Consider the following 70826-nt stretch of genomic DNA (forward strand, 5'->3'; position numbering starts at 1 on the left):
TTTAGGGGACCTGGGACCTGGTTATATGACCATGTCCCCGGGCTATTGCGTTTGGATGGGTTATCCTGAGCCTGGGGCATCTGTCACTAAGGCAGCCATTTGCTATGCTGGCCCTAAAGGTACAAGCTGACGTTTAAGCATGGAGTCCTCCCTCTTGCAAACTAACAGTAGCTGACACCTACAGTGTTTCACATGTCCAGGCTTTGCCTAAATTCTTCATCAATTCTCTTGGGAATTTGATGAATTATGAACCGTCGTCTGCACTTCACAGGCCAGAAAACAGACGTTAAGGCTGAACGCACTGACCCAGTTCACAGCTCCTGAGGATAGGAAAGGGCTGGCTTTGGATGCCTCCTTAGACACTGAGTTGCTGGGCTCTGTGGCTCTGCCTCCTGTGTCTTCTCTGCCTCTTTCTTCCTGACATGTATATCTCCTCAGCTTTTGGGTATTCAAGCACTAAGGTGACTGCTGTCTCCAAGGTGAAATGTTTATCAAGCAAGATGTCAGCCCCGCTCCACTGGACAGAAAAAGAAATCGAGGCTCCCAGAGTAAACCAGCAGAGAGACAAGAGCTGAGCTGAGACTGTCTGGCCTCACACCCGGTAGATGGTCTCTGTTATTTTAAGATGTGTATTAGAGAACTCCCTGGGTCCTTTCTCTCTCCAGAATCTATCATCACCATTAGAGCCTACTTCCTCGACTGGACAGCTCACAGGATCATTTGGTGAGATTCAGGGTGCTCAGGAGTCATCTACCACCCATGCTTAGAGCTATATACTCTGCATCTGACTGGGGGCCCCTCCTGATACCAGCCCTCGAACCTGTGCAAAGAACAGGATTTGCTGTTGGTTTAAACCAAACTGCTGCGAGGGTCCCACATTCTACCCCTATCAGGCTCCTCTTTTGTAGGGCTCCATTCCCAGAAGGGCCCTAAAAGGAGGCCTACTCTCCGGAATTGACCCTTGTTAGTTGCCTGAGACTGGTCCCAGACATCAGAGCAGCCTCTGGGATCATTCCAGAAGCCTGAACAGTGAGGCAGGCCAGCTCCATCCATGCCTCCTCAGTGCCCCTTAGAATTCCAACAGGCGCTTTATGGGCTGAGCATAGATCTGTCCTTCCTGAGTGATGGGGAAGCCAGCAATAAGGCAGAGTGGGCAGGGAGGAAGCTGGTGGAAAAGCCAGGTTGGGAATGACTGAGGAAAAAGAACAAGGGAAGAGAAATAGAGCAGAGGCAGAGACATGGGGAAAGAGGCAAGAAGAAATGCTCCGGTCTGCTGGGTAAACCCGGCAAGTATCACACAAGGCTGACTCGGATGCACCCTGGGCTGACATGGAGCTTTAAGAGGGTGGGACAAGTGAAATCAATCCTGCTCTGAACAGCTTTGCCAAGGAGAAGACTGGACCTGGGCACGGGTGGCTAGCAAGATGGTAGGAGCTTAGAAGGCAAGGGCAAGGCTGAGAGCATTCCAGAGGCCAGACCCAGTGGTGGGAATATTCAGTTGAACGGACAGGAGCAGAGCCTGGGAAGTGAGGGCTGGGCCCAGCTCATTGGGGTTCCCAGGGGGTGCTGAACAGGGCATGATAGACAGAGGGTGTCCTGTCAGATCCGGGAAAGCCAGAGGCAGCACTGTGCTGAGAGTTAGTGTGCAGGGGCAGCATCCCCCATAACACTTGTTCTTAGAGGCCTCTTAAAAATCTTCTCTTGATTGTGAGAACAATGTGTATTGATTATAGGGAAATGAGACAATACAACAAATCATAAAAAGAAGTAAAAATCACCTACAATCTCATCACAGTGCTTGGAATATTAAGTTAAAAAAAAAACACATAAACATCTCCTCCTTCATCCCGGCCCCACTTGATTCATTCATTCCGTTCATGTGCGCTGAGCACCTACTAGGTGCCCAGCAGGAACCACATCAGGAGCCTTGCCTTGAAAACCTGTATTCTAGTGGGCAGATAAAAAGCACAGAATGCACGACGAACAGAATAAGTGGGTGAAATAGACCATGTTAAGATTGCATTAGGTGCTACAAAGAAAATGCCAAGCAGGAAAAGGGGTTAGGAATGAGGGAGGGACAATAATTTTCAAATATGAGGCCACGCTTCAAATATGCCTTTCTTCTACGCAACGCGCACATACTACTTACCTTTGTGTTTTTTTTTTTTACTGCCCCGAACAGTGAGAGACTGGCTCTCCAAGTCTCCAAGTCCCTCCAAGTCTATGCATTTCTTTTATTTTTCTTCAGCGCCTTGGAGTATCGCACTGTACGGCAGCATTCATAATTTATTTACCAAGTCCCCTGTTGATGGACAGCTAGGTTGTTTCCAGTTCTGAGCAGTTGGATGGTGAGGAGGGGCTGTCTAAAAGGTATCTCTGAGAAAGCCCGGCCCTAGGGTTCTGAATGGTTGAGAAGTAGAGCAAGGCTGTGTCCAGGGGCCGGATCTGGAGGGGAGATCTGCAAGAGGCCCTCCCTACAGTAGGCACACAGTTCTGGCTCAACCTAAGCAACCCTGGTCCCTGGTGGTCCTCACTCTGTGAATACCTCCCTACTGCTCCTTTCTGATGTGGTGAGCTGGTGCTGGCGGGTGAACAAAGAGGTGGGTACATGGGTGTACGTACAACCTTAGCACTTCCGGCCCACACCGGGTCAGACTCAGCACTTCCGGTCCCCACTGGAGGACAGGTCAGACTCCCGGAGGCTGCGCAGTTGCGTCTCTGAATGCTCCTGGCCTGACTAGGTCTCTGCAGGAGCAGTAAGAACAGCAGACGCCGACCTTACATGTAATCTCACTTCCCCCCTCCACCCCAATACCTGAGTTGTGCTGCACCAGGCAAAAGAAAGCATCTGGGACCTTTCTTAGCCTTGATCTCTAGGGGTCCCCTGAGAACCCATTCAGCTATGCAGGGCATTATGAGTCTTGTTCCTCCTCAGCTGACCCTGCCCTCACTCCAGGGAACCCTAACCACATTCGGCAGTTCCTGCACAGCTGCCCACCGCTTGTCGCTGTTCCCTTGGGTGCAGACCACCTGCTGACTTCATAAATAGGCCTTTCTTTTTATAGTGTTGAATACTGCCCACCCAGCCCCCAACAGGGGTGCCTCTGCACTTCCCGACTGCCAGTAGGCTGAACCAGTGCGCGGCCAAACCCAGCAAATGAAAAACGAGTCCTACCAACCCACTTGGCCCCCGTGTGCCCTCACTGTGGTCACCCACTCAAGTTCTCCCAACCCCACGCACTGATACCACCCCGCCCCATCCCCCACCACCGCACCTCCCTTTCAGTTAATTGTTTGTAAGTGACTCAAAGCTGCCTCCAAACCGGCTGGTGCTCATTTAGGGAAGGAAAATTCAGTGGCCCACATGAAAATGTCTTTATTAAAGTGCAAAAATATTCCACCGACTGTACTCCCACCATCTGTTTTGCTTGTAATTCTGAAGAGCACAATTCCATGTGGCTCCCTGGCCTTTGTCCTTTCAAAACTGCCAGAGGCAACTCCCTGCTGTTCCTGACCTCTGTCTCTGCTGGGGGATGGTGCCACTTAGGCAGACCCTCCCCCCTCACAATCCCCTGTACATGGGCTCAGCAGAGTGGCTGCCTCCAAAGCCATGAGTCAGGTCCTCCGGCTTCAGGAACACTGAAGACTTCTGAACAAGCAGCCTAGGGATAAGGAATCTATCTGCCTGTCTGAGGACAGAGCCTGGGTTCCAGCCCTGGCTCAGGTATTCCCAAGTCACTTCCTACCTTGCCAAGCCTTGGTGTCTAAATCCAGAAAATGGACATGAAGCAATTACAAATGCAAAAGCTTCAAAGTTCCTCCCTAGGTGCCTGTCCCCCACACCCCACCCAGAAACATCCTTCCACTCTGCTTCCCCCAGCTTTGAACTTCTGAACCTTCAAACACAACTTGCCCTTTCACACCCTTGTCCTTACCTGGGGGTGGGGTGGGGTAGGGAGTGCTGTTCTTACCAACCCAACACCTTCTTCATTTGTTATAACATTGTGATCTTTTCACCCACAACCATCTGCTTTCTCAGGCTTGCTTGGGTCCTTTTGGTTCAAGGCTGAATCCTAGATCCCTGTTCGACATTTGGCATATGATGGCCACTGTGGAACTCTGGGGTCACGCAGGCCTTGGGTGGGTAACTGGGTAATTTCCCTGGCCTCTCCAAGTCTCAGTGTTCTAGTCTCTAAAATGAAGATGTGTGAAGGTGTGAGGAGCTGATCTGTTAACACCATGAAGCACTGCCTCTGGTCTGAGCATGCTGTCAGCGTTTGGCATTACTACCGACCTGTCTAAGAGCCGGTGCTGATCAGAGAGTACCAAGGATGATGTTTGATCTATGGGGAGGTGTTCATGATCCAGGGGAGAGAGGCTGTGAGCCAGCACCCCCAAATTTCAGACAAATAAACCAAGGCTAGAAAAGCATGGCCACTCCCTGGTGTGCTGGGAGAGGATCTGATCCAGAGCCACATGCCCCTGTGGGGGCTGCAGATTTGAGTCTATGAATATTCCTCAACTCTTTTGAGTTATTTGTAGCTTCAGTCAGGGCTGTAAAATGTATTCATAGAGCTGTTCTGTTGGCTTAGGTGAGAAACACTTGCTTTTGTTTCTTTTTCTTTTTTTTTTTTTTTTTTTAGGAAAAATGTTTGCTTTTCAAATGTGCCACTTAATTTGGGCACTTGCACACCCTAAAAGTGCCAAATTGCATGTGTCTCACGATTCTGTTTTAAAACAGAATATTTATATTTGTCCTCCTCTGGGTCCTTTCTCAACCCGACTCCGGGAGTTGTAAGGATAGCGGTCAAGCCTTTTGAGAGACTGCCTCTGACTAGATAGGGGTTTTTCAACCTGTCAGTCTCGACCCCACTAGAATTAAAGGACGTTTTCCCTTCTTATAGGTGTTTACACTACAACTCATGATGGTAAGAAAGTTGCAGTTATGAAGTATCACAGAAAATAAGTTTATGTTTGAGGGTAAGCACCACACTAGGAACTATACTAAAGGGTTGCAGCATTAGAAAGGTCAGGAACTGCTGATCTAGATGAAACCTGGAACAAAAAGCTTGAGATGTCCAAACCCCCTGGGGATCTGTGGGAGAAGCAGAACCGAAGGTTCTAACCTCATCCTCTGAACCCTTCCCATGACTGTCTCTGCACTCTTCCAGGGGTGTGTGGGTGCTGCCTGCCTTCCCTTACAGCTTGAGAAAGGCTAGCAGGTGTGGCTGACTAACCCCTCGGTCATCATCATTAGCCAGACCTTGCCACAGAGCTAGCCTACTTCCTGATGTGGGAGCCGAGCAGACCTTGGCAGTGCCTGAACACCTGAGCAACCTTGATATAGCACGCTGCTGCTGTAGGGGTGTGTGTGATGGATTCACAAGGGACATTGAGCTTCACAGGTATCTTTTGGAAATGGCTCGGATCTGCAGTGGCCTTTCTTAGGCTCCCTCAAACCCCCATCTTTCCTAGGTCTTTACTTACAGCTCAGCTCAAGTACCTTCTCCCCAGAGTTTGACCCTGACCACTGAACAGGCTCCAGTGACCCCTCTTCCGTTCTCCACAAAACTTGTCTATATATACTATGGTTCATTTCTTTATTTGTCTGTCTGCCCGCCTCCCGGAAAAAAAGGGAAACCTATGAGGAGACATTCCCAGTGACTGAAAAAGGGCTTGGCTCCTAACAGAGCTCCATAAATAGAAATATGAGGCGTGCTCAGAAGGTAACATGAGTTGGCTGAAGACCTAGGATTTGTCCCCAGGACTCCCAGCCACCTGCTTCTATCGTGTCCTTTCAGCACACCAAGCAAGTGACCGAGCCAAGATGTGAACCCCTGGCTCTGAAGTCAACCTGCTTCTCACCAAACCTTACCTCTAGTTATTGAGATGAAAATTAATTTAAATTAAGTAAAACATTAAATTCACTCACTCTCATCCTGCATGTGGCTAGTGCACTAAACAGGGTACACACTGGGCTTTTCCTTCACTAAAGAATAGCAGATTGAATAGAAGGACCCCAAGGAGGAGTTTCTTCTTACTCATTCCCACAGTCCTCAGGAGAGGACTGTTAACATAACAGGACTTTTGTTAACGTATTTTATTTATGTGGGTACTGCAAGAGGCCCTCTCTCCTCTGCTCCTGACCCCTCTCCTTCATCCCACAGGAAGGGATGAAGCCAGCAGCGTAGAGGTGACGTGGCCAGATGGGAAGATGGTGAGCCGAAGTGTGGCCAGTGGGGAGATGAACTCGGTGTTGGAGATCCTCTACCCCCGGGATGAAGACAAACTTCAGAACCCAGCCCCACTAGAGGTGGGCCAAAGCGTCTGAACCACATAGTCAAAAAAAAAAAAAAAAAAAAAAAAAAAAACAAAAAAAAAAACAAAAAACAAAAAAAGCAAGCATCACCCATGATCCTAGGGGTAAATCTGTAGACTTGGCCTCTAGAATGATAGAGATGGTCTCAGCCAAGGGCAGGCTTCCGATGATGTCTCCACTTGTGATTTGGCAGCACACCACACCCTCATCTCTTCAACACCTCACAGAATCCGGGGGTTTGGCAGAGGAGGAAACCAGAGACCTGGAGAATGAACCCAAGGCAGGCTAAGATTCCATATCCAGTTGTGCCCTGTGCTGAGAACTGATTCCTAGTTTTGGTATTTTCTGAATTCCTGAAGAGGCCTCCTCTTGTCCTTAGATGACACTCGGAGCGTACACCAGGGTTCCAGAGGCTTTTAAGAAGTCAGCTCTGGACCAGTCTCAGGTCTATCTGAGGTACATAGATCTCAAGGACAGGAAGAGTGTGGGTTACGTGTGTTCTGCTCCCCCCCCCACACACACACACACCATCTCTCTCCATTCTTAGCTCAAGGCTAGAATAAGAGGGAGGGGCTCCCCTCAGGCCCAGGCTAAGAGTACCTCTCAAGCTGCAATCAGGATGACAGCTACTCTGTCACTGTGACTAGGAGGGGACTGAGATGAGACCTCTCAACTCACAAGTGTCTCTGCTTCTGCCCACCTTGCAGTGCGGCCAAGGATTCTCCCAGCAGGACAATGGCCATTGCATGGGTGAGTTGCCTGTAGGCACCAGAGGATGGGGCAGAGGCTGGGATCTTCCTGGGGACTGTCAGCCTGACCTGCCAAGGCCCAAGATGCAGACAGGGGTTAGAAAGATAGGGAGAGGAAGGTGCCATTGATCCTTAGGGCTCCAGATGCCAAGACAGCAACACCATGACTCACCAAGGTGAAAGTGACATCAGCCATTGCAGCTGATTCCGTTCACTGCTGGGCACTGGCAGGGCCTGCCTGCCATGAATATCAGAACGAACCTAGGGATGACATACATTGTCACACTGACACTGAGACCATGATGGATAAGCTTCACATTCTATGGCCAGCCTGAGGGGCAGCCAGTGAGGAGGGTGAGAGAGACGGTGAGGAAGCCGATCAAACAAGGTATTTGTGCACAACAGGGCGTGGAATGTGACCTCGGTGCAGATAGGGTACTGCAGCCTGGTCCAGCACAGGAAGGCTCGTAGCTGCCAGATGTCAGCTCAGCGAGGGTCTCATGACTTTTTAAAGTCTCCTAATATGCTATGACGGGGATAATCTAGCAGCCCAGCGTCCAGAAGATGTCCAACCCCAAGCCTTGCATCAGGATGGTTTGCAATGGGGACTTAGGACAAGGATTGTTTTTTCCTGAGACCCAGAGAAAACTAGACACAGCCCTACTCTTGTGAAGCTCACAGGCAATAGAGTGACCCACATACAAACCTCTGACAGCCACCCGTGGGACCAGGGATGGGATGAGCAGGATGGCACCAAGGGACGTGTGCCACCTATCTGGGGTGGATCCCAAGAGAAACTGAGGTCAATCTGATACCTGAGGGATGATATGATATGTAGGACAGCCACAAGAAGGGGAGTCAGTGTGCCCATGGAGAACACTGCCTGGGCATAGGAGTTCAAAATAGGAACTAGGGGTTAGGGTGGCAGACGAAGACATGACTTCCTCTTATGGTCCATGACCCCTCACCCTGGTCACATGACACGTGGACAACACAAGCACAGAACATCTTGGTTTCTTCTCGACATGCAGAGAGGACCCTTTGAGTTCCCAGACCTAGCACAGTCCTCCTTTCTGTGACCCAACAGACCTCTTACATGATACTAAGTGCCATGTTAGGCTCCGAGGATGCAGCCAAGTGCCTTACCTGGCCTTTGCATCCTGGTAGAGAGGGTCAGACCTCAAACATGGGATTACACAGCATGAAGAAATGGGTTAGGAACCCTGTCAGCAAGGTGCTCCCTGGAGACTCTGGGCAGAGAGATCAGAGATCACTACTGGTGAAGGGACTTTAAGCTAAGACCTCAAGGCATAGAAGAACCAGCCCCCAGAAAGAGCCAGTGGGGGAGGAAGAACAAAGGCAAAGGGCAGGAGGTTGCCACGGGCCTGTGTGTCACAGGTGTGTGTCACAGGTGTCACAGGTGTGTGTCACAGATGCCCTTACACAGAGATGAGGCAGAGAGAGCAGCACAGGTCAAGGAGGGGCTTGAGGCTCCAGGAAGGAGTCTGGACTTTGTTCTTGGGCCCTCGGAAGCTAAGCAAGAGAGGGACCTGATGTGATTCACATTTTTAAAAGATCACTCTGGCTGCTGAATTGCAGGCTGGATTGGAGGGAAGCATGGAAGCCGGGAGGCCAGTAAGGCAGCTGCTGCAGAAATCCAGGCAAGAGACGGTGGGGGCTGGGCATAGGGTGGTGGCAGAGTGAGGAATGTGGACAGAGAGGATATGACCCCCACTGTGGGATTGCACCCCGGGGTGAGGAAAGGGGAGGACCTGGAGATGACTCTGGTTTCTGCTGGTGTGGCTGAGCTGTTGGTGGTGGCACTGATGGAACGGTGGAGGACGGAAACAGGACAGAAGAGGCTTAAGGGCTGAGGGAAATCAGAGTTCCATTTTGGAAAGGATCAGTCTGAGGTATGTATTAGGCATCCAGGTGGGACTGCCATCTAGGTCACTGCTGATTGGATTCATGAGCTTGGAGCCCAAAGGAGAGGTTATGGCTGAAGGCAGGAAGTTTACATCCATCCACATAAAAGAGTTTATCTAGAGAGAGTGTAGCGTATAGAAGAGACGCAGGATCAAGCCTGAGCTGAGCACTCCTAATATGCACAGGCCCAGCAAGAAGGGACACACCCAGTGTCACAGATCAGTGGACAGACAGATCCTAAGCTAGGACACACTACCCACACGTCCCTGGTGAGTGGCTCCCTTGCCTTGCAGACACCAATGAATGCATCCAGTTCCCATTTGTATGCCCTCGAGACAAACCCGTGTGTGTCAACACCTATGGAAGCTACAGGTGCCGGACCAATAAAAGATGCAGTCGGGGCTATGAGCCCAACGAAGACGGCACGGCTTGTGTGGGTAAGTGGAACCCTGCCATATTCAGTAGCAAAGGACACATGTCTTGTGCTGGGGAGTGTGGCAGGGAGAGGTGGGTGGCTCTGAGTGGGCTCTGGGCCACAGTCATGAGTCCCTGCTTCCCCCTGGATTGATAGATTCTTCTAGATTCACATGAGCTCTCCAGGGGAGACCATGCCAGGTTTAAAGAGGCCTCATCACTACTGTCCTACCGGAAGGGCCCCGGGTAGTGTGTTCTGGTCTTATCACTCTATTCATGGTTCCTGAAGCAAGTGTTCTGACCTACGATCAGCCTGTGTTTCCTGGGGTAGAAAGTAGTGTCTCTAAATCACCTATGGTGGATAATTTCTGAATTAGTGTTTGTCTTCTCCTTCCTCCCAACCAACCCTTTTCTCTTCCCCATTTTTACCTTCCTGCCCTTTTGTTTTTACAGCTCAAGTGGCCTTTTTAGGTGGGTATTCTTCGGCTGCCTTTAGACTTTCTGAGCCTCTCTCTCGGGCCTCATATCTTTCTCTAGGCCTGGGACTTTGCCTTCAGTTATATGCACTTTAAATCCCATCAATAAAGGAAAAAAAAAAATCTAACAACCTTTGTGGAAAACTATATCTCTCCTGCTGCCTACCTCTCTTCATACCCAATAGATTCTGCCATGTGCTCCTTCGAACGGACAGCAGGGGTGGCCATCTTTGAAAAGGGAAGTTTGGGAGATACTGATGGGACCTTGGTTGTTGGTGAAGCCTTTCTTTGCATGTTTTCTGAGAAAACAGAAAAGGAAAGTATTTTCTCTACCCCACCCTCATACCGTCAGAAGAACCAAGAGAGTCCAGACATTTCTGTATCTTCATAAGCTTATTTTGCCCTTCACAAAGATGGCTCCCAGGTGGTTGCTTGCTCAGTTGATTCAGTAATGTATCATGTGCCTGCTGATTTGGCCTGTGCTGTTGCTGCTTTGTACAACCTGACTTCTTATGATTACAAAAGCCTTATTGGGTTGGTGGTGGCGACGGGAAGGGAAGGGAAGGCCCTTTGGGATTGTTTATAAAAATACTTAAGTTTGAACTTGCTCAGTCTTCCAGCCTCTTTTCTGGAGAAGTTATGACAAACCCTCTGCTGGATATTAGCTAGTGGGGGAGGGGTGTCTAAGCAAGTGCATACTGGTTGGAGTGTTGAATTAGCTGTGACCCTTCCACCAGAAGGTACATGGAAATAAGTCATTACGTAAGGGAAGCACCATCCTCAGGCACCAGCCATGTTGGGTTGGGTGAAGGAAACTTGGAGGACCAGGCAAGGCATGTGGAGTGGGCAAGGGGCCAAAATGGAGGCAATGCTCTGGGCAGCATCCTTCCGGGATTTAACACCTTTATTCTGGACCCCTCATTGCCTTTCCATAAATGACAAGAGAATTGAGTCAGGACACCCATACACCCCCTTTTCTCCCCAACCCCCCACTGTGTGACTGGACATAGGTCTGGCTAGCTTCCAGCAGTCCTGGTTTCTAGAAAGAACTTAACAATCAGCCTTTGCAATATGCTTAGGAGCCTGGAAGCGCCTGTAGCCAGAGTACTCTTTGGGGATGATGTAACACCACAGAATATGCTCATGACCAGCTCTGGTAGTGAAGGCCCATTATAAATCACAGATATATTTTTCATGGGGGGGAAAAAGTCGCTTGAAGATATAATAAAATCATGCTTAAGAATGCAGCAAGCCTTTTAAAAACATATTTAACAAAAAAACTACCCTTTTCCGATACCATAATAATATTCCCAATAAATCACAAAATATGAATTTCTTGTAGCTAGTTCTGTGTTTACACTAAGAACCAGAGCCTAAATGAAAAGTTTTAAAATGAAAACAGCTACAATTTCCCTGGGAAGCACATAACAACTTAAAAATCGCTCCAATTCCGCCAGCACCGTCCCTGCGTATCGACAGGGAATTAAAGATCTGCAAGGGCCCCAGACATGAAACTCAGAGAGATGAAGTGACTGAGGTCATCCTGCCCAAGGTCACAGAGCCAGCTGGCCCCCAAGCCAGGCCTGCAGCCCTTTCCTGCCATCTTGTTAAGGGTGAGCAGGTGGCACACTCGATACTCAGACTTTTCCCTATTCGTCCCAGAAGCTGTTGCCTTTTCAGAAATGAACAAGTGGATCTGAGATAGGAAGACAAGGAAGCCCCAGAGCCCACGGGGACTGGCTGCAAACACATCGGCAGGAAGAAATGACAAGATAACAAGCTCCATTGACTGGCCACACACATCAGCGTGAGAAACGGGGGGGGGGGGTGGCAGGGTAGGAAAAAAACAGCAAGACAGCCTACCAAGGACACCAAGTGTGACAGCCAACTCCAGAGGATGCCTGACGCCCCAGCACATTGAGTTTCAGGCCACAGGGTCTGACTGTGCTGTTTCATTCTATCCAGTGGGAAGATCTAAGGAGTCAAAAAGAGAGGTTCAAGACTCTCTAACTGCTAAGAGCAAACTCAGGGCGAGAAGGCTTTCCATGTGGTTCATTCACTCAGCAGCCCCTGCTCTATAGTAGGGCCTGAGTGGGGCTCGAGGTTTTTAACAGTGAACAAAGACAACATGACTGATACCCCACATGCACGCCGCCTTCCTGGCAGCAGGATGGAAAAAGCCAAGTACAAGGGTAGGAGGGGGACTGGAGAGATGGCTCAGCGGTTAAGAACACTGGCTGCTCTTCCAGAGGTCCTGAGTTCAATTCCCAGCAACCACATGGTGACTCACAGCCAGATATCTATAATGGAATCCAACACCCTCTTCTGGTGTGTCTGAAGACTGCAAATTGTACTCACATATATAAAATAATTAAATCTTTAAAAGAAGGAAGAAAGGAAGGAAGAAAAGCCAGAAGGAAAAGGGGGAGGAGGACCATAAGGAGCTTTCTTAAAAGTCTAGCTAGGTTCTCAGGCTGCTGCACTTGAGGACCAGATGCCACACATTCATTAATCCATGTGTCCATTTCATTTATTAAGACTCTTGTGGGTTTCTCATGAAGAAGGTGACCTTCAGTGAGAAAGGTTAAGTCTACACCCAAGATGCTTACTTTGGAGGAAAAAATACAAGGCTAAACTCCATAGAAGAGAGGCAGATTCGGAACCAACCCGACTTCACTTGCCCCCAAGCCAACATCCAGATGTTGGAGCCCGGTGCCTCTGGCTCCAGACCTTTCGTTTCACTGCCTGAGTGCTATCAGCCATGGATGAGTGGGTGCAAGCTTCAGCAAGGTTTACGATGCTAGAGTCTCCATCCCCTTAACCCTTCTGTTGCCTCTTTCTGAGACTCATGGCATCTGAGCCCTTGTCATCCCTTCTGAGCACACACACCCATCTTTCTTCCATCCCACAGACCCAATTAGGATCCTGACTCTTATTTTTAGGTTATTCTCCAAATTGTAAAAATTTAAAAGATGGAAAAGACCTTCAGGGCAGGTGGGCAACACATGATCAACTCTAGCCAAGCCAGAAGTGGGGTCCTTTCCAGACTTCACATCATTTTTTAAGAATATCCCCAAAAAGGATTTTTAATAATTTTAATAGTAATAATAACTATGACAACAATATCACTTTTATTCTGTCTGACGCAGCCTCCTCCAGGAATGTCCCCCCCCCCAGAATAACAGTAATAGCCTTCAGTGAGTGAGCTCAGCATGTCTGGGTAGGACATAAACTCACTGCAAGAACCAACTCGTTTAATCCCTACAGCAATTCCTAGAGGAAAGGGTTGTAATTATAGGGATAAGTTAAGTGGTTCCCCAGGATCACACAGCTGGGATGGGCAAAGGTAGGGTGGCACCCCAGACAGTCTGGCTGTCTCCCACCTGCATGCTTCCCTGCCCTGCCTGCCCACTTCCTTCAGATAGCCAACCGGTTTGGGCAGAAGCTGCAGTTTCTCGTCCTTCCCCAGAGTCAAGGGCTAAGTGGGAAGGGAGACACAGAGTTCCCAGAGAGCTGAAGCAGTGTCACCAAGCTCACACCAAAGACCACAGAAGAGCAGGAAACACCCATGTGGAGAGCGCCCTCATCAGGTCTGCCTGGTCACTTTCTCCATCACCAACAGTCCCTACTCTGGGAAGGTGCCATTCCGAGGGCCAGGAGTATGAATATGAGTCACTCTGGCTGCTATGGCCCCCTCCCAGGGCTCGGGCATCACATCTTGACCAAGAAGGCTGGACCAAGGAAGAACTCTACCACAGTCTCCGTTAGATACATGGAACCAGAGAACATTTCACAGTCTCAGGGTTCCAGGGAGTCCAGACTCCCAGTCCAGGAGGAAAATCAAGTCCTTCCCCTTACCTCTCTGCCATGGTCACTGGTGTCTCATTCCTTTTGTAAGCTCGGTAGCCAAGCCACAGGGAGTCAGAAATCTGCCAAGGGCTGAGGTTGTGTCTCCTTGGCAACAGGCACATCCTGGAAGGAAGGAGAAGGGGGCAGCTAGAGCTAGTTAACAGGACAGATAATCCCACTGTCCTCTTCCCTCAGCATCTCTGCCCTCTTACACCACTGTGGAACAGTGGATCGGTCAGAGGGTAGACCATCAGAGAAGAAATGAGACGCAAGGAGACACAAGAGCATCCTCGGGGGGAGAAGCTTAACATTTACGGAATGCCCACACTATGCCAAAAACTGCACGTGTGTCTGCTTTAATCCTTACTCCATCCCGAAAGGCAAATGTTACCAGTCTACTCTATTACCAAGGAAACTGAGGCTCGGGAAGAACACATCACACAGGGTCACAAGTTCACTGAAGTGGCCATCTTGGTAATTTGGACCCCAAACCGTCTACTCCTCCGCAGCTTGGGTTCCTAAGCTGTGTGCAGTCAGTTTCCAGGTAATTTGCACCTGAGGGAGTTATGTAAACAACTGGTCACTCACAATCAACTACAGACCTACTGTGTGCTGCACATTATTCTAGTGGCTTCTGATATTTATCGATGAACAACAGTGGCAACGTTCCTTCCGTGTTGACATATGTCAAGGCATGTTCACATAAACAGCGCAGTAAAGTTCTTGTGTGTTGGAAAATCCCAAGTGAGTGAGGGAAGAGGGGAGGCATTAAGGGAGTTTGTGAGTGTCTGGGTAGAGGCAAACTGGTAGAGGTAGGTAGGGTGGGCCAGAGTGCTCATCCCCCAGGGGGAAAAGATATTTCAGATTTAAAGTAGGTGGAGTATCCTTGAACCTCAGTTTCTTGTCTATAAAATGAATATGAAGTTTGCATTTATTAAACTTGAGGTTTTAACGGATACCTCATAGTTATTGTTTTAAGCTTGCCACAGTGTCTGGCATGGGGTACACTTCTGATAAATTAAAGATCTCATACCAAAATTGATGATGAAGTCAGGTTCTATTTGATGTCAGAGCTCCCACGTTTCCCCATCCTTGTGCCTGGAACAACCAAGGGATGGATGTGCAAGTAGAGATATGCATAGTGCTTACGGGACATCATTCCCAAAGAGAGTGACTCATTAATAGGGTAAATGGGCATGGGGTCGACTGGGCCGCACAGAGCAGGGGTTGCTGGGAGCCACAGCACTTTTCTAGACAGTCCTCAACACTCACAGACTCGAGCAGTCAGTGAGAGGTCCCCATGCTTTGCAGACAGGGAGACTGAGGACCCTAGACTCTGTGACCCCGTCTGCCCTCCCTTGGGTCCACACTGCCCATGGCTCTTTTGAAGACCTCAGGCCATACTACCACTCCCCACTTCCTCTCCCAGAGAGCTCCAGGGTTTCAACAGCATGCAAGCACAATTTTGAGAATACATGGGCATCACTGAGTCCTCCCACCAAGTGACAGAACCCGAGTGCTTCCAAGACAGAGCCACCCACTCTAGGTGACACCTGGGCATCTGAGAGTGAGGAGGCAGGGTCAGGAGCTAACGAGAAGGGGAGCAAGGAGAATCTGGCACCATCCCCAGGGAGCTCTGCTCAGAGCCTGCCACCGCACCAGCTTTTGGGGAAGAAGAAACCCCACCTGAGGCCTCTGGTTCCTGCATAGCCAGCCCAGAACAACCACACAGAACCCTCCCCTCTGAGTGGCTGGATGCCTCTCTGAGCTCAGGGCTGACTTCCTTCCCTCTGTGGAAGGAGAAACACACCCCAGCTCCCGACTGCTCCTGAGTAGAAGAACGGGTAGAAACCAGACAGAGGAAGGCAAACCAGATGTACCCATCTCCGCTGTACCAGGAAGACACAGAGAAGAGAAAGAAGAGACTTTCGAGGTTATCTCTAGGACACTGTCGTTAAAGGAATCACAATAGCTCAGTCCAAGCAAAAGGTGTCCCATGTGCGAAATGCCATGTCACTTAGAGATCTAATACAAGATCTCTATGACCTTCCCTCTATCCATTCACCCTTGAAATTTTCTCTTCACTAAGAGACTGTAAAATCAAAGGCTCAAGCTTGCAGGCCAGACAATCCACCCCCACACTCTGACATGAAGTACAGCGTCTCCCCTCTGAGCCTCAGGTTCTCCATCCACAGAGTGGGGTAGTAGCAGCCGTGAGGAACTGCAGCGAAGCTCCCTCCAGAAAAGGGCCCTGCACAACACCCCACTGATGAAATGTGACATTATTATGAAACCTGTTCCAAGGTGGTGCCTGACTTTACAACAATCCATAAGTCATTAACCAGGCAATATTAGACCTAGAAGACTCCTTCCCAGACAAGACACATCCATCACTCAGTTACAAACGCTGAACTCATTTGGGGATGGGATAAACAGAGTCTTTGCTTTGAAGAGTCCAGGCCTGTGCTTTGACCAGCTCAGGGGAACACGGGGCCTATCTGTGTTCATCCATTCACCTGCCTCTCCAGGGTCTACAAGCATCCCTCTCCAGCCAGGCAGCCCTCTCAGTCCTGATCCATCAGTCATTCCCCTGAACCCATACTTTCTGTATCCACCCACATATCCGTCAATTCATCCTTGCTCCTGCCATCCCCATCCATCCATCCATCCATCTATCCATCCATCCTTCCATCCATCCGTCCGTCCGTCCGTCCGTCCATCCATCCATCCATCCATCCATCCGTCTATCCATCCATCCATCCATCCGTCCGTCTGTCCGTCTGTCCGTCCATCCATCCATCCATCCATCCATTCGTCCATCCATCCATCTGTCTATCCATCCATCCATCTATCCATCCATCCATCCATGGATTTTTTTTCCTGCTTGAAACATGATGTCCAGGCAGTATGGGTGGGGGCTAAGACCAGTCAGGATGTGTTCTTTGTCTCCTCCTCTCCCAGGAAATCCACAGAAACACAACCAGGGTGACCTTCCTGAGAGTGATAGCAAGCTTGGGGGATGGCCAGGCCGTTGCCTCTGCCTTTTAATTGTGTTATTTGGTGGCCATTTGCCGTCCAATTGTATCGCTCTTAAAAGCACTGCCTATCCGCATCTGCCTCTCAGCCGCACATTGCCCAGGGGCCTTCAGATGGCACAGCTGCATCTTTTCCTTCTTCCTGGCAGCCTGTGATATAGGCTGCATCTCCCATGTAGCACCAAGGTTGAGGCATAGTGACAAGCACCTGAGGGGAGTAAGGGAGGGGGAGACATGAGTAGACAAGATCCCCCCTCAAGGGGTTTACTGATTAATTGGAGACAGCCAGGAAAGGGGCTGTCATTCTACATGAGGCCTTGTAAGCTGTGTGTAATGTTTCCTCCTTCCCAAACATCCAGCAACACTGCTCTCAGGTGGTAGCTGGTCCCCAATCACTTTTCCATTACAGAAATCAATAACTTGAATTATTCCAAAATAACGAGCCCCTCCATCCCCTCCAAAACTAATTTTTCTGTGTCTGCATTTGCCCATGTGCTTTACTCTGGATCTGGAATTCGTCTTCATGAGTCAGCCCAGGTAGAACAGCGTCTTGCACCTCACTGTGACATGCTGAGGCAGAATGAACCAGGATGCGGTGTTGGAGGCTTAGGTTCGAATCTTTGCTCTGAGACGTTCAGCTGTGGGCTCTTGTCAAGCTGTCTAACAACCTGGAACGTCTGTTTTCTCCCGTATAAAGTCAGATTTCAAGTATGTCCACCCACACGTGTTGGAGAAGTATGGAGCAATGATGCTCACCAGTGTTCCTGTATATATTAGGGGGGGTCAGTGGACCCTGTTAGTTCCATGTGAGTATCTGAAACCTTCTATAAAGCAGTGTCACAAATCCATTGCATAATGAGGTCCCATAATGCTGCTGGTTTACAAAGGACTAAGCCAAGACTCTGGGAGGGTTAGGGAGTGGCTGGGGGGGGGGGTGTGGGGTCGTGAGGGTGGGGAGTCCCCTGGCTGGTGCTACCTTCTGATACCTATACATTTGCTCACCTCCTTAATCATCCCCGAGTCAAAAACACAAACCCCGGTGCCGCCCCAGGATGGTATGCACTGCATCCCACGTCCTGCAGATGCTAAAACGACAGGTCCTTTGAAGGACCTCTTAGAAGATCTGTGAGCATGGCGTACTCTGCCCTTGGTGCCACCTGGAAAAATAGAGCCTCTGGAGTCACCAGAGAAGAGTCATGTGGAAAGCCTCAAATGCTAGACTCTAAAAGCCAAAAAGGACGCTGGGGTGACAAAGCACCAATCTTATGCCAGGCACATTTCCAGCCATCTTTCTCCATGATCCTTTCAGACCGATTATTCTTAACCAGCACAGTCAGCCATATGTACCTTTGAGACTCTGCTGAGAGTTACAGATTGTGTCTCCCAGGTAAAAGTACTGATCATGCATTTACGTGCAGGGGTTGGAGGTGGGGGTTAAGATATCAGTTAAAATAAAGGTGTGTCAAGTGCACCCCTTTAAATCCCAGCACTAGGGAGGCAGAGGCCGGTGGCTCTCTGTGAGTTCAAGCCCAGCCTGATCTACATACTGGACAGCTGGGACTACATACTGAGTAAGACCTTGTCTCAAAAACAAAAACACAAAAGAAAAACCGGTGTGAACCTGTTTCAGGTTTTCTTAGGCACAGGTACCCTCTCTTTCATAAATATTCACAATCCACAGCAAACAGGAGACAGACAGACAGACAGACAGATAGACACACACACACACACACACACACATGCACACGCACACACAAGGATATTCATATGTCGAATTGCAATTGCCTGGATTAACATGAAGCACGTTAATAGATCTTCAGTAAACCATGAATTCTAGAGCTTTCCTTTCTTTTCCTACCTTGAAGCAAATAAACTTTTTTTGGTTAATTTTATCATACAATAAAACATAGGAAAATGCATAGAGCTCATGTGTTTGGTACACTGAATTTTTAAGAAGTGAGGACCCAGTACTACCAGCTCTCCAGCCTCAAAGCAGAACTGTGGGAGCCAGAGGGTCTCCAGACCCCTCTCTTCCACCTCAAATAGGCAATTGCTTCTGTCTTTGAATTTGTCCCAGGCTGTGTTGGATTACTTTTGTGAAGCCGGTGTTTTTAATCCAGGTCTCAGGCTTAGGACTGAACAGTTGTGTAAAATGTTTTCCCATGTGGTAGTGGAAGAAGCTGAGGCTACCTCTAATGCAGGCTGATATCTTGACACCAGAGCTCAAAGTCAAGTCTTGGTTTGGAGTCTAGCCTGTCCTTGGAATAGAAGGCAAGGCCAGGTGAGGGTGCTTCCTTCAGGGACCTTGTGGGAAGTGAGGGAGGGGCTCCCAAACCAGGCAGTGCCTGAAGCAGCTGAAGCTGGCTGTGGGGAGAAAGAGCGGTTGTCTCAGGACCCCTGCCTAGAACCCACACCTCTAGAAGCTGCAAACAACCTCCAGGCCACAACAGCTGCTGGCTTGGGGTGTTTGGCGGGAGCAGCTTTTCTGTAGTCTTTTGACTCTTGGATGCAGTACATGATCCTACCACTTGGGGGCACTCGAACTTATGTAAACCCCGTAGTCCTCAAATCACACAGGTTCTGTCCTTAGCCAGAGGAAGAAAGGCAATGCATGCAGCAAAGAGAAACCATGCACAGAAACCTGCCTGGGGTGTGTCATGAGGTCTGTACTTCAAAGGGAGCCAGGGATGCCCTGTCCTTTGTGGCTTGTGTCTGCTTAACAAGGGGAAGTAGTGCTATGGCTGCCACCAGCCAGAGGGGACAGGCCACCGCTTTAAGAACAGAGAAAGCCACACTTCACCAGTCCTACAAAGTTGGGTCTCCCCTGCCATCCACTGAGCTGTCCCCGTGAGTCCTACATGCCTGTGAGCATATCCCACCCATAAAGCACCTTCTGCATGGAGGGGGCAGGCCTGTCTCAGAACCCAGACACAAAGAGCCCCAGGTCCTTCTCTGGGAATCTATGACTCTAGTTTCTGAGTAGCTAAGGGACCCTTGAAACTAGATCACCTTTCCTCAGTCTACAGGCTCCTTCTGATATTCAATGACAAGCTCTGCTATTTCTTAATTGTGTGGATTGGGGTAATTTAACTTCTGTGAGCCTCCTCTGTAAACTGGGCATAGTAACACCCACCATGGAAAGCTCACCAAAAGGCCTAAGCAACGAATTACATAGTGGCTTAGCCTAGTGCACACACAATAAGATCAAACAAAACCATTTTTCTTCCTTTAAAAAAAAAAGTTCTTTGAACATATGTGAGTGTTTACCTGCATGTATACATATCTATGTGCCTTGCATGTGCCTGGTGCCAGAGGAAGATCTCCTGGAACTAGAGTTACAGATGTGAACAGCCGTGTGGGTGCTGGGAAGTGAACTTGGCCCCTCTGGAAGTGCCCTCAACTGCTGGGCCATCTCTCTAGCGCAGCAACCATTTTAACTCCTTTATCCTTGCCATTTCAAAGCGGGAGAGCTGAGTGCCTCTCAGCCAGCCAAGCACTGGGGGTGGGGGAGAGTGAATTCTGCCAGTTTGGAAATCCCCAGCCTTCTGCAGGGCTTCCTCTCTAAACAGTCTAGCTGAGGCTCAAGTCTGACCTCAAGCTACAGAAGACTTCCCACCCAAGCAGAACCCAAACAGGACCTCCCTGCCACCAGAGCAGCTCACCAACCCACTCACTCACACCCCAAGACTGAGCAGAGGCAGAGGGGCCGGCTCCCCAGGGCTCAGACACCAGTCATGTGTCCCTTAGTAGCAGCAAATGGAAACTCCTAACTACCTGGAACTCTACGCAGCACCCGCCCCCAGAGACCACCTCCCTTGTGGCCCCACCCCAGGACAGGAGCTGTGGTCCTTGTAGTCTAATGAGGTCCTTCCTGGAACAGACCCTTGACCTGTATACATGGCCCAGCCCTCCAGTACCTCAGACAACTTTCTACCTGGGAGGAAACCCTGTTTTAACTCCACTAGCTCTAAGACGGTGTTATTCAACCTCTCCAGACCCTTTGAGAAGGCTCAGCTAATCTTTAAATCCCCCTCATCCCTGAAATATGGTTTTATCAAAGTGCCTGCTATATCATAGGGAGTTAATAAATGCTTAATTTGTGAAACCCAAGAGATAAGCTATGCTAGTTTCCAATATCCTCCTGCTTTCTAATATTTTTTAGTTAATGTATTCACAGGTGGGTGGGAGGGTGCACCCTTCCCTGATGCACTTGTATGGAGATCAGAGGACACTTTAAAGGAGTCGGTTTTCCTCTTCAGCCTCACATGGTTCCCAGAGGTCAAACTCAGGTCATCAGGCTCATATGGAAAGCCTCTCAGTGGCTGAGCCATCTTGCCAGCCCCTTCTAGTCCTCAGTCCCAAAGGGTGTCTGACCTAGGGTAAGAGCTCAAGAAACAGGCCCTCCCTATCTCACTGACAAATTGCTTTTGGCTTAGCTTTTATTTGGACCTACTGGCCCCACCCAAAGTTGCAAATCCACTGAAGGTTAAGGGTTGGTACTAGATGTTGTGAACCTGGAATGTCCATCTCTTCGCTGACCCATACACTCCAAGGAGACAGTTTATCAGTCCCATGTGCAGTCTGCTTCCTCCTCACACGCACACCCATATCTCCTTGGATGGACTTGGAAATAGCATGGAGCCTCAAGCTGGCAAGTCCTTTTATTGGGAAGAGAATAAAACAAAAGGTCTCCATTTTGCCTCTTCCCAACCTCCCCGACAGGCTGGGCAAAGTTGGACACCATGCCTGGCCACACAGCAGGCCACAGAGGGCACAGGCTTCTGCAAGGAATCAGGGGCCGCAGCTTAGAAAGAAGGGGTTCACTGCACCAAGACTCATGGGGCTTGGGCTCCCTGAGGCTTCAGGGGCTCGGCCGGCCCTCTCAGTCTCTCAGCAGGGTCCTGCTGTCACATGCTGCTGCTTTGGCCTGGAGAGAAACAGGTCCTTTCAGTTCCAGAAAGCTGCTTGTTGTGTCTGGTGTTCCCTGTCTAGTTCTAGCACCTCCTGCCCGCTGAGGTAGACACCCTTTCTGTCCATCTTCAGGCCCCAGGATGCCTCCCCTTCAGCTGGCTCCTCTCAGGACCACAGCACCATTTGCTTTTCCTTGCAAGGCACGTTTGCCTTGAATGTCCAGGGAAGCCTCGTCTACAAGGGCTCCAGGGTCCTGGCACCTGGGCAGGCTGAATATGCGGCATCTGTGGCCCCACTGTGCCATGGGGGCTGGGAGAGGGGCACTGAAGACCACCTAAATGTTGGCTCTGTTCTCCTAGGACCACAACCATTCCTCCATTAGAATGTGTGTAGTTGAGCTGGAGGTGGGAGAAAGGTCAGGAGGAAGAGCCAAACTGACAGCCCAGCTTTAGGACACTGACTTCCAGAGGGCCAGGAGGGACTCACAGGGAGGCTCTCCAGACCAGACCAGTGAGGGACAGGGCAGGGCAGGACTGGGTAGTCATTAGCCCAGCAGCAAAAAACAACACCCAACACTCTCTGCTTACACACACACAAACACACACATGCTTACACATAGACATGCATAGTCACGTGCGTGCACTTGTGCACAAGCACACATAACCTGCATGCATGTGTGGCACACACGCACCTAACATTCATTCTCCCTCATTCAGATAAACATAGGTTCATACACACGGATGCACATACACACATTCACCTGAGTGGTCACACATATACAGGCACTCACATTCATACGCTTGTATGCTCACATGTGTGCGTGCATACCCACCCATAAACACACATACATACATTTGCTCACACAGCGCTCTCCACGTGTATGCGCACGATGCAGGAATTGGCTCCAGTTCAGGAGTTCAAGCTCTGTCCAGCTGTGTTCATCCAAAGAGTTTTACCAAACCCCAATGGAACCCTTATAATCAGTTCCTGCGGGGGCGCACAGTCTCAGAGTTGGGTGCTTCTTGGCAAGGCTGAGAGAACAGGAAAGCCACTGCCTTTGGAGCGGCTGAATAACTCCGGGGCACCTGTCTCCCCAGATCTCCAACGATGAGGTGAGACCATTGACAAGCAGGAGCCCATGGTAGCGTTGGGCCTTAGAAAGAGCCCCAGGGAGCAGAGTCCAGGTAGATGTGGGCTTTGAGGGTGAAGAATCATGCAGGGTGGGAATTCTCCAGGCCCTTCTGAGAGTGAGGAAGGAGGCGGGAGAGGGGGAGTTTGTCCAAGCTGGGTCCCCCACCCCCACCCCAGACACCCTAGGAAGGCTGGCTCTGATGACCCAGATCAGCCTCATGGGAGAAAAAAAAAAAAAAAACAAAAAAGGTCCAGGGTCAGAAAGAAGATCCTGCCAAGGGGCAAAGGGCTGGGGACACGAAACAGCGGGCAGTCACCCTCCCTTCCGCGCCCAGAGAAAGACTCAGAAGCGGGTGCTCTGGTAGCGCAGCCTCCGCAGATCTGCCAGCCCCTCGCTCCGGCCGTACACCTCCCTGCAGGGACTCTCGGCCAGTCACCGGGCCCCCGCCCCTCCCCCGCCAGCGCTGCTGCTGCCGCTGCCGCTGCTGCTGCCACTACTGGAACTACCGCTGCTGCACCGGTCCTCATAGATGGAGATCTCAATCTGGGACGACAGTTAAGGAGCTGTGAGCACCCGGCTGCTAATCAGGAAACGGGGTACAGATCCAGAAAGCGGCCTGCGACCTGAAGTCCGCTATGCCCAAGGACCAGAGGCCTGACTGAAGTCAAAACCCTTCTCCAAGCCTCACCTAACAGTTTCTGAGAGGACAGGAGGCTCAGCGTTCCACGGGATCCCATGGACAGATTCTGGCTTTCTTCGAGATGCATTATGGGATTTCCCAAGTCACAGATGCACTGGGAAATGGTGTTAGATACAAACACTTCCCTTCGTTGATCCCTAATGGCCCACTCCAGTTAGGCCAGTCCAAGCCATCAATTATCACATCTGCAAACTGGGGACACCAACAGAGCCTTCCTGTAAAAATTAGGTTGAGAACCTGAGTACTCAGCACAATACAAGGACTCAATTTAAAAAAAAAAAAAAAAAAAAGAATGGGGAGGGGGGAATATGTGTGATATCTGGGGATCATGTTTTCTCAACTCTTCTCTCAGCTTTATTATAAAATATATTATTTTAACTACTGCATGGGGGAGCTGTTCACCTGAACTACTGGGGTCAGCAGAACTCCTGCCCACCACCCCCGCCCAGCCTGTGACCAAGACCGCCAACCCATGGAACGTCCTCATCCTGCAACCCATTTGGCTCATTCAGTGGATAGCGGGGCTCAACACAGGCTATTAAAGGAGACTGTGGAAGGCCTTCAGTTAAGAGAGCCTGAGTGCAAATCCTGACTGTGACAATCTGCGGCTCGGAGGTAAGCGATTGAGTCAGCGTCCCTTCTGCGACCTGGTACACCTCTTGGGAACGTGATGGAAATCACATAAGATGGTATTTTTCAAAGCCTTTGCGTGGTGGCTGGCCTGTTTTAAGCACTGATGACCTGCAGTTCAATCAATACAAAGCCTGAAACTCACAAATTACCCCAGTAACAAAAGGTGAAGGGTGCCTATGGCCAGGGGTGTGTGGAATCCCGGAAGGCCCCTAGGGAGCCGCCCACTTCCTAGCAACATCCTCAAGGAGCCAGCTGGGTAGACAACTCTGCACCTCACGTAGATGAGCTGGGAAGGATACAACCCTCATCCCGCGTTCCACGGGGTCTGTAAGCAGGAGCCCTCGGGGAGCAAAGACCTTCTCGTTCTGCTCCTGGATGTACCGGGAGATCTTCTTAAGAACCTGCAGAAACAGGGGTCCTTAAACACAAGTCTGTGCCAAGGTAGTTGGGGAAGGGGAGATGGGGAATCCGCACCTTCTCATAGTGGGTCTCCATGCAGAGGAAGATGAAGTAGGCGGTGGCACAAGCCAGGCAGCCCTCCAGGTATGAGCTGCCCCCAATCTTCTCGGCCTCCGCATAAAAACCATTGAGGGTCTTCACCGTCTCCTCAAAGAGCTGCCGCTCAATCTGGAGGGAAAGAGGCAGACTGTTAGCCTCCCCAGTGTGGGGACAATCCCAGATGGGGCTGGAATAACAACCCTGGGACTACATAGGTGGATGGTGGTGAAATCCTGGCCCACAGGCATGGCTGAGAGGTTGCAAACGGAACAGAGCTCAGGAGTTCAGTCCAGACTTGCTCATGAACTAGGCAGTGGTCCTGCATGAGTGGCTTTCCCTGCTGTGTTGGTTTCCTGTAGGATGGGAGCCAACATGCCTGTTGGCCTCCCTTGGAAACAGAAGGCCTGTGATGTCCAAATCGGTGGTTTCAGCCTTTCTAATGCAGTGTGACCTTTTAATACAGTTCCTCGTGTTGTAGTGACCCCTCACCATAAAATTATTTTTGTTGCTACACACTGCAATTTTTGCTACTGTTATAAATCATAATGTGAATTTATCTGATGTGCAGGACATCTGATATGTGACGCTTCCGAAGAGGTCACAACCTACAGGTTGAGAACCTGTATGTCCTAGATGTTTTATGCGAAAGCTCAGCCATGTGTTCTGGTGTTGTTACATCCCATAGTGATAACTGTGCCAGAGCAAATTCTCCTGATTTGGGAAGGACTTCAGCTGCCTACGACACACAGTGAGAGCTCAGAAGAGACACTCCAGGGGCACTTTTCCTCCCAGCTAAGAAGTCACTATCCACCACAGCTGCCACACGTGCACGTGTGCGTGTGTCTGTCTGTCTATGTGTCTCTCTGTGTCTCTCTGTGTGTGTGTGTGTGTGTGTACAGTCAGGGAGTTGGCCTGTATCATAACACACTGAGAATGTTCTATGTGCCAAAAGCTTTCCCATCACCCCTACTTTCTCTCTCTCACAGTTGAGTATTGCTCTGTGACCCTGAGACCACAAGAACCCTGAGGCCTCATCTCTGGCTTCCCTGCCCCCACCAATGCCCTACTATTTCCTGCAAAGCATAGGCATGCTTACATAAGAATGGGATGTTCATGGTCTTCTAAGAGCCAGTGAGGATTTAGTCAACAAAGACCAGCCATGCCTCATCTTTCTTACCTCCGCAAATGGCCTGGTCTACAACATAGATCAGCACCAGGTCTCTGCCCTACTCCAATCCCAAGTAAGCTCTAGGGCAACTGACCACCTAGTGGGGGCTGAACACCGTCAGAAACAGGAGCAGATCACAAGCATTGGCTGACTGCCTTTGACGCCACCATCGGATGACGTTGGTACATCAGCCTCCCTCCCTGAATTGTCTAAGACAAGTGAAAGGATAGGAAGGCAGCCCCTAGCCCTTCCTCTGGGTCTCTGAGCCACCCTGCCACAGCTCTGATCACACAGCATCTACTTTCATCTGTGCCTACTCAGGACGCAGCAGCGTGACCAGGCTCTTGCAGAACTTTCTAATAACTTTGGTGAGTCACTTCCTGCTTCTAACCCTGAAGGACTCTTCTGCTCCTGAAGCTCTCTGTGTGTGTATGTGTGTGTGTGTGTGTGTGTGTGTGTGTGTGTGTGTGTGTGTGTGCAAGGATCTGGTTAAAACACATTCATATTTGAGAGCTCTAAGGTAGGCCTAAACCCATCCCAGGTGATGCTAACCCTGGCAGCCATGGGGAACAAATTTTGAAACAAGGGCTTAGTATTTATGTCCAGTGCTGGCTGCACATTAAAAACTCTCAGTAACCTTTTAAAGGCAACGCTGCCCTCCAGTCTCAGCCCCAGGAGGTGCTGACTCAGCCTGGGAAGGGGAGGGTTAGGTCACAGCAGCAATTACTGCTGTCATCTTACCCTACCCAAGTAGATACCTTGTCTGGTGCCCCATTCCTCGAAGCTCACAAGTGGCCCCAATCCAGCCAAGAGTAGGAAAAGACACTGTGGTTGATAACCAGCTACTGCCCAAGAAGGATCTAAGAATCACTCAATTCTAGCTCACCAGAGAATTCCTCATATATGCATATGCCATATATCCAAGATTCTGGTTGAAATGCTTTGGGGTGCTTTGAGATTTTTCAACTCCCCAGAAAATTCTAGTGTGTGACCAAGCTTAAGAACAGCTGCCAACAAATGGAGATGCTTAAACCAGAGGCCAGCTACTGAATCAGCAAGTGTGGGTGACACCTAATCTCACCCAGCAGGACTCAGGAATTTACATTTGTTTAGCAAGATTTCTAGTGAATTCTCCTGCGGGGGTAATTTGAGGTGCTGGACTGGAACAAGTCTGAGGTGTTTTGTTTTGTGTTGCTTTTCAGAGAGTTTTCTGTGTGGAAATGTAAGACAACACAGTGGATTTATCATTCTTCCATTTGAAGCAGCTGAACAAGTCATGCATTTTTGTGGTGTTATGTGTCATGTAAAACTGGATAAAAAGAACAAACTAATTCTCAGTACCACCACAGCGGTAGAGCTCCTGTTTAGAGAAAAGTGTCCTCACCCGAAAGATGCCCTTACCCGGCTATCCAGCTCTGGTGGGAATTTGGTCTGGAACTGACAGATGGTACCGTCACTGTAGTCTCTCTGGATAAAGACCTTGGTGGCCAGTGAAGCGCTTCGCCTGAGCTCCTGAAGATTGTGGACCTAAGAAGATGAACAGGGGACACAAGCTTAGGCGACCATTGTCTCGGTGCACTGATACGAAGGGCTCTCAAGCATCACTGAATCCCGGCACAAGAGATAAGCTGGCCACACAGCCAGGTTTGAGGAGCCTAGAGAAGCAGGCCTTGGGTTCATATGGGAAGCTTCCTGCAGTCATCATAGTGTGTATACAGAAGCCTAAAACAGAAGCAAAGCTGGACCAAAACAAAACACTCAGAGCTGTCAATCACAGCAGAAACAGACTCTGACAAAGAGAAGTGAGGCACAGCCAGCAGCTGGCCCTGTGCTTGGAGAGCTCAGCTCAGACAAAGATGGAAGCCTTAGGCCCTGCAAGTGGAATTCACAAGCAGGCTGGGGAGTGGAGCACGTAGAAGAGACAAAACCGGGAATGTGTCCTGAACTCCAAGGAAGACTGAAGTCCAGGACAAGTTCTGGAAGGCCAGGAAGCACCCCCAATGGTTTTCTTAACCCAGAAAAGGGTCTAGGAATGGTTATTTACCAAGAGATGACTGAGTAGAACGTGGACTGGGGCCAGGTGCTGAATGAATACGGGTCCTTAGTAGGAAGGCATGGAGTGACTTCTGTCTCTCCATGCAATCTGAAAACTTGACATTGACTTGGCCCGAGAGAAGGAGCAGGCACTATACCACAAAAGAACAGGGTCTCTTTCTTCTCCCTCTCCAGCCTCAGTCACTCACACTTCAGAAAAACACAGCATTGGTGAAACACACCCAGTGCGCGGAGACCAGGGCCTGAAGGCAGAGAGAAGGAAAAGCGAGTTCATCCTGTGTAATTAAGCTGAACCCATTCAGTCACTTTACTCTCATTGATTGAGTCCCTACTAGTGCCAGACTCTCCAGATACTGAGCGAAAGTCAGTCTATGGGCTCCGGGGAGGAAGACAGGTTAAAGCCTAATGAATTAGACTATGATGAATGGTTGAAACTAAGTCACATTTACTCAGAGATCCTTATGCACAAAGTCTTCCTGGAGACTCCACAGAGTCCTAGGAGGAGATTAGGGATATACAGTGATAGATGCTGGATAGTAGAAAGAGGAGGAAAGAGTGACCCTGGAAAGGGGGGTAATGAACACATGGTCTGCCCCAGTGGCTCAAGGCAGGAGATGAACATGTACTGTGGTCAAGGGTGAAGCCACAAGCAAGCTGGGTCTCTGCCAACAGGAAGGATTTCAGGTAGAAGATGCCTAAAAGTAGAGAAGACTAGAGAGAGATTGACAAGACAGAATGAGTGGATGGTTGGTATATCAAAGTCTTAGAAATGTAGGAATCAGAGACCATTTACCCAAGGCTCTCCTAAACTCAGGTAAACATTGCTTCAAGCAAGAGATTTGATCTCAGTATTTTGGGAATAAATTAAATGGCATATAAGTGATCCTCTAATCTCAATATTTCTTGATTCCACCAGGCAGAATCTTTATTGAAAAGGTCCCTTTTAATATCTACTAGGATCCTATGGTCATTTTGGGGGAAAAAATGCTTTAAACCAACATGCTTCAGTTAATACAAGTTAGTGGTCAATGAGTCCACTCAGTCTAGTTGTTGTTTTACTATCATGTATTTTCCTAAGAAAGGAAGGGGACTGTGGCCTCCCCTGCCCTTCCAAAGCCAGCACGCAACAGCCAGTCATGGAAGAGCAAACTCCGGAAGGATCATTCTGACAGTTTTGAAGGAGTGGATAAACCTAAGAGACCCATCGGATGGATCCCTTTCTGTCGTAGTGTAGGGTAAAAATAAAATAGTTCTAAACCACAGAAGGCAGTGGCAAGAGTAGAAAGGGGGCAGATACAATTGTGTCAGCCACTCTGGCTGGGACTTGGCTTCCTGCCACAGGTATCACCCTTTGAACCTACACACACACACCTGTGTACACATAGATGTAGGCGCTCCCATGACCTGTGGTGGTGTGTTTCCTACTGGCTGGCTGGCTGATGACCAGCTATTTCTTCTTCCTCCTAAGAACACAAATAAGTTTATTCCAAGTTTCCCATGCACAACGGAGTGGCCACAGGCTGAGCAAAGTGGGTGGAAGTGGTGAATATCTGATTTGGCTCAAACAGACCTGAAACTCCTCCCTTCCCCCCAGAAACCAGAGGAACCAGGGATTAAAGATACTGGAACTGAAAAGGGCCTGAGACTCTAAAGGACCACTCAGAGGACAGATGCCAGCTGACTGGGAGCACTCCATTCAGGACTTTACTGAGAAGGAAGTAATTCTCAATTAGTAAGATGTTAGGTGATGTCTTACGTAATACAGACCTATTTTCTCTTGACTGATTCATTCAATCTCAAGTCTCTAGCAACAGCTGTATCCTAAACCTAAGAACCTTTTCTGGGCTCCAGGTGACTCAGCATCTGCTTCTCCCTGGAGAGTATATGTTGTCCTGGAGAAGAACAGGTGAGACATGATTTACATGTAAGAACCTTGGCATGCCAGACCGACAGAACACACGCAGATCACACAGTCTGGCACAGATGGTGAAGAGCAGGATTTTAGGCAAGAAAGAGCCTCATGGTTCTCTCCACCTATGGTGGTTCCAGCTAGAAGTACCAAGGGGCCGAGCAACAGATGACTTGCTGAACATGGCCGCAGGAAACCTGATGTTGGGCAATATCTGCCCTTCTCTGGCCCCCATTTCTTCAAAGTTATTAAGCAGGAGCCCCATAATCATAACCCCTCCCATCTCTGACTTGAAAGAAGCCTTATCAGAAATGGAGGACATAAACATTTCCAGAGGTAGAGCAGCAGTCAGTGGGATGTGTTGGGTCTGTGGCTAAAGCGAGAGCTTATGCGTGTGTCTGTTAGAGAGCCAGCCAGCCATTGCCACTGAAGAACGTGAAACCAGGTACCTGCCACTTCTGACTTTTTAAGGAAAGCCACAAATTCAAAATTTCTTAATATCAGCTATCCGGTTTTCTCAATGTTTCTGATATTATTTTTCAAGTGCAAGCACTAACCTGGCTAAATAAGACCACATGTGTATAAAGACTTAACTCCTATAGATCCAATTTGAAGATAAAGACAGAGGCTAGAGCCAGGTCCCAAGCACGTCCTATCTAGTTTCTTAACCTTAAGAAAACAGGAGAGAGTTCTTACAGTCACCCCCGATCCTCCCTGAGGCTGCAGACTCTGTCTTCCCTGGGAAGTTCCCCCTTAGCATCCTTCTAGGGGTGTCTCAGATGTCTCTGAGAACTGACCTACCTCTTTGATTTCAGTCCTCAGCCCTGCCCCCTCCCCATCACCATACCCTAGCCTCTTGGCAGCTGAGGCCAAGACCAAGGGTGTTTCATGCAGAGGAATATCAGAGGTGAGATCTGTGGGCACCATTTCCCAGGCCACAGTGTAACAATAACTGGAAGGAGACTTAGACCTGGAGCACAGCATGTGACATAGTGTGTGTGTATACACCTGGCAGTCTCTCAGGCTGGGCTTGTATAGAACAATCACTGGAATGCGATGAGCTCCTAGGCCTGGTATGCCCAAGACAAACAGGAGCTCCCAGCTGGTCCACAGATCCATCCTCACTAAAAACCATCTCACTCCTTAAGGTGCAGGTGAGGCCCAGCTCAAGAATCACGAGATAGGCGGGGAGGTGGTAGAGGAGTGCAGACCTTGAGTCACTGCAGCCAGGTAGGGCCTGAGGGTGGAAAACTGGGCACGGAGCCACCCTTCTTCTGAGCCTACACTCAGGCCCAAGCTCAAGCCAGTGACACAGAGATCAGACCTCCAAATACCCTGCCTGGGTAATGCTACTTGGGTACACTTGAAGCATCTCCAACCTGCCAAAATCCACTTCGAGAAGCCCCTCCAACAAAGGGCTACTTCCTAGTTGTTCTTGGCCATCTGGACTGTTTCCCAGGGAGACCCTGCTCCTAGTGACACACATTTGCAGAGGCTCACTGCTCAAAAAATGGGCTCAGTAAAGCTCTCCAAATGAGGTCAGCAGCTCACTCAGGAACTGTCCTCCCTCTTCTGAATTCCTCACACACATCCTTCCCCAGACTCTAACTTCTTAACAGAAGCCAGAAAGCAAAACATTCATTTTTTTCATAGAGAGCTGTCTTCCCCATCCCCCATCCTCTCTTCCACACCCCCCCACCATCCCTGTCTCATCCCCCTACCCAGTTCCACTTCCTCTTTAGACTGCTAAGGAAATGACCATGGGAACTTGGAGTGAGGGTTTCCTTCTCACAACAGATTTTTCTTGGCAAACTCAATCTGATCCTAATAGTAAAAAACAGCCTAGGGGGATGAGTCACCCCGGCCCAGACACCATACATCCTGTGCCTTGGCAGAGTCTGAGCTTCTCTCAGCACCGCCAACAGAGTCCAAGGCCAAGAGGTGATGTTGAAAATGCTAGCCCTCAGCTCCTGTCCATCCTAGACAATCTTCTATCCCTCTGCCTTCAAGATGGCCAGCAAGGGAACCCAAGTCCCTTTAGCTCAGTGGTCCTAATGCTGCGATCCTTTAGTAGAGTTCCTTCGGTTATGTGTGGTGACCCCCAACCACTAAAATGATTTTCGTTGCTACTTCATAATTGTAACTTTACTACTGCTATGAATCATAATGTAAATATATGATATTTCTGATGGTCTTAAAGGAGTTTCGACACACAGGTTTAAAGCTTCTGCTCTTGTTCTTTCTAACATGCCTCTCCTCACTCAAAGCCCTGTCTCAAGACCCCTAGAATTCTCATAAGCATCACACTGACTAACTGGATGCACTATCCTCAATGCAAACCATGAAGATAGTGGTCATGGGGGCAGGAAGAATTATTGTCTTAACACTGCAGTTGAATCATCTGTAAAATGGGATAATGAAGCCTTCCCTGACTCCTTCACCAGGCTGAAGCAAGCTTCCAAGCCTCAGTCTTCTCTTTGGTTAATTGCAGATAATAACACCATTCATGCCCACTTCACAGAGCTGCACACACAATCACAGCCATTCTGTGTGCCATGGCGTTGTACCTACAGAGGCATTATGAGCGGAGCCTCTCCCAAGGGAGAGTCATCAAGCCTACTACCAACAGCATCCTGGAAACCTGGCCTCAGCCAAGAAGGGTGAGTCTGTGGGTAGGCTCTGTGGGCTGTCCGCAGACCTGTAGGGGAGAGACTGTGGGACAGACAGGCCCTTTGGGGCCCATCAGATTACACTAGCAACTGCTGCTGTGGTCTGACAGGCCTGCCTGCACATGGGGTTCTGGGAGGGCATGAATCCCCGCTAGACAGCCTTGTGTAACATCAGCAGGCAAACAATGCCGAGCAACATCAGGAGATCCAATGGAATTATGGCAGTAGCACCTGGTGCTGATGTCACACCACTTGCCAGGATCCCAGAGGCACTGCACAGAATCATTCACAGGCCTTTGCTCTCCTCCTTGGCGGAGTTCCAGCTAGGCTGGAAATGGGGAGGCACCACAAGAGACAGCAACAGAACTGGGGAGACCCAGTGTGCTGCTATACTCCAAAAATTCAAAGAAACTTTTGGCTCTGCGGTTGGCATGCTGTGTGGGTACAGAGCCAATCCTTTCTTCCGTGTCAGCTTCATCATGCGTAAAGAGCTCTCCCAGGGGAAGAGTAACCTCTGGGGGTAGAGACAAAAGTCCGGACTTCTTACACATTATGCCAAGATTTTGCCCTTAGCTAACAGGTCCCTTGGTTTAGAGACACCTCGAAAAACGCAGTTCCCTCCCCCCCCCCCCCGCACGCACACACACAAAGGTAAATGTGGATACTCTGGGACCAGCAACTCAAATGGAGAAGGAAATAATTTCTCAAAAGTGGGGGCTGGTGCAGGATGTTCATTAAAACCAACCCTTTGGGTTCTGGGCCTAAGCATGTCTTTGTCCACCTTCTCCTCTTAAGGAAATGCGGATGTGAAGGAAGGTCTGTCTTCTGGTTAGAAGCAGAATACTGCACCGCATAGCAACAACAGCAGTAGGCTACCTTCCCTCCCCTTACACAGGTGTGCAGGGATCTCCAAACCTCTAAGGAGTCAAACCCTGTGTTCAGGAGAAGGGGAAACCCCAGCCAAGCTGGGTCCTGGTGCTATCGGTAACAAGTAGACTCCCGGAGTAGCATGGGCAAAATTGACAAGTCAAAGGTGAGGGGACCACTCAGCAAAGCTCTGCTTATATGCCATGCCACTCCATAACTCCCTGCTTGAGCCCGGGGAACCACCCTCTACCCGCATCCGCCCCCGCCTTCTCCTCGCGCCCAGTCTGCCCCTAGTGGGGAATCATTCCCTGCGGCATTGGCTGCGGGCTAAGGTGCTGGCCCCTACCTCAGTGGCCATCTTCGGGGTGTTCTGACCAGTTCTTGGCTGCCTCTGGGCTGGTCCAGGAGGACTGTCCGCGGTGCTGATTTGAAGAGCCGGTGGGCTGGCCGAGGCCAGAGAGGGCCTGGGCGCTGTCCGCGGTACTGATGAGATCGCCGAAATCCGAAGAATGCTCCGGCCGGCCCGAGGGTCCCTGAGAGATTGTTTCTGCTGTCCACGGTGCTGATGCGGGAGCCGGGCCGGGGAGGCGAGGCCGCGCCGGAGGCTCCTCACCGCCCGATCGCCTGCTGCCAGGGCTCCTGCAGGCAATGGCCCGGTTTTATCTTTGACTGCGGCAGCAGCGGCGGGCACGGGGGCGGCGGGGGAAGGAGGGGCCAGCGCCTCGGCGGGCGGGGAGGGGGAAGCCGCGGCCCCCAGACTCCGGCACCCGCCGGAGAGGAGCCCCGCCCGCGGCCACCGGCTCCGCTCCCGCCCCACCCCGTCCCGCCCCGACCAGCGCCCCGCCTCTCCTGCCTGCCCTCCCCCAGCAGGAGTGCCTAGAGTGAGCGTTGCGCTAGCTTCCACCGCCTCCGGGGACTTTCTGAAGCTGAAGAAAGAAGCTGGGCTCTGCCGCAAGGCACCCTGGCCTGTGGTACTTAAGTGCCAACCATCCACAGGCCGCCAGTCTCCACCTTACCAAACACCTTCAAAATCTGACTCTAACCTTCCCCCATCCTGCCCCAAGCCCTATCCCGCCTTGTGTGGACATTCCCTTCTCTCTTTTCTCCTTTCCACTTCCTTTTCACACCATTAGCTAGAGTAAGATGATTCAGATATGAGAGAACATTTTCTTTAAATAAATACTTACCCACGTTTCATCCCCAACTCTCCCCTAGGATCCCTTCTTCCAAGAAGCTCCATATGGAAGCCAGTCTTTCCTTATGCTACTCCTGGTCCAGGTCTGACCCCTTACATTTCTGTCTCCCTTCCACCATCCCAGAGTTTATACACACTACCCCAATACCCAATTACCACCACCAGTCAAAAACCACATGCCAAACCGGTATGCCCACTCTCCAGGGTGGCAATTTGGCATAGGCCTTCCAGCCAAATGGCTTATCTACTTAATAAGCAGAAAGGAAGCTCCAGCACAGATGTCTTTGAACACACCCATAATAACCCCAGATCTGTGTCTGAGGGGAGCTGGGTAACTCCTTTACAGCCTGGCTGTCCACAGGTCAGCAGCGTCAGCCATGACACAGAACTAGACCAGACACCACAACAGGCAGCCAGAAGACTTACTCCAGTCCAGGCTTCTCCTGATTTCCTACCTGGAGTAACTGGCTCACTTTCTGAGTTTATGATCCTCTTTCTGCAGGATATACTTGTTGACCTTCACTAGCCTCTAGCTAGAGTCCTTTCTTTTTTCTATCAAATTTCTCTTTCAAATTCTCCAAACAATACTGGAGAAGTTGGGGGGGGGGAAACAGTTGCCACAGACTGTACTATCTCAACTACAGTATTTGTAAATTTGATTTGTTAGCTTTGCTTATAGAAATAGGAGCAAGGAGATGTATATGCTTGGACTAGATTATTTTTTAAAGATTTGTTTATTTTATGTATATGAATACACTGTAGCTGTTTTCAGACACACCAGAAGAGTGCATTGAATTCCATTACAGATGGTTGTGAGCCACCGTGTGGTTGCTGGGAATTGAACTCAGCACCTTTGGAAGAGCAGCCATTGCTCTTAACCACTAAGCCATATCTCCAGCTCCCTGGACTAGATTATTAAAGTGATAGATTCTACAGTTTTACCCGTAAATACTTCTGTGTTCATCCCCTTGAAATAAGAGCATTTTTCTAAGCCAGGCGTGATGGTGCACACCTTTAATCTCAGAACTCATGAGGCTGAGGTGGGTAGAAAGACATGAGACCTTGTCTCAAAAAGCAAAATAGCCGTCTCCTATGTAATCGCAATATCATTATCATGTCTTTTAAAATTCCATGGTAACCCTACTATTTTAGGATAGTTTGTTACCCCAAAGATATTAATAGCATTTTTCAGCAGAACTTTTTATTTTTAATACCAAACATTATGGATTACTTACTGTGTGCCAGACAGTATTTCCACACTGCACACACATTTTGAAATCCTGACAACTGCCGTAAGTTACATTTTTTTATTTTTTAAAATCTGTATCCTGTCTGTTTCTCTGTTATCTCTATGTGCCTGTTTGTCTGTCTGTCTCTTTCTCTCTTGTGTGGGAGGAGGGGTAGATTTATGCTCTGAGTGCTAGTGTATGAATACCACAGAGCCTGTGGGGAGGAGATCAGAGGACAACCTTAAATGTCATTGTCAATCTACACTTTTAATGGGGTTTTTTGTTTGCCTCTGCATAGACCAGGACAGCTGGTCTCCCATCCCTTCAGTATTCCAGAACAAGATGCCCAAGGTCTCCCATCCCTTCAGTATTCCAGAGCAAGATGCCCAAAGTCTCTCATCCCTTCAGTATTCCAGAATAAGATTCCCAAGGTCTCCCATCCCTTCAGTATTCCAGAATAAGATGCCCAAGGTCTCCCATCCCTTCAGTATTCCAGAATAAGATGCCCAAGGTCTCCCATCCCTTCAGTATTCCAGAATAAGATGCCCAAGGTCTCCCATCCCTTCAGTATTCCAGAATAAGATGCCCAAGGTCTCCCATCCCTTCAGTATTCCAGAATAAGATGCCCAAGGTCTCCCATCCCTTCAGTATTCCAGAGCAAGATGCCCAAGGTCTCTTGTGAGAAGGATTTAGACAAAAGCAGTCAAGCTCTAAAGGCTGTGTGGCCTGACTCCTGACTACACTGCTACCTTCTAGTACTTTGCAGACCATAAGCTGACAGAGAACCGACATCCCCATCTGCCAATTTTTCCTAAGAACACACTGGGTCTCTAAGGATAAGTGACATGCCAAAACAGCTAAAGGCAGATACTCTGATCTGCCTTATAGCTCTTGTACATTATGTGCAAACTGGGATTGTCTGCGAATCCACAATGGTCACCACTAACAAATGAGCCCATCATCTAGTGGTGTTCAATGGAGATTTGAAACCACTCTGCTTACACAGCAAGAGTGTCACTATCCCTCTCATTGACTTTAATCCTATTAACCTGACAGTCATCTGGAAATTCCCTGTTCACTAGAGAAAAGCCATTCGCCACATCTGCCTATTCTCTGCCTCTTCTTTAAGTACTTACTGAGTCCTAGACTGCAGAGCCTAGAGATAAAGCAATGACTAAATACACACAGACTATTCTTGTAACACATGAGAAAATAAATTCAGTGCAGAGTGTGGTCATTACTAGAAAATAAGGGAGCTGTGATATGGACCTTGGGGTCATAGGTCAAAAGAAGGTGATTTCTCAAGGAATACTCAGGAAACTTTCTTTATAAGGACAGATGTGGGAGGAGGTCTGAAAGAGACAAATGGACATACAAATGCCTAGGAAAAGAGCAACAAGGTAGAAAGGACAGAGTGTGAGGACCCTGAAGAGGAGTGGCCCTAATGTGTTCAAAAATAGCTTCAAACCAGAGTCCATAGAATGGAGAGCAAAGGAAAGGAAGATGGGATGTTGTTGTTGCTGCTGTCTTTGTAGTTGGTGTTCAATGGGAAGTAACAGTGATGGTGGTGGTGTAGGCCTTTAATCCCAGCACTTGGGAGGCAGAGGCAGGCAGATCTCTGTGAGTTCGAGGTCAGCCTAGTCTACACAGCCAGTTCTAGGACAGCCAAGAATAGTCAGAAAAACTCTTTCTTGAAAAGCAAAATAAACAAAGTGGAAAGTAACCAGGGTTTTAGGGCCTCGCATCCCCAAGAACTTTGGATCAAGAAAGTGAGATGGTAAGTTGAGGTGGAAAGTTTGGGGTAGAGACACTGACATTACCTAACCGTAGTCTTTTGGATTTTGTTTTGCGTGCTGGGGTTGTTGGCGATTTGGGGTTGGAAGCTTTGAGACCCATTAAATTAGTCCAGACAAGGTGCAGAGAGAGAGATAGCTTAGAGTGGAGCATGACACTGGAGTTAGCTATAATCAGGTTCTAGTCACAGTTGGAAAATAAAGTGGTGACAGTGTTTGCAGAGTTTTAAACTTACGATCTGAATAAGTCCAAAAGTATCCCAATGTTGAGATCAGAGAGATACCTGGAGGTGAAGAGCCTCAATCTTCTGAGGAGAGGGAGTGGGAGATAGGGGCTGAATACGCCCTGAAGTACAGTTTGAATTGTGTTTACCTGAACTAGGTCTGAAGTTTGAAGTAGGGAAGGAGTAAGAGTTAGGAATAAAATTTCTAGACTTCTCCAGACCCAAATGGGGTTTCAAACCAAAGGACTAATCGGCCATGGTGGTGCATGCCTTTAATCCCAGCACTTGAGAGTCAGAAGCATGTGGATTTCTGTGATTTAAAGACAACCTGGTCCACATGGTAAGTTCCAGAACAACCAGAGTTACATAATAGTGACTCTGTCTCAAACTTCCCACCTCTCAAAAATGGACTAGGTAAGTTCATTTAAGGAAGACTTGTGGCCATAGAAGTCGTCAAAAACTAGTCCTAAGTCCACCACTTCTAGACTAGAAGACAGAAAAACCTTTTTAAAAGACAGCCAAGTCCAAGACCCAAAAGAATGACACCCTGGATCCCAGCAGTGAAAGCTAAGAAGGACACCTTACTCACTCTCCTATTGCTCCACAGATCTTAAAATAGGCAATGTCTCATGACCATTGGTTCGGCAGTAGAGAGTTCACTGGCAACCTTGAGAAAGGCTATCATTTGGACAGAATGCTTTCCTGATTAGAATTTGAGAGTTTGAATAGAAGAGAAGAAGCAACAACCTTAATAATAGCATGGTTGTCTGAGAGAACCAGCAAGGTTCTTTGTGAGGACGCAGACACTGGAGTGTGACAGGTCACTGGAGGAGGAAGCCTCAAACATCAGTGGTTCAGAGAAGAGCAGGTGATTTCAGGAGCAAGCTCTTTTTTTCTTAGACAAGGTCTTATTATAAATCCAGACTGGCCAGTCTATCTAGACCAAGCTGGCCTTGAACTCACAAAGATCCTCCTGCCTCAGCTTCCAGAGTGCTAAGATTAAAGGCATGAGCCACTACACTCGGCTGGAGCAACAAAGAGTGAGGTACAAGGAGGAGCCAGAGGCTATGACTGTAGGGAACCTCCAGTTTCCCAGCAGGGGCAGTGAAGGAAGTACACCGGTGACCATGGATACAAGCTGATCAGATACCGTACCATGAAGAAAGACGTATTCCAAGTTCCACTTCAACCAACCAGAGTCTTAACTTATCTCAACCATCCATTCAACCTATGAGTACACAGAGAGCCGGAGAGGCTATGTATGATGCCACCTCTTTCCTGGGAGCCTTTCCACCTACATTGTAAGACATGAAATCTAAGGCTTTGGGGGGTCACCTGTGCAAGCACGGAGGGTCCCTTTCAACATCTAACTTCATTGACAGGAAGAGACCTTCACAGCCTCTGCCCACTTTTCTGCATTGCTTCCAGGATAGTTACACCAGCCTTGATGGATCTCAAGCCTGGAAGGTACGGTGAGAAGAGAGGACCACAGCATGCTGACTCAGGCTGAGCTAAGACACCACAGGATGGAATGTTCTCACACCCTAGTCATTCGGGCTGTAACTCTAGAGGCAGAGAGGCCTTGAGATTTAATCTGACTAATCATTATTATCCAGATGCCTTGAGACAGCCCAGTCCCGTGCAGGAGCCTGGGTCTTTGATGTTTTTGTCATAAATTAATGAGTTCACCCACAAAATAACATCAAAGAAGAACTACTAACTAATTCACTGTTATCATCTTCCAATCTGCGGCTGCTTTGGAAAGTCTCCAAAAGGAGGATTGTGGCCAGAAAAAGAAACCAACTGAAAGATCTGGAAATCCTGACATCTGGAAAGAGATGAGAGGAAAAATCAGTCCTGCGGGCTGCAGAGGAGCCAGGGAAAGCGCTGGCAAACCCCAGGAGGTGGAGAAAAAGAAAAAGATGGGCCTAGGAGGAAAACAATTGCTGAGTGCTCAAGGGGAAGTTGTGGTCTGCAAAGTCTTAAATGGTGTCATTGCGCAGTGCGCTTGAGACTGGGAGGAAGTGTGTGGCAGGAACAGTCTCTGGAGCCAGACTGCATGGGATGGAGTATCTGTCTCTGTTAGTCACTGTGAGGGTTCGTATGATCATTCTCCCTCCCCAGAGAGTAGCTGCCAAGCCCAGAAAGCTTTCTCTAGATCTTACCTGACTTCCAAATGGAGTCTTTTGAGAAGAAAACAGGAACAGATTTAATGTGGACACCCTACTGAATGTCCTACTGAATGTTCGTGCCGCTCCTTCCCGGCCCGGCAGGACTCTCTAAAGCACCGAAAAGAGATCCACAAACAATGGTCAGTTCATTCAGTCAGCAGAGTGAATGTTTACTACCCACCAGCCAGAAAGACGATCATAGGGTGTTCCCATCCCTGCACAAGCATCAAATTTCAACAGTGGTAACCAGGGATATGGTTTTGAGTCTAATTTGTCCATCTAAAATGTTTGATGAGGGGTTGAAGAGATGGCCCAGTGGTTAAGAGCACTGGCTGCTCTTCCAGAGGTCCTGAGTTCAAATCCCAGCAACCATGTGGTGGCTCACAACCATTTGTAATAAGATCTGATGCCCTCTTCTGGTGTGTCTGAAGACAGCCACAATGTACTTAAATATAATAAATAAGTAAATCTTTATAAAAGAATATTTACAAACATTTTTAAAAATAAAGTGTTTGATGAGGGACTGAAGAGGTGGCTCAGTGGGTAAGGCACTTGCTGTGTCAGAATAAGAGCCTGTGTTCAGAATCCACGTTAGAAGTAAGACATGGCTACACATCTGTAAGCCCTGTGTGTGTGTGGGAGGAGGTGGAGGAGCAGAGACACATCTGTAAGCCCAATGTGTGTGGGGGGGGAAGGAGCAGAAACACATCTGTAAGCCCAGTGTGTGTGGAGGGAGAAGAAACACATCTGTAAGCCCAGTGTGTATGGGGGGAGCAGAGACACATCTGTAAGCCCAGTGTGGGGGGGCAGAAACACATCTGTAAGTCCAGTGTGGGGGGGGAAGGAGCAGAAACACATCTGTAAGCCCAGTGTGGGGAGGAGCAGAGACACATCTGTAAGCCCAGTGTGTGTGGGGGGAGAAGGAGCAGAGACACATCTGTAAGCCCAGTGTGTGTGGGGGGGAGCAGAGACACATCTGTAAGCCCAGTGTGGGAGGGGCAGAGACACATCTGTAAGCCCAGTGTGTGGGGGGGGAGCAGAGACACATCTGTAAGCCCAGTGTGTGGGGGGGGGAGAAGGAGCAGAGACACATCTGTAAGCCCAGTGTGTGGGGGGGAGGAGCAGAAACACATCTGTAAGCCCAGTGGGGGGGGAGGAGCAGAAACACATCTGTAAGCCCAGTGTGGGGGGGGAGCAGAGACACATCTGTAAGCCCAGTGTGGGGGAAGGGAAGGAGCAGAGACAGGAAAATTGCTGGGGCTTGATATCCACAACCTTAGAAGAAAAACGGTGAGTCCAGATTCAGTGAAATGCACTGTCTCAGGGGACTAAGGTAAACATTCTACATACATGTGCACACATAGCTATAAACACATACATACATACATACATACATACATAAAATACATACACACCAAAAAATGCATGTTTACATGTAATCCCCATTATATTAAGAAAACCAAGTGGGTTTTTTTTAGTCTCATGCCTTTAATGAAATAATGGGTTAATGGGCTAGTGGGTTATCTTAAAAGCCAGTCGGACCAGGTCTCTCCACATTCCCCATCTCTTAGCACATAATACTCTATGCTGCCATAAGACCTTGCCAGGAAAGACACTTTGACCTCAGACTAGAACCATGTTGCAAAATGAAGATCTTTTTTTTTTTTATAACGTACCCAGTCTGTGATGTGTCAATAGCAGAAACCCGGACTGGGAAGACAGGAGTGGTGACACATTAGCTGTAATTCCAGCACAGGGAGGTGCAGGCCAGAGTTCAAGGTCAGTGTCTGGTACATACCAAGTTCAAGGCCAACCAGGTCTGCGAAAGACCCGGCTCCCAAACAAAGAAAGACCAAGACCATTGAGGTCTATGATAAATGCTAGTGTGAAGACAGAGGACTGAGAGGCAGTGCCCTAAAACAGTATGTGGGATTTGAACAGTACCTTCAAGGATTAGTGTCAGACTTCCTGACAGCTACAGAAGCTATGAATGCCTGCAAAGTACCTGGGAATGCAGCGTCTCTAGAACTGCAGACTGAATGAAGCAGCAGCCAGGCAGCAACGAGGGCAAGTAAAAGTCCCCAGAAACATGAATGAGGGGACCGCCCTAAAAATAGTGCCAGAGGAGGCAGACCATGACACGTGTCTGCAAGCGGAGTCACTAGAAGGTGACTAAAGCAATGTGGGATTGCCTTCTTTAACTTCCTACCCTCTCTTGTTCCTCTCTCCCCCTCCTTCCCCTCTCCCTCCTCCTCTAGGAAGTAGAGCAGGAGGCAAAGGTCCACATGTAGAGTTCACAGCCATCAGAGAGAAGTACAGAAAAGAGGATGACACCAGAAAACTACTGATCAAAATGCTTACCTGTCCTTACAGTAGCCACTGTGCTGGAGGCTGTGCGAACCACCTCTGGGAGGCTCCCACCGGAGTGTCAGTCACGAATGATTGACTGCAGGGTCTTATGTCATATCTAGTACACTGGCAGCCAACTCAGCAGTCACTACAAACCGCCACCACTTGGAGAGACGGTGAGGAAATGAAGGGCATGATCTCAGAAAGTCGAGGCGTGGGCATGAAAGGGAACAGGTGCTTTTAAAGCATCATTAGTCAAGCCGGATCGAGCAGCTTAGACCAATTTTAGCTGGTGAGCCCTTCCTTCTAACGCAACCTCACATTGAAGGATCTATGAAAAACACGGAAGAGGTGGGTTTGGATTGAAAGGAGACACAACTCATTTGCTCTCTCACCACACTCCCACCCCTTCATTCATCCTCACCAAAGCTTCCAAGGTCTTTCCCCACCAAGGCTCTACAGAACACGAGCCTGCGACGTTAACAGTGCAGGTCTCCACACCAGGTAGTGGTGGCTCACGGCTGTCATTCCAGCAGTCAAGAGACAGAGGCGGGATGATCTCTGAGTCTGGGGTCTACAGAATGAGTTCCAGGACAGGAAGAGCTACACAGAGAAACCCCACTCTGCTCCACACCCTCCACCCTTTAACCAGAAGATATGGCTGTTTCACTCTTGGGAGGATTTCTCCTTGAAGTTCTCCCAGTTCTCGCCTTTAAGTTACTAGATGTCAGACTTGTGATGCTACCTCTTCATGTATCAAGTTTGGGAACCTTATCCTGTTTTGGCCAAAGGGACGGGGCTCTCGATGCACAGGGAGGAGAGAAGGCTGTCCTAACTGCCCATTCAGCCACTAGGGCTCCCACCTTATAGCCCCATGTCAAAGACTGCCAGTCCAAAGCCCCTCTTCAGCCACCCTACTCACAGAGCTTTCTGGCCTCTGTCACGTGGTTTTGGAATTCCTGGCCATTGACATTCTCATTGGAATTCATGAGAAGGGGCCCTGCACTGGAATATCTCCCTAGCATTCCATGTTCCACCAGCCAGCGCCTGTTCTCTGCCTCACAGGCCTCAGACCTTCCCCTTAGGCACTACTTTCCTTCCCCATCACTAAAATGTATCACCTCTCTTCATCCAGGCTACAGTGCAGGTTCCGAGTCAGAACAGGTTTGTGTTATGTGTTCTGCATACAAGATGAAAAAGGAATACCCATGATTCTTCAAGACTGGGGTTTAGTGGGAGAACAGAGGTGCAACACAGGTATTCCTGCTATTGCCGATGCCATGAAAATGGGTCGGTCAGTAGAAGGGCAACAGAGCTTTAGGAGGGGCTAGCTATTGAATGACAGGCACATGCTCACTGGCTAGATGGCCACTGGCTAGACAGTTAACCTCTACAAACCCAGCGTCACTTAGGTGATGTGAGCGCAATGTTTCCTACATCACAGAAGCTTCATCAGGAACAAACGAATCAAAGGGGCTCAGAGAGGAGCCAGCTTCAGCCTTGGTCTGTAGGTGTTCAGTGAAGGGGAATGAGTGTGAGAATGAGAAGGATAGCAGCTGGAGCCCTGAACTATGGCAGAAGCCCAAAGTCAGCCCCCCAGGAGGGTAGATGAGCAGTGTCAGGTCTCACAGGGGGTACAAGAGCCACTGGATTGACAGAAATTATACGGGGGGGGGGGCAGTTAGGAGGAGGAGTCAGGGATACTGGTGAACTGACTAACAGGGAAGGAGCTGGGGGCGTATCAAAAGAGGAACTCCATCAGCCAGGACATTTAGGCTGCAAATAGATTGTTCTATTAACACCATCTGAGAAGCAGACATTTAACTAACATGTGAAGTCTGGAGGGTAGCGGCTCCAAAATTAGCCCAGTGGTTCACCAGTGTCCCCAAGAAGCCAGGATTGTTCCATCCTTTCTCTACCAGATCCTGAGCAATTGGCTTCTCCCCCTCAGAGCTGCAGTCTGGACAGTCCCTGCTGTAGCAAGGCTACCCTTCACAAGTGTCTACAGTGGGGAGGAGGGGAAGGCATATTTCCCTTTCTCAGGGAATTAAAGTTTCCCAGGAGCCTTCTATCAGACATGGCTTGTTTCATTGCCCCTGGAAGCCAGGACACAGACTCCAGAAGGGAAGGGAGACAAGGAAAAGGGGGGTTGAAAACAGCCAGGCTGGAGATGTGACCAACGCCATCTGCCTTGCTATTTAGGTATGAAATGTGGGAATCGTCACACTGAAGATGACAGGGAAAAAGGGAAGGAGTAAGACTGTAAAGGAGGTAGAAAGGGCTGTGCTGAGAGAGGAGCAGGTTGTGTTTTTCTCTAGCAAAAGCAAGGTGAGTCTAGAAAGAGGTTCCAAAAACCAAGCTTGTGTCCCCTAAAAGACTAGTAAGTCCTCAAATGGCTGAGCTCCCCAACACAAGGAAACAGATTCTACGGAGAAGACAGTGTCTTTTTCACCTCAGCAGAATGAGACCAGGCACTGTGGCTGATACCCGTAATTCCTCAACTCAGGAAAGAGATGGAGGATGACACCTTCCAAGCCAACCCAGCGTACACAGGGAGAGAGGTCCTGTCTGAACAAAATAAAGTAAAAGCAAAACAAAACCCAAAAGGTGGGTGTTTCAACAACGCAAATGAGCCATGCCTTCTGGATCAACTTTTCAAAGGACACACAAGGCAGACACTGGGAAGCAAAGGGGTCATTTTTGTTTCACAGGCTGATGGGAACAACATCAGCTGCCTCAGCCGTTTTGGAAAGCAAACCATAGCCTAAGTTCCCCTTCTAGATTCACAGCCCTGCATATATGTGTCCAGTAAGTTATAAATGAGGGTGTTCACAGCAACACTCTGTAAAAGAATAAGAAACAACCAAATATCCTGAGACAGGACAATAAATAGTGGGGTCACTGTGGAATTAACACCGTGTAGCAGCAGCAACACACATCGAATTAATCTCAGAAGACATTGTTCCAAAAAAAGGCAAACATCATCAGAGCATATCCAGTGTGGTTATTTATATAAAGTTCCAAAGCACGCAAAAGCTAAAACAGTATGCTATATATAAAGTAACATGAATGTAAAACTATCATAGATGAATACCACACACACACACACACACACACACACACACACACACACATACACACACACACACCAGATTCAAGCAAATGATTAGCTATAGGCAAGCTTAGGGAAAAGCATATGGGAACTCCAGATAGGAAAGGAAACTTTCTCTCTTTCAGTAGAAAGAGCACTTACATTCAGCACAGGGTTTTGTTACATTCTTATTCCTTGTGGGTTACATGACCCAGACATATCCTTTGTACTCATGGACATTTTAATGACAATAATTAAAAGGAAGAACATAGACCATCAAGGTGGGATGAGGCCTGCTGCAGCCTACCTTGATAAGGCCAGGTACAACCTACCTTGATAAACTCTTTCCCCTGCTCCACTGCCTAGAATCCGCAGAGCCCAGAAGCCACAGGACCAGACTGGCTGAACTCTGACCTTCTGTCTGGTGTCAGGTAGACTTTGTGAAATCCACATTTGTAGGAGAGAGAGAGAGAGAGAGAGAGAGAGAGAGAGAGAGAGAGAGAGAGAGAGAGAGAGAGAGAGAGGATAAGACAAAGACAGGAGGTCTAGATGATGCTTCTTGGGGAATTTAGAGGTGCAACTAAGGAGAAGAGCTCTGGCTCCCTACCTAGAGGCTCAGCCATTTTGGTAACTATCACTAAAGCTTCCTGCTTAGATCTGAAAGGGGTACTCCAAGCTCCATACCAACAAAGAGACGGCTAGAGCTGAACCAAATGGTTCACTCACACCTTAGACAATAAACCCCCAAACTCAACTCAAGTATATTGGCCTTCCACCCATCTCACCCAATGGACCCTCCTGCCAAGGACTTTGAACATCTCTCCTCTCTCCAAGAAACCCCAGATTTTTTTCCTGGGAGTGTCTTGCCTACTTACAAGTCTCAGCTTTAATGTCGCTTTCTGAGAGGCCTTTCCTGGCCCCTCTGCTTCACTCAGAGCCCTATGTTATTCTCCTTCCTTGATCTCTGCCTTCTGCCCTGCCACAGCTTTGACAGTTCACGTTACTAAGTCATTCTGTTTATTTCTTGCCCATAAGCTCTTGACTGCCCACTAGAGAATCACATACTAGAACATCTTAACCTAGAGAGCATCTCATAGCTCTAGTCAGGCACATGGTGAGGGCTGATCAACTTTAGGGAATGGCTAGAAAGCTGAACTTAGCTGTTAAAGGGCCAGTGGGATGGATTCCACCCGTGTTCCAGCTCAGAGCCTCCTCCCACCTCTTCTATGCCCAATCAGGCACTTAGCTCTCTCCACCTTCAGACCTGTATCCAGACAGCCAAGAAGAAAGGAAGTGAAGCCTTCCAGACCACCCTGTTGCTGACAGATCACGGCTCTCCTCAGTGAGCGCATGGGCCCCTGCCACCACTCCTAATGAGATCTTTCCCTTAGTTTCTTGGCAGCCACTGTTCCAGAAAATTACCCAAAACTGGAGGATGTTTAGAGATGAAATATCTGAAAAATGTGTGGACAGGGGATGTAATAATTACAGTGGATAGAAGAGCCATACTTTGGACTCTGCCAAGTTCAATAGGATCAGATCATGGTATCTGAGGCTTTCAAGGGTGTGAAGCCCTCTAAGGGAGAGGGTGCATCGGGGATGCTGTGGAGGGTAGAATTACACGAAATGGAACAAAACGAATGCCTGGGGGATTTTAGGCTTAGTGGTAGGAACCATTTCCTCCCAGGAAAGCCGTGAGGTTGGGCACAGCTATGGAAGAAATAGGTACCACCTCGGTGGTATTTAAGCCCACTGTGAGCCACATCTAGAGACTGCAAATACAGCTACCTCATTCTAGAAGGTTGGGGTCAAGGGTCGGCCAGAGGTAATTTGATAGTAGGGAAGTATAGTGGTTATTCAAACAGGCTTTTGGTCAGAGAGCTGAGTCCAGCCGTGGGCATGTGGTTTCTCAAGCCTGGGACCTTGATTTCCGCATATGGGAAATGGTGACATCACTTGTGCTGTAAAGTAAACAGGGAGAGAATATAAAGGCGACAGCTTGTGTCAGTTCTTGTTAGAGAGCCGGGTAAATGGAAAACACATTAGGTCTCAGTTCTAAACCCTAAGTAAAGATACTCCTTGAATTTTGTTAGGATCCCATCAGTAGTAGGTTGGGGATAGAGTTAGATCCATAGAATCCTGGGGCTTCAATAGACTCTGAGGCGCCATTTCATATCACAAGCATGTTGCTGGTGGCAATCCGGTGCAGACAGCACAGTCTGTGGTGCTGTGAGCACCCTGTGAGGCTCGGCAGGAAAGCCTGGCAGATCCACCTCTTCCTCTCCTTTATCTTCAAACCAACCAAATTGTAGCCTTCTGCTGATCCTTGGCCTCAGGTACCAGGGAGAGAGCCCTGGATGAGCACCGGGGACCCAGGTTCAAGATCTGACTGACACTCTTAGTAGCTTTGTGATATGTAAAACTCACAAGCCTCCCTGGTCCTCAGGTAATCTTACTAACACAGTATAAGCCTCAGGATCCTAAAGGCTCTCCCGGGCCTGACTTGAGATCTGCAAATTCTCCTCACAGCTGCTCATACACATCTAGATGCCTCCCCTTCTAGAGTAGTTTATATCCAGGACAGCAGTGACTCAGGATGCTCAAGAGGTCTCTGGAATAAGTAAGTACCAGAAGGTCTTACCCAGTACTGAAGTCAGAAATCCTTCCCAGAGATCCAGAGTTCCAGGTCAATCCTCTTCACTGGGGTCCTGGTTGATCAAAAGGAAGAAACAGACTCATTATAATGAGCCATAGCCATAGAGAAGTCAGGTTTGGAGAGAGGGGCTCTTGCCTTGTGCCCCTGGCAGGTTCTAAAGCCCTGAAGTCACAGCACCAGACTCAGTTCTCGGGGAAAATCAAGGCTCACAAGCCACTGCTACCTGCCTTTGTTGAGCCCTTGTTTTGTGCCAGGCCCGGCTAAGTGGCACCTCTACTATTTTATAGGTGAGCAAGGGAGTTACTGGGTAATTTGGCTAAGCAGTGAAGTCGGGATCCGAGTGCTGGTTCAGGAATCCACTAAGCCTCATTCTCCCTCTACCCCATGCCAGCCTCTCTAAATGTTGCCTCACAGGCCTTACAGCTCAAATGGCCACACCTTATAACGAAGCAGTGGGACTCCTAAGCTTCCAGAGGCAACACAGGACTCAGGGAATGTGTCAGAAAACAGACACTCCAGCAGGTCAGACAATAAGCCTGTGGAATGTGGCTTTTGGGGTTTGATAGGGGTGGAGACTGGAACTTTTGGGAAGAGAGGGATCTCAGAGACACCAGCAACTGGGTGGTGTAGTCAGGGGGACCACAGGACTGTGCTTCATGCGTGGACACAGCCCAGAGAGAGGTCTGGAAAAAAAACAGCTCCAGAAAAAGGGTGCGTAAGGTGGGAGGGTTGACCAGAGTTCCTTCAGAAATCCAGCTGCAGGGGCGGCCTCAGCTGCAACTCTGCTTCTAGCATCTAAGTCGGGGCCACCCAGGCGGGAGGTTCCTAGACCCTCAGATGCTTTGGGATCTGGGGAAATTCCTCAGGAATGAGATGATGCACAGGCTGCCAGGCACCACCCCCAGGACCCAGTGAGCCTGGAAGGGAGTGGAGGGGCTGTGTTTTTGAAATCATTGGAATATCTGCAGGGGAGGAGGCTGTCAGCTTGCTGCCTAAAGCTCTGGAGCTCCTGTGGTGATGTGAAGCCTGGAGGGAATGCAGTCCTGAAGTGACTGAGATGCCTTCAGGCCCTAAGGGCCAACCCTATGCAGTAAGAGAAGGCTAGCCTCTGGGTTCCAGAAATAATTAAAAAAAATAACATGTATTCCTGAACACCAGCTTTGAGTTAGACGATAGGGATGGAGTGAGATACAAAACAGGTCCTGCCGTCCTGGACCTTTTATTCTAGAGGGAGAGACAAGCAATTAATAATAATTAATGATGATGATGATGATGATGATGATGCATTAAAGGGGGAGAAAGTTGAGAAAAGGCAGGACGGAAGTCAAGGCGTATCAGTTGCATGCATAACTGTATCTGCTTCATCTAAAGTTCATTTTCCATAGCATAGCCAAAGGTAAAGGCAGCAGCAAACGAAAGGCCCCAAGGCAGGAGCAAGTTCAAGGTGTGGCAAAGAGGCCAGTGCGGCTGGAACTGAACCCAGAGGAACAGGAGCAGCAGATACACAGGGGCTGTAACAGGGAGACTTGGGAACAGGGGAGGGACAGGGCCACCACATGTCTAACTCTCTCTTGCTACAGTGTTGGGAATAGGCAGAAGGAAACTATGACCCCTTATTTAATCGCAACATGCAGCTTTGATGAAGCCTCCCTCGCGGTACCTGTTTACTGTTGCTATTCAGTTTAAATCCCACAGCCCTGGGGTAGGAGGGGCTTATTCTTCCCATTTCTCAGCTAAGGAAACTGAGGCTCAGTGAAGGTGGGAAAGAAACAGATCTGTCCAACCTTCCCAACCTGGCCCGTCTCACTGTCCAGCCATGTAGTTTTCATGCACCCCATTTTCTCAGAGACTGTCTCCATTTCCCTAACTCATCTTTCCAATCCTGGGAGCTCTTCACAAATGCTCAGCCCTTAGAACATTTTTGTTCTTCTATACCCTGCTCCTGTACCCATCCCAACAGCCTCTGAGAGACCCTGGAGCGCTGTTTCTTGGAGCCCTTCCCCCATAGCTCAAACATGGCAACCCACCCCAGTATTACAGCCATCACACTGACAGGCTGCCATTAAACAGGAGCTCAAGGTTGGGGCCAGAGCTTATCTGCCTCAGTTTCCCCAGCAATTAATTACACACTGGTAGGTCTTAGGTTCAGATCCTCTGGACAGTGTTAAACTATTCTAGATTCCGTCACATTTCTCCAGTGCAGTTTCCTTCCAATTCACACAGCCTTCGAGTTTATTTGGGCACATGCCCCGACATTGGGCAGATACATTCCAAGCGCTGGGCACATAGGTGCCACACACTTTTGGAGAATGGCACTGGTGAGTCGTGTGTGGTGACATGTGCGGGTAATCCTAGCACTCAGGAGACTGAGGCAGGGGGATCGTGAGCTGGAGGCTCACAGTGAATTCTAGATCACCCTGAGCTATAAATGAGACCCTGTCTTGAGAAAGAACGAAGGAAGAATTGGAGCTGACGCCCTTAAGGGAAGAGTGTGGGCTGAGGGACCTCCGTGTGGTTAGAGTCACGGGACCCTAGACCAAGGCCTGCCCCTCTTCTCAGCTATGGCATGGCCGAGTGATTGAAGCCATACATTGTCGTTTTACATACACGCTGGCCCAGACTACATCTTCCCCTGTGAGTTCCGAAAGAGCTGGAGTTGTGCAAGCATAGAGTTGGCCCAGCACTCTCCCTCCTTACCGCTCATCCCACACCAGGTGTGCAGTGTGCTTTAGGGATTGTCCTAAAGGGGGGACACCCGCCCACTGTGCTCTTGAGAAACCTCAAACGCCTCTCTTGGGTATTCACTGATCTGCAAAGGCCCCAAACAGTAGGCCAGCTAACCAGCCAAGCCTTATTAAAATATGTCTCCAGTACAGCTCGGGCACACGGGGACTCGGTAAATACCCTGGAGTCTAATTTAGGAACGCCAGCCTGTACCTGCAAAGGAGACTCAGAACTGACTTATCCAGACAGGGCCTGGCTGCTCACCACACTCTGCCCTCGCCTCTTACCAGAGAGTTCTGCGTCCTCAGCGGAAAGAGTCGTTCTAGGTCACCCAGACAACTTATCCCATACTAGCTCAGTTTGCCTAGTTAGAGCGCCCTAGGGCTCCCGATAGAAAGCTGTGTTGTTGACACCTAGACTGAGAGGACCTGACCTGCTATGGCACCCCTTCCAGGGCTGTCAATGTTCCTGCCAGCATGCCAAAGGACAACCAGAGTAGAGGCGCTCTGCAGAGGATAGCTAGCAAGCCTGGGTGCTTAAAATCAGGCTCTAGGTGGACAGCCCATGCCACCGCACCCTGCTGGGTTATTTATAAAGTGTTTTCAGATGAGTCATCACACGCTGCCCAGTAAGTACCTCAGAGAATGTGCCAGAAGAAACTCTATAAATAGTACGGATTTCTGGGCTCCCACCGACCCCCAGCAGCCTCCTCCTTGTAGAAAAGTAGGAAGGAGGATGGGACCTTCGTTGGCCAGTCTTCATGTCCCCAATAGCAATCCGAACCCTGGCAGGCCAGTCTGTGGGGACAGATGGGAAGCCCCAGGCTGTGGAAGAAGAGTCTTAGCAGGAATTTTATAGACACAGACCTCAGCACATTTCCTCAGTACCACTTCTCTGGCGGTTTCCCTACCCAGACTAACAGACATGCATGCCCAAGAAGGCAGCCAGCACCCTAGTTCCCCATGCTGGCAGCTTGCACCTCGATTCCCAAGTGTACAGCTCTCCACCCCCACCCAGAGACCTGCTATTTATATCTCTCTAGAAAGGGAGCCAGGGCCCCCAGCATCCCGCTTCCTTCCCCCTCTTGGCAATTGCTAATTACTTCCTCAGCTGGGTGCAGCCTGCTACCCCTGGATGAAGCCACCAGGGACAAATGAATGCACCTGTGTTCACACCAAACATCTAAGGGAGGCTTGACCTCCATATCCAGGCAAAGAGTGTCATCACCCAAGGCTTGCCTCTGGGGTCAGGACTATACCTATAACACCCTTTTGTGAGTCTCAGATGAGGGTCTTTAGGACCCACCCTGTCCTTTGTAACCTCCATGCAAGCTAGAGGGGTAGCCTGCCAGTCAGCCAACCTGCTGTGTGCCTGGGCTTGGGCTCAGCTCTGTGGGAAGAGGCAGGGAGGGCAGAGAGATGAATAAGCTTGCCCAACTACCCCCAAGGGAGGCAAACACATAAACAACTCATTATGCAGCGGAGGAAGACCAGAGCAAGTGCTAAATTAAGGGACAAGCCGGGCACAGAGCCTGCAGGCCCTCAGTTCTAGACTGCTATTTTATTTCTTATTATAAGGAATCCATGATCATTTTTACAAAGAATCTGTACATGCAGACGAAAGAAAACTTATAATGTATTCATATTTTATATTCATTACCCCCATACCCAAAGGCAGCTATACCCAGTCTGTGGACCAGACTGTCACACTTCATTAAATGGAATCCAGACAGCTCTTGGATCTGAGGGTGGGGACCCTTGGCCTGGCTGTACGGTACTCTCTAGAACAATGGAAATTCATAAGAAATTAATAGAAGGGTTTCAAAGCAAAGCAAAATGAGTGGTGTGACATACTTATATGAAAATATTAAAAATTATATTGATGCCCAGAAAACATATGGAAAGAAAGGCACACAGTAGGGCAGGGATTTAGCTGACTGGTAGAGCACCTGCCTAGTACAAGAGGCACTACACTGAACTCTTGTACTGCAATCATAATCATAGTAAACATTAAATTTTAAAATTTATTTATTTTAGGTTTGTTTGTTTGTTTGTTTGTTTTGAGACAGGGTTTATCTACATAGTCTTTATTGTCCTGGAAATCACAGAGTTCCAGCTGCCTCAGCTTTCCAAGTGCTGGGATTAAAGGTATGAACCACTACATCACCCAAGGATACTACAGAACTTTTAAATGTACTTACCAAAGGGTAAATATAAGCCATCCTCAGAGAGGGAAGAAATAAAAGGACTTTCTCCATAAAATTTTCTTTATTTGAATTGTTACAATAATCATGTACGTGTGTGTGTGTGTGTTTAATTAAAACTTCTCCCCTTTCACAGTGCTAGGGGTCTGATCTAGGACCTGTGACACCAGCCAAGTCCTCTACCACAGAGTTACAGTCTTGTTACAATTGCTCCAGTTATGAAACAAGGCTTCACTGTATCAGGGGTGCTGACCTGTGACCTCAAAACAATTCTACTGCTACCCCTCCTGAGTGCTGGGTTACAGGCAGGGGCTGTTACCTCCAGCTAAATTGCTTCTAAAACTTTTCAATAGTTTTCAATTTTCTGCACTAGATCATCTTTTCATTCAGAAGAATATAGACTTAAAAATAAAAAGCAGGTCAATGAAAGAGGGGGTTTAGTAGGTAAAAGATGCTTATTGTACAAGTCTAATGACATGAGTTCCCCTCTGGAATCTGTGATGGGAAAGAGAACTGACTCGGGAAAGTTGCCCTCAGTCCTACCCACCTGCTCCAGGCACATCTGCCTGCACCCCACACACTTCAGACACACATATATATCCATACGACTGATACATTTAAATTAAACAACAATCGATAGTTACTGTGTAAAACAGTGAGATGGAATTGGTATAGGACCCAACAATTGCGTTGCTTGGTTTATGCTCAGAAGAACCACAGACAAGATAATCAAATAGGCGGTTGTTCACACATGCACAGCAACATTGACAATAACCAAGAGGTAGAAAAAAATGTCCATCAATGGCTAATGAAACTGTCATATTTATAAAATGGATTATTATTTGACCCAAGAAAGGAATGAAATATTAGCACATGCAAAAACATGAGTCAGCCTTGAACACATTACGCTAAAGCCAAAATATTGTCACAGGGAATGATAAACTTTATATGAAGTGATCATAATTGATAAATTCATTAAAAGGAAAAGCAGACTAGGGGCTGAAAGGAGAAAAGAAGTAATCACTGAAGATTATCTATGTGTGTGTATGTGTGTTAGGCACATTTGTGTACAGGTGTATTTACCAGTGTGTGTGTGTGTTAGGCACATTTGTGTACAGGTGTATTTACCCATGTGTGTATGTGCATTACACACATTTGTGTACAGGTGTATTTACCCGTGTGTGTATGTGCATGTGTAGAACAGAAGTTGACTTCTAGTGACTTTCATTACTGCTCTTCACCTCGTTTTGAGACTGGGTCTCTCATTGGACCTGGGACTCCGTTTCTGAAAGACTGGCTGACTAGTCAGAGAGCCCCCTGCATCTACCTGTCTCATCCCACCCCAAGCTGTAATAGGTGTGTGCCATTGCACTAGGATTTTGTGAAGGCTCCTGGAATCTGAATTCAGATCTTCATGCTCACATAGCAAGTGCTTTACCCACGGAGCCTTCCCACAACCTATAGCTGGTTCTTCTAACAAAGTTTACCTTCCCACATTTGTTTGTCTAGGCAAATCCAGTCCCTGTTAGATGTCTTCTTGACAGCCAAACAGTCCAGGCCTAACAATCTGATTCATAAGACTTCCATGACTCCACTTCTAATTATTAGGATCCAATTACACCTCTTGGCTTACTGTCCAGGTGCCGTTTCCTAGGTGCTACCACACTTGGCACTCACCCAAATCCCACAGAGCGTGGATTGGAGTTTAGAGATCTAGGCCTAGGAGCTAATTCCCTTTGTTCTTAAATACACTTGATATGCATCCAGCTCTTCTAGCATCCTCTTGACCAGTGTTGGTGACAGTACCTTTCTTCGCTGTTTTATCTTGGGCATATGCACAGCTCTGTGTTTCTGCAAGAAGGCATATCATTGACTTGAAGATGATTCTCTATGACTGGTCTATGACTCCTTCCCCCTGATGTGATCAGTGCTGTGGCTGTACTATCTCCAGGTTGCTCTCTGTTTCAAGTCCCCTTTTCTGCCTCTGTGAAGGCTATTTCCAATGCCCTCACCAGAAGAGCAGTTGGGTGTCTGCTGTTCGTCTCAGTGCTTTAAAGTTTATGGTCTGCATCGCTTTCTCTCACTGCCTACCCTCAAGCCATGTTGCACACTTGAAACAGTATAAGGACATCACAGTGGTAGCCTTCTTCTCTCCTGGCCCGTTCCCTTCTCTATGAAGCCGAGACAACCATGACACTCTGAGGTCCAGAATCTTGAATCCTAACGCTTGGATCCTTTATCTTGAAAACTGTTCATTCCTCCAAGAATGCTGTCTGCTTGTTTTGTTTAAATGTTGCAATGTAGAGGATAAATCCAATCTCATTCCTTATTCATGGCTAGAAGAAGCTGCCTGACACACACATTTGGACATCAGGACTTGAGTGACGCTCCTTACCCAATGCTAAGCAACTTGGAAATAGCCATAAGGGACTGGATCAGGTGTCAAAGCTAAATGCAGTGCTCTCCTCCTGCCTCACTGCTCCTGCAGGAACCAAGTCAGTGGAAATAAAAGACTTTTGCTGGCACTCAGCAGCGTTACCAGCTTTGGAAACCAGCATGACACCTGTTATGTAGAACTTTCAGCACCTTCCTAGCCTTACCTTACCCACCCCGCATCTTCAGAAATCTCTGTGGTTTATTCTTGTGTAATTTGATATCTGCCAGGATGCTGGGATCTGTCAAGGATGCTGGAGCTGGCTTCCCATCAAGTCTCTCTTGTCAGCCAGACTCTAGTGCAATGATTGAACTGTGTCTAACCCTTCGTGTGATCTTTCATCATGTGTGTGTGTGGGTGTGAGGACACACAATTGTGAGAGTGCATGTTGATTTATTTGCAAGGACGGGTCTTGTCTCCTCTCATACTACGGAAGCTGATGCTAGAAATACCATCGGTTGGTGGAATGCTCAGTCATAAAGGGACAATTTCCATCAGCCCCTTCACGGCTCTGAGAACATCACAGAACAGGGGACTCAAAAGAATGTAAGAGCAGAAGGGAGAACAGGGGGCGATATGGAACTCATTACCATAGAATCCTTCAAGCCAAAGCAGCTACGATTACCGACACAGATTGCCTGCCTGAACCCAACACCCTCTAATGGGGTCTGAAGGTTTCATAGGTCCCTGGTCCTCCCTGAGGATTTTGCAAAGTCAATGGTTGCTGGGAATGAGGAGACATTTCTTTGGTGGTGTAGCCACTGGCAAAGTGCCCAAACTCTAATTAACCTCAACCATACCCCTGTAGGTAACCTTAAAGAAACTGACTGGATCCTTAAAACATCCATGATGAAGGCAGAGTGGGGAGCTAGTGAGGAAAAGGAGGAGGGGTCCTATGCACTCTCCCACTCTGTAGACCCTTCTCTGATATCCCTGAGTCCTGTGTACCTCCTCACCCAAGACCCTCCACCCTGTCTCCTCCCCTCCCACTCAGGAAAGCACTTTCCCTACATAAAAGCCTCCAAGTCTTTATCTCTGTAAGCACGGAGCCATGATTCCAGTTTCCTGGCCTGGGCCCAGCAACTGTCAAGCCACCTGGCTGAGAAGGAGGTTAGATGGCTCTTACCTGCCAGCTGCCACCGTCCCACCCAGGATTTGGCCCCCTGCCTGGATAGCAGTTCAAAGACTCCAGGAGATGATGAGTTTGGGCAATAGCAATTGTGACCTTTCCTCCAGGTGCAGGGGCAGGAAACCTGGAGAAGGTGTTTCTCATGCCCTTTGCCTGGTAGGAGTGTGCCAAAGAGAGGTGCTCAGAACAACACTCCTCCGGGAAAGCAGATGGCGGAATCAGGTCCCCAGCTTTGCCCTAAAAACATGGTTTACATCTGACCCTGACTTCTAAACCCCAGACTCCTCCTTGTAATCTTTGTACTTGTATGATCTTGACATCACCTGGGGAACTTTCCCCTGGCTTCTGGGGACAGGGGATGTTGTGTCATCCTTAGGCCAGGGGACTTCCCAGAAAATGAAACATGCTGTCAGCAAGCAGGGGTGAAAGGGACACTCTATGGGGAGATGATGACTGTGCCTGAGGCCAGCCTGGTCAGTCTGTAAGTCCTGCCTCAGGTCTCACCTCCTGCACTCTCAGTGGAGGCCAAGGCTACTGACTAACTCTCCACCCTCGGGTACTTCCAGAATCCCTGGACTGTCTATGGACTCCAGATACACTGCAGCCTCTCTTGAGTCTCCAGTTGGGTCCACTTAGTTGCTATGCGCCCTTCTCCATTCGTCCTCGAACAGGCCACTCCTCGGCTGTTATCCAGGCTCCCACCTGTTCCAACCGCAACATGGAGAACTAGCAGACCCACACCTAGAGGAAAAGCTCCATCTGGCTTCCCTGGCCAGATTCCTGCCAGAGGAGCCGTATCTAAGGGTCCTGCCCATCTCAGAGCAAAAACCAGACTGTTGCTGGTGACGTGCAGAGAGGAACCTGGTCCATGGACAGAGTCTGACGGTGCAAGCATGTCTGAAACTGGTAAGGAAAAAAGGGAAGCCCGTGCTGAGTGACGTCACACTGTGTGAAGACTTCCTGGGGCACGCTGGTCTGATGGGAGGCAGAGGCCATGTGCTGTCGAGAGGGTACAGGGAAGCTTCCAGAGCAATGGAAGTCTTCCGTTCTAATCTTGTTGCTGTCCACACGGATGTCTACATACAGGACATGTCCTAAGTGATATAAGTGATATGGTACATTTAAAGATTTGTAGACTTTATGGAAATTTCATCTGGCTAGACAAAGAAACCATCGTTGAAGGGAGGCGGGGAAGAGCCATGTGCAGATCGACAAGTCAAGGTTTGTGAAGGCGGAGCTTGGGAGACGGCTCCATAGTAACACACCTGCAGCTCAAGCCTAAGGACCTGGGTTTGCATTCACAGCACTCATGGGAAAAGCCAGGCAGAGTGATGCTTGGCTATAACCCCAGCACTGGGGATCCCTGAAGGGGCTAACCAGGGCCAGCCCACCAAGCTGAACTGACAAGCTCAAGATTCCGCGGGAGAACCTGTCTCAGGAGGAAGAAGGCCAGTGAAATAGCTCAGTGGAAAAGCCTGGACTGGAACCTCAGTGGTGGACGGGGGGGGGGGGGGGGGGGGCGGCACGGGGGGGGGGAAGTGAACCTAGAAGTCATCCTCTGGCCTCCACGTGGGCAGTATGTGCACAGGGAGAGGGGGAAGGGCAAGGGAAAGGAGTAGACAGAGCAGAAGATGGAGAAGTATGTAGTGCAAATAGCACAGCTCTACGAAGACCTTGTAGCCATTTGCCACTGTGGTCTATGCACTGGTGACTGGGCAGCCATGGCAGGTCTAAGCATGCTCTTCTGACAGCAAGCTGATTCAAACGCCATACCTCACAACAACCTGTTCAAGCCAGCACATGTGAGATCCCCATGAATTAAAGATCGGACACAAACTTCAGTCTCCGATCTCACGGTCGCAGGGATGAAGCATGTTTGCACTCTTGCTGGTGTGCCATGGGACAGAGGTGGGAGGACCCAGTTCATGGCACCTGGAACTTACCTGTCAGCACAGACAGTTTGTCCTCACAGTGCGCAGGTCCAAATAATGCCTCTGGAGCTGCAAGACCAGGGAGTCCAAAATCACAGACAGGGAGAAGCCTGTGTCCAAGGGTCAAGCTGAGCCCTGAAACCCAGAACCACAGAACACAGAACAAGCAAGAAGCATTAGAAACAGCCAGAAGAAAGACTCTGTTGTGTGTCCATGTATGTTCCTGTGTGTGTAGATGTGTGCACATCAGCTTTGGATGTGGGTACATATGTTCTAAGGTGCACAACATGTAGTTGTGCGTGTGGAAGGCCTAAGGTCGATGTGGAATGTCTTTCTCTAATCACCATCTGCCTTTTTCAAAAGATTTATTTTTATTTATTTTGAATTATATATGTTGAATTATAAGGCTTGGGGTTCCAGTCACACACCACCATGATCAGCTTTTTATATGAGTTCTGGGTCCTCAGGCCTGGGTAACAGACACTCCACCATCGCCCTGCCTCACTGAAGATCTCTGTCAGAGTCCCTCCCTGTGAATTAGCCTGAACACGCAGAAGGAAGAGGGTCCTCCAGCTGACCAAGAACACATAGTAGATGTGTGGCTGCAGCCAGGATCTCCCAAATTGCTCACGTCTCAGCAATAATGTGTCACCGGTGCACCTTTATTTGACAGATTTCCTTCTCTTCGAGCCCAAACTGGGGCTTCCCTCCCTTTTGCTGACCTCTTTCTCCTTTCCTGGGATTGCATCAGTGTGGTTGATGTTAAACTGTCCACCATGGCCACGCGGTGACCTTGCGATACCTGCATGTGCACCATAACTCTTCAGTGACCCTGGGAGCTCTTTAAGGACAAGCATATAGGGGAAAGTTTGGGCTTCGAGAAACCGCTGACATAGTGCAGCACACATTGATTCCGGTAAGAAGTGTGGAGGACCTCTGAGATGGCCCATCAAGTAAAGTCACCTGCCACCTGATGGCCCAAGGCCTGACAACCTGAGTTCAGTCCCCAGAATCCACAGAAAGGCGCGGATGAGATGTGACACCACAGGTCACCTTCTGACCTCCACAGCAGCACGGTGGGCAAAGTGCCCCAGCCCCACATACAAACATGCACATGTGCACATAAGCAATGACAGTTCATAAAATTAAACAAGATAAAACCTTATTTAAGAGATAAAGTGTGGAGGTAAGAGACTTATACGTTAGTTGGGTGGCTCCAAAAAAAAAAATCACAGCTAGGTCGTCTTCTCTGGCATTGTTTTGGCTTTACCCAATGTGACCGTAAAAGCCTGTAATGAACATCATGTTCACACGTGATAGCATTAAAGACAAGAGGGGACCCTGTGTCCCTCTTCCTTCTAACGTACCCTTGGCTGATAAATAGGCCTCTGCACACCTACTGCCTGCCCAGGCCGAGTGCAAACATCTCTGCGACATGATTCAGAGCCGGCTCCAAGGGTTTGTCCTCACGCTAGAAGTCCTCAGAGAGTGTGAGGCAGGTGTTAATGAATTCTGCTCTTAAATTTGGAGGTGTGGTGCAGGCAACTGGGAAGGAGGGAAGTTATTCAATGTGATCTTTAGACAGGCGGGGTGACATGGCACAATGTCCAGGGTGTTCTTCTGCAGCAGAGACCCAGATTTAAGAAAACAGCTATGGCGGGGGGGGGGGGGGGGCGTCATTTGGCTGGAAGACTTTCGGACTGTCAATTCAGAACAGGGGGAGCATTCAAAGCTCCTCAGAATGCAGCACCAGCCAGCCCTTCTGGGCACCTTCTTCCCTGACTAGGTCCTGTACCCCAAAGCCTCTGGGGTGCTTTTAGACACCCAGCTTGTGGTGACAGGAGAACCAAAGTGACTACTTCTTAGGGTATAAAGCTCTTGGTCACTAAGCAAACTTGAACCTGGAGAGTCTGAGATTAGGGTGGCCGGGGAGACAGTGTGAAAACCACCGCAGAGCACCTCAGTAGTAAGTGAGAAAGAAAAGGGGCCCCCTCCAAACCAGTTCTAACAGTTAAAAGCCCTAAGCACCAGGATCACCTCTCCGAATGTCTCCAACCCAACCCTGCACAGCCCCTGCGACCGGACTGAGGGAACAATGAAGATTCGGAATCATTTAGGAGTGTGGAAGGGGGCTCTCTAGGGAGACACCAGCAAGCAGAATTTATTATCTTTTTCACATGATTAATTGTGAAAATAAGAGCCCTGATTGCATTTTGGCAAGCTGATAATTTAACATCCATTCAAAGCATTGTTTTTAATTATTAACACAACATGTATTTAGCAAGGATGAGGAGAAACTGAAGAAAAAAAAATTTTTTCATAGAAAACTTGGGTACCTTCCTTTAGGTTCAAAAGAGTGGATTTATTACAGGCATTTATTATAGGTAATTTTCTAAGCCAGACAGCTTCCTGAGAAGCATAGGCACCATTTAAAATTTAGATGCTAAATAAATCATTTGCTCTGGTAAATAGTGCCCTGATAGCATTAATGAGCTCGTCCGACTGAGCTGTACACTGCAGAGGGTGGGCTTACAGTGGGCGGTATGCTCCTGTGTTGGACAACCGGCAGGTACTTCGAACGATCAAGAAGTAGGTCAGCAGCGACAAGGAGGTTTTTCACACTTGAACACACTGTCTCCCTCCGTTTCAGCCAAACCAATTAATGCAGGCCAGGAACCAGCCAGCTTTTCTTCCTAAGGGCCAGAGAGTAAATACTTTAGGATTTTCAGGCCCAAAGCAAAAACGGAGCAAGTGTCCTAGATGAAGGGCTAAAAGCTGTCTTGTTTTGCACGCTGCATTTCAAATGTGAAGACTATTCTTAGCTCTCAAGCCACACAAAACTGGGTGGTAGCTGGTATTTTTTGTCTGTGGGCCAGTGTGCCAAATGCCAATTCAGTCACACAGGTACAGAAGGGACATAGAAACCTCTCTGCAGCTAGAGGGCTCACTAAGTATCTTCCTTTGACCTCAGCAAAATCCCCCACTTGCCAGCCATCCTTGAAGCGTGGTTAGCTACTCTGGCTGAGAAGAGGCAAGCAGGGGTCGCCTTGAGTAGAGACATAGCACCTACAAGCTGCCTCCGCTTACACAACACAAGCAGACAGCCAGAGGACAGTCCCACAGAACCACAGAACCAGACTCAACAGCCACGCGGCTCCCGCCTTCTTGTCGGGTGAGCAAAACAAGCGTGTGTTTGTTTCAGTGTTTCTCCAGTACCCACCAACACAGCTACACCACCACCAGCCCTGAGAATAGAATCCAAGCTTCCTGCCAGTGCCCACAAGACTCCCAGCCCGGGACCTCTCTTGATCCTCTCTCTTCCGGAAGGCTCTCCCTTCCACTTCCTGTCACTTGTCACGCCTCTCCAGCCCTCACCTGTAAGGTTTTTTACACAGGCTCCAACTCCAGTTCCCACCAGCCCAGATGGTTCTTCTCATCCAATCCTTGTGAAGTCAACTTGCCCATCAGCGCCCTGCTCGTTTGCCTGTGAGTGATGAACAACTCCCAGAAACTCTAGACTTGTTTATTCTAGGTTCTGGCGATTGCCTGTCTCCAGGAACCCGTGCTGTCGTCTAAATTCCAAAACAGGAGTGGTGCTGATCAATGCTCTCTCTCCGGGTCTGCCGAAGGAGAGCCCATGCGGAATGCGGGCTCTGCAGACCCTTCTGGATTGAATGGTGGGTGAGCCTGAATTACCTGTCGTGTCCTTCATACAGCGGATTCTGTTACTGTGACACAGCCCAGATTACAGCATTGAAAGCCATCATAACACCGAGGTGCGGAGAGAAGTGCTAGAGAGCCACCGGGCGGGATCCAGTCCCAGCTCCCCAGAGACGTGCCTAGAACCGAACAAGCCACGCCCCTTTCTTGGTGCAGTGTTCCTTTTCAAGATGGATTCTGAGCCCCTTCCTCATAGGGTTACTAGGAAGCATGGGCGAGAGCTTGTAGACAGGGCTTTAATGACTGGCACTTAGCGGTGCTGTGGGACGTGATTACTACCATTATTAATTCATACTCATTACTCATTGACATCTGAGCCCTGTCACTGTCGTGTTACGTAAATATACTCAGCAGTGACGCCTTCCAGTCCCAATAGGTCAACCCAAACCCTCCAGTGTTCCTAGGCATAGTCCTTCCTCTCTCCCCACATCTACTCTCACCGAATGAGGACAGATAAGAAGGGAGAATGTGGAGGAGATGGGGGACTCTTTCGGCCTTGCCATGTGCTTGGAAGCTGCTTCGTTCGTACTGATTTCCCCTACAACAAGCGTGGCTAGACAGTGATCTGCTGGCTAACCCTAAGGGCCCTTAAGGATTGGCCTTCTAAGCCCCCGACTGCACCCCCAATCCCTACCCCACCATGTCCTGGAACATTTCACCTGAGGTTGAGCCACCTCGCCCCTCCAGCCCCCAGCATGCATTCACATGTATAGTGGAAAGCTAAAATCTAATAGAGTGAGCTACAGAGATGACTCAGCGGTTAAGAACACTGGCTGTTCTTCCAGAGGTCCTGAGTTCAATTCCCAGCAAACACATGGTGGCTCAGAACCATCCGTAATGGGATCTGATGTCTGCTTCTGGTGTGTCTGAAGACAGCGACAATGTACTCACATACATCAAATAAAGAAATAAATCTTTTTTTAAAAAATCTAGTAGAGTAACCTTGTATCTATGACGGCATCCATGTTCACGTGGGGGCAGGTGGCAGGGAGGTGGCTCTTGATTCCCAAGCTATGATGGGCTCCGTTGAGGCAGCTTGGGGCTCAGGTATCCTAGGTAGAGTCTCTCTTGACTTTGCTTGCTATGTTGCTTCAGTTGGATCACTCTCCAATCCATTCCACTCACAGGGTTCTCACGGGCCTCATGCTACTTGTTCAGCAATCGCTAGTGAGCTTCCTGAAGCTTTCCTCACAGGAAGCTACTTCCTTTGTTTCCATCACTCTCAAGGCCCAGAGATTCCACCAGCTCTGGGCAGAGCAACCATCCTCGGCTGTTCCCTTCCCCCCTAGGTGCCCCATTCTTCATCCTGTGGTGATGGAGAACTGGAACTTTGCTTGCCTGTGCTGGCTTGCTGGGGGAACCTCAGGCAAGCCCCCATAAACCCTGTAAGTCACACTATGTACACAGAATCTCCAGAGACAAGAACAGAAGGGGGGACCTTACTTCAAATCATTGGTGGCCGGCATTTCCTGAAAGACAGCGTACACCAACCAGAATTATGCACCGGGCACTGCTCTTCCTAGCCTGCCACTGGCGTCCCATTTACAGCTCATGGTGATCCCGTGAAAATCTATTATTATCTCTGTTTTTGAAGAAAGGCGAACAAGCAAGACAGGAAGGTCAAACAATGTGTCCAGTGTTCACACCATTAGAAGTGTAAGAATCAGCCTTGGATCCAAGCAGTGTGAGTCTCGTGACTCACGCATCCTTCCCCTGGCTCCATCAGTGAGTAGGCCACATCCTTCCCCTGGCTCCATCAGTGAGTGGGCATGGCATGTCCCATCTAACTGCTCCTCACCCTGGTAAGGGCTGAGACTTGCAGGCTAGGAGACAGATAGAGGACATGGGCACTGGCCCAGGTCCTGGAGCTTTCCTGGCCCTGCTTCTTTGATCATGTCTGCCAGGTAGAGTATCTGCCACCCCAAAGGTCAGGTGGTCCCACTGATGAGGTCCTGCCAATGGACAAGGTAGCCGCTAATGAGGGCATCATGACAGATGAAGGCGAGCATTGCCAGCTTCTCCCTTCATCCCTCATACCAGGGCACAGTGAAGGACCTCGGAGAGGAGCACGGGGCGCTCGGTCAAAACCAGGTGTTCTGAATTCATCCCCCCCCCCCCCATTTCTTAGAAAAAAGTCTTTGCCTCTTCCTTCCATCCTTTCCCTCTCTCCACTAAGAGACACATTAATGTCCTGTTCTTTGCCTATACAATGATGTCCTCCCCCTCTGGCCACAGAGGACTCATGTACATGTCTGCATTCTCATCCTCTTCTGTACCTTCACCCGTATGACAGATAAGAATACTGAGACCCAGGAACCACAAACTCAGGAGTTGCAAGAACACTCCCAGTGGAAGGCTTTAGAATCATCCTGTCCCATAGCTTCTCAGCAGGGAGAAGTATCATCACCCAGGGGCAGCTAGACAAGAGTGATGCTGTGTGCCCAGGGAGGACCACACTGCCTACAGATGTGACTGTTATTTAATAGGCAGGGGCAGGGATGGCAGGTAACCTATATGGCATGAAACAGGACTGCACAGTGAAGAAAGTCCAATAGCTCAAAGTGCAAATAACACCAATGTCTATAGATTGGAAACTGCAGTCTGGAAACTGTAGTCCAATGAGGAAAGGGATTTCAATCAATTCACTGACAACGTCCCTTTTCCTCAGAAAAAAAATGCTACAAACTTCCAGCGCTGCTCAGCTCAGAGATACCATTTGCTACTTCTCTGGCAGTCCTGTGTGAGCTGTGTGTAAGATCTAGCCCAAGAGATTAAGCGGATGTGTTGCTCGGGACTGCCAGCCAAAATATCTCCTTGCATGGGAGGGCAGTGAACTTTCCCTTCTTCCTGCTGCTGTCTGAAATGCAGGGGTGGTGTGGGCAGCATTTTGAGTGGGGAGGCAATGTACCAAAGATGGAGACAAAGCAAGAAGGCAGAAAACCCTGATGGAGTGAGGCCACTTCCTAGCCCTGGACTCCTGCTCCAAAGGGGCAGGAAAGGAAGGGGAGAATTCTCTGTAGCTTGTCACTTGGGGACTTTTCAAATGGTTACAGCTAAATTGGTAGAGCCATGTAGCTGCTTTGGATTAATAGTCATCAAACATTTTTGAGTATCTAAATATGTCAGACCACATGAGGATTTTTTTCTTACAGGCATCATTTAAGGAAATAATCAGCGGAGAGCACAGTTCTCATAACACATTGCATGTAAACTATTTTAAAATGTGAAGGCTGAAGGCTTAACCAGGAAGGAACTTCTTCACTGAATCCAAACTCCCCACTCCTGGGCTGTCACTGTCCATCACAAGAGACCAGACAGGGCCAAGGGAACATCTGCGTAGTGCCAAAGCCTGGTCAGCCTTGTCCTTAGCCATCTTGGACCCATCTGATAAAAGCAAGCCTTCTGGATCCACTGAGCCTAGGAGGGGTAGTTCAGGAGGATATGGCCACAGTTGCTCATTCTGCCCATAAACTCAGTCAGACAAGTTAATTCAGGCCAGTTCTCCACTAAGAATAATAAAAGGAAGGGAAGCCAAAAATCACACAAATGTCATCTTGAAAGTGCTGAAAACTATAAGCCACTGAGAAATGAATTCCTAGGTTGGACCCTGTGCACAGTACTGAGCTGTTGGGCTCTTTTCCTTCATCTCACAGTATTGGAAACGTATTGGAGCAGGGCTGCATTGTGGGCCCCTTTCAGGGTTGGAGGGGAAAAGGTGAAGCCCTGGGGTTTGTGAAGGAATGATGCTGCAAAACTAGACCACTCATGGAGCGGAACCTGCATGTGTGAACCAGGGGCAGGGAGAGCAGAGAGAGAGCCACACCAAATCCAGCCAGCCAGAGTGCAGACCTGCTCCCTGGGTTCTTGATCAAATTACAGCTGAAGAAAACAGGAATAGTCCCTGGGTTTTAAACTGGAGGTATCAAGGTGTTCTTCTGAACTCTAAGACAAGAGACAGTATGATGGCTGGGTATGTAGTTGGTTGGCAGAAAGAATGCTTGCTTAGCTTATACCCAAAAAAAAAAAAAAAAAACCTGGGTTTGATCCCCAACAACACATAAGGAGGTAAATTCCAGCTCTCCAGAGATAGACGCAGGAGAACCAGAAGATCAAGGATGTCCTCGACTATATAACAGATCTAAGCCAGCCTGGGCCCTGTCTACAAAACAAAATAAAACGAAATGCAGCAGATAACATAGGCAGACTCAAAGGTACACAAGACACTGGTGTTGTCAGGTATGTGACAAAATAAAAAAGCAGCTATGACTGCTGCACTCACACCTGTAAGTCCAAGCCTGAAAAATTAACAGAACTGAAAACTATCAAGTGTTCTGCTTGCTCCATCCCCGGTGCAAGGAAAAGACCAACACCTGAAAGATGCTTCTGACCTCCGCACAAGCGCTGTGGTGCTTACACACGAGCACACACATGCCTTGATAAAGTTTGGTTTCTTTAAATCAGGCTCTTGATCTGTATCCCTGGCTCACTTGGACCCTGCTATTATATAGACGAGGCTTGCCGAGGGCTCACAGAGATCAGCCTGCCTCTGCCTCCCAAGTCCTAGGATTAAAGGCATGCACCACTATGCCCAGCCCATAAATGACCTTTTAAAGGTGACTAACAGTATGGTTCTGGCAAATCAACTTCTGAAAAAGGCAAATTCAGTGTGGCCGGGGCTAGGGGAAGGACAGGGTAAATGACTGGAACAGGGGTTTGAAGGTCAGTGAGCTTTCCACATGGTGTCACAGTGTGGGGATGCACCCTTGTATGTTTGTCCAAACCCATCGAACGTACAACGCTGAAGGACCCATGTGTAGACTGCAGACTTGGATGCCAACACTGCATCCAAGTCACAGTTGTAACAGATAGACCGCCCTAGCATGGGGCACAGAATGACAGGAGGTGGGGTTGCATGGGAACTGCTGTACTTCCTAATCAATTTTAGTATGAGCAGAAATAGTTTTAATTTCTCTTTCCTCTGCCATCATGCGCACTACACCTGGCTCGATTTCTCGCCACATCATCTCACAAGACTTTCAGAATCAAGCGATTCCTGGCCAAGAAACAAAAGCAAAATCATCCTATTCCTCAGTAGATTTGGATGAAAACCGGCAACAAAGTCAGGTACAGCTCTAAGAGAAGACACCGGAGGAGAATGAAGCTGGTCTGTGAGGATTCACACGATGTCAAGACTGGGGGTTTGTACTGAATTGCGGTCACCGATCAGTCCTACCATAGAGAGTTCAACAATTTTAACCTGGAGACTTGCTCATGTCTAAATTAGGGTGCTTGTCCAGTAATAAAATTATGAACCTTTCAAAAATAGTTTTAAAAATTATTTAGCTTTAACAGCCTCTGTGTGTGTGTCTTTCTTTCTTTGTGTATGTCGTATGTGTGTGTGTGTGTGTGTGTGTGTGTGTGTGTGTGTGTGTGTCCCCATGATAATAGGTGCCCACAGGGGCCAGAAGAGGCATCAGAGTTCCTGGAGCTGAAGTTATACTGGTTTTAAGCAATGTGGGTGATGGGAACTAAACTCAGGTCCTCTGCAAGAACTGTATACACTCTCAACCAGAGTCATCTCCCTGGCCCCAAAATGCTTTAAGAAAGTCAATTAAAGTTTTTTATTTTTAATGTAAGAAATGTTGTGACTGTTCTCCTGTGTGCAAACAAGGTATTAAGGGGTGAATTGAAGTGTTCCTTGGCACACTGAGGGAAGATATTAGCAGGAGCAGCCCTAGGGCAGTGAAATGGACCATTATAGTGCAAATCAAAGGAAAATCCTAGCAGGGGATTGTAAAATTCATTTCTATGTATATGGGTGTTTTGCCTGCATGTATGTTCTTGTACCATGTGTGCACGTAGTGCCTGTGGAATCTAAATGACCGTATCAGGTCTCCTTGGACCCATCATGTAGGTGCTGAGAGCCAGATTCAAATCCTCTAAAAAAGCAGCCAGAACTCTTAAGTGTTGAGCCCTCTCTCCAGCCCCAGTTTTTCTGAGGCAAGAGCTCATCTATTTGAGCTGGCCTCAAATTTACCCTATAACCTTCAATGTCTGATCCTTCCGTCTGTTTCCTGAGTTTTGAAATTATAGGTAAACACTTCCATGCCTAGCACTGTGGATCAAGTCCATGCCAGGCAAGCTGTCTACCAACTGAGCAACATGCTCCTTGTCTGGCACTGAATTTGAAGACATCAGAAAACAACCCACAATCAGTCTAGGTTTTCTTATCATTGTTGAATTACATCACCATGCAATAGTGAAAAAAGCCCTCCATTGGTCTACTCTCCATACAAGTGAGGGCTTTGTGGCTAGGCTCTCATACTAGCTTCCAATTCACACCTTTTCAATTCACACCTTCCCGCTGCTCTTCCAATTCACACCTTCCCAATTCACATCTTCTCACTGCTCTTCCACTTCATGCCTTCCCAATTCACACTTTCCCCCACTGCTCTTCCAATTCACACCTTCCAGCTGCTCCGCCCTGCTTTTGTGTCTAAGTGCTCACACCAGTTTCCAGTTCACACCCCTTCACTGTTCAACCTTTAATGAGCACTATGGTCTTTGTGACAGTTATTCAAAGGCTGTTGGCCTTCCTGGGACAATCTTTGGCATATAGGGGTCTTAACTACATTTAAAAACAAATAAATGGCTGCTGGAATCTATACTTACAGGAAACTTGAGTGTTCCTAGTTGCTCTTACACTTCCATCTTGCTTCAGTGTGTTATCGCTAGCAATTCATGATCCAGTATCAAGACACTGCAACTCAAAGCTGAAGCTCACCCTTCTGTTCCTCACCTTCCGCTTGCAATAAAACCCTATTTCACTACACCGCTCCTAGCAAAACAATGCAGCCTGGGAAAGTTCGTGCCTGCCATCAACTCCCATGTGACAAACCTGGCAGACAATAGATGATCAATGACATTTGCCGAAGGGATCAAGAGGTGAATCGATAGCTTCTGTTCTTCCTCTGGATCCCACAGAAGGCATGAGCCGAGATCTGAGGTCACCAGTCCCAGAAACCCCATCATTTCCTCATTCCCTGTGGTTTTATCTCCAGAGAGCAGAAACTGGTCCTTTTGGGGATGATGCTCCCCTTCTGGCCAGCTGTGTCCCAAATCACCCCACTCCAGGGATGGGGATATCGTTCAGTGCTTGCCTAGCATGAGGCTCCGAGTTCCATCCCTAACATCACATAAAGCCAGGATGATGGTGCATGCTAGTAATCTCGGAATCAGAAGTTCAGTCCAGTATCTGAGCTGAAGGTTTCAGGGACAAGAGCACCTCTGCCTCTCTTGGAACCTCCTAGGTCCCAGACACAGCATCTGCTCCCTCTGCTGGCAAACTTGGGGAAGTGCTTTGCATCCTCTGCAAAGGCAGAAACAAAAGGCTATCTGAGCTCCCTGCAGCTCCCTGCAGCACCTCCTGAGCCTAGGAAGATGTGAGCAGGGACGGGAGTTGGGGGCTGACAGTAGTCTGGCCTGAATCCTGCCTCAGTAAGGGTTCTTCTCTACTGAGGCTTTTGGTCCTGACCACTACCCATTGGGCTAACCAAGGAGTCATGACTGAGCAAGGCCTGAATGGGAGGCCCCCGACTGAAAAGGGGACATTGCTTTTATCAGTAATCAACGAATTGCAATCAAGGAAAGGCATCCTGCTGCCAGCCCAACCCAGCACCGACTAATCCTAATAACATACAGCATTTGTCCTCTTCAATACTGTCCTCAGTTTACCTTACAGTAGCATGCATCACCCCTCATACTCTCCTCAGCTTACTCTGCAGCTGTCCTGCAGGTAGACGCAGAAAAAGAGGCACAAAGTAAATAAATTAAGGCATCAGAGTAAGCGTAGCTCCCTTGGGCCATTTGCCCTGTGCCTCATATATTATTTCTAATTCCACAACCGAGGAAGTCCCAGGCTTTCTCAGCTAGTCCTGTATCTTTCGGAGCCAAGATGCCTTAGTTGTAGCTCAGCTGGAATAGGAAATGGCCCAGGGCAAATAAGGCAAGCCCCCGGGACCAAACCTATCTCAGATAGCCTTGCTGGGTGGCCTTAGGCAGATCCCTCGGTGTCTCTGAACTACTGTGGTCTCCTGGCAAAAGAAAAGTAGCTCCTGACTTAGGTGTGAAGACTACAGATGATGTACAGTTTCCAGCACAGCGCATCCTGGAACAGAGCATCCGGGGACAGAGAGTCAGGACACAGAGAGGTTCCCTTGCCCTGGAGTTTGAGCTGGATTTAGTGATCAGTCTCTAATGCCACTTGGCAACTCCAGAGCAAGCAAAAAAAAAGGCCCACACTCGCTGCCTTTACGCACTGTTTACATGTCCTCTGACTAATGGCCACATGAGGTTAGAATCAGAGCCTCCAGCTTCAAACAAGCCTGAAGTCCTGACCACCACAACCGATGATGTCATTAAAATAAATTTTAAAAATAGTGACTAATACACCTTAGACTCAGCACCTCAGATCAGGAGTTGTTAGAGGCTGGGTGCCCCATTTCCACAGCCCTGGCCACACAGATTAGACACCAAGGGCTCCCCATGCCCTTTGGACCTTGCCAAGAAGAAAAAAGAAGAATTTTTTTAAACGAATGTTTATTGAGCACTTGCCACCAGCTGCCTTTCAGGCACAGAGCCGAGCACTGGGTATCAGTCTTCTACCCC

At 48.8% G+C, this 70826-nt stretch overlaps 2 protein-coding genes across 9 annotated transcripts in view; one reads left to right on the top strand and one right to left on the bottom strand.

Moving 5' to 3' along the window:
• The window catches only part of CRTAC1 (cartilage acidic protein 1), a gene marked incomplete at both ends in the record, with an annotated part of 140683 nt that extends 130703 nt beyond the window's left edge, over window positions 1-9980 (top strand). The window contains 4 exons of one of the 2 annotated variants that reach the window (XM_080912174.1): window positions 6168-6313; window positions 7027-7069; window positions 9288-9431; window positions 9862-9980. In XM_080912174.1, the coding sequence (XP_080768300.1) occupies window positions 6168-6313; window positions 7027-7069; window positions 9288-9431; window positions 9862-9980 (452 nt within the window). The remainder of the gene's footprint in view (window positions 1-6167; window positions 6314-7026; window positions 7070-9287; window positions 9432-9861) is intronic. The other variant, XM_080912175.1, reaches the window with a different exon arrangement.
• An 11464-nt stretch (window positions 9981-21444) lies between these two features.
• On the bottom strand, window positions 21445-51152 carry GOLGA7B (golgin A7 family member B). Of its 7 annotated transcripts, none has more exons than XR_013974936.1 (11): window positions 51030-51152; window positions 48004-48070; window positions 47151-47323; window positions 45695-45798; window positions 39917-40030; window positions 33657-33949; window positions 27212-27337; window positions 24619-24771; window positions 24444-24545; window positions 22532-23374; window positions 21445-21695 (listed from the first exon to the last, which is right to left on the bottom strand). XR_013974936.1 is itself a non-coding variant. In XM_080912180.1 (11 exons), the coding sequence occupies exons 7-11, from the start codon at window positions 33666-33668 to the stop codon at window positions 23027-23029; spliced, it is 741 nt and encodes a 246-aa protein (XP_080768306.1). In that variant the 5' UTR covers window positions 33669-33949; window positions 39917-40030; window positions 42284-42602; window positions 45695-45798; window positions 47151-47323; window positions 48004-48070; window positions 51030-51152; the 3' UTR covers window positions 21445-23026. The 7 variants fall into 7 exon arrangements, 6 of the variants coding, with proteins under 6 accessions (XP_080768306.1, XP_080768307.1, XP_080768305.1 ...); XM_080912180.1 differs by adding an exon at window positions 42284-42602 and having other exon boundaries at window positions 21445-23374; XM_080912181.1 differs by lacking the exon at window positions 47151-47323 and adding an exon at window positions 42284-42602 and having other exon boundaries at window positions 21445-23374.
• Window positions 51153-70826: the final 19674 nt, after the last annotated feature.

This window comes from Micromys minutus (genome assembly GCF_963924665.1).
Source record: "Micromys minutus genome assembly, chromosome: 2".
NCBI lineage: Eukaryota > Metazoa > Chordata > Mammalia > Rodentia > Muridae > Micromys > Micromys minutus.

Coding starts and splice junctions, on each gene's coding strand:
- GOLGA7B (XM_080912182.1), bottom strand. Junction 24,772..27,211: donor CACCAGAGCTGGATAGCCGG/GTAAGGGCATCT, acceptor CTTTCCCTCCAG/ATTGAGCGGCAGCTCTTTGA. Junction 23,375..24,443: donor TGGAACGCGGGATGAGGGTT/GTATCCTTCCCA, acceptor GGGTGCTCACAG/CTCCTTAACTGTCGTCCCAG.